This window comes from Malania oleifera, chromosome 3 (genome assembly GCF_029873635.1).
Source record: "Malania oleifera isolate guangnan ecotype guangnan chromosome 3, ASM2987363v1, whole genome shotgun sequence".
Lineage (NCBI taxonomy): Eukaryota > Viridiplantae > Streptophyta > Magnoliopsida > Santalales > Ximeniaceae > Malania > Malania oleifera.
In genome coordinates, this window is record NC_080419.1 from 107,661,996 (window position 1) to 107,734,084 (window position 72,089).

Here is a 72,089-nt window from a genome sequence, read left to right on the forward strand (position 1 = left end):
CTTCAAACCCTAGTTTCCCTTGAACTTTCTTTTAATATTATTTTTCTTTGAGAAAATTATTAAGGGTTTAAGAACTTTGAAAAACTTATATTTTCATATTCTATTTTTCATCAAAGATCTTATATATTTATTTGGATACAAATTATTTGAAAGCAAAACTCTAGATTCTCGTACACATTGATTGAAAATCTTTTTGGAGAAAATTTCCATTAGGGTTCAAATCTTTGAGCACTCATAATAGATATATCCTTTTTTCAAAGATTGAAAAATTATTTTAAGAAAATCACATACTCACACTGAGCTTGTATTCATATCAAATGTGAGGGCATTTGTGCTTTATTGTTGTACACATTAGCTTTTTAGAAGCAATCTAACTGCACGAAATATTTCATTGATTATTTGTTGTATTCTCGAAATGTGGTTAGAAGAAGGAGACTAGCCCTATGAATAGTCCCGAATTACTCTAACTCGGTTAGGAGAGCACCAGATTGGTTCAGAGTTGGTTAGGAGAACTAGGTGCACTAGCTTGTCAGGTGTTGTAAACGATGTTGCTCCACCCGTAAAAGAGCAACTAGTGGAATCATCTTTCTTGTGAGCTTGAGGCGGGGACGTAGGTAGTATTGGCCAAACCCCGATAACATATCTGGTGTAGCTTTTATTTTTTCACAATTTATTTTCCGCACCTGCATGTATTATTTATTGCTTATTGCTCTTATAATTTTACATATATGCATTGAATTATTGATAATACAAAGATTGGTTTATTAGTTTAAATATTTGCTCACTAGTTTATTTGTGTTATTGGGAATTGCTTAGACGACCCTAGGTTGTGTTATACTACTACTGGTTAGTTGACCTAGGAAGAAAATTTTAATATACCCAATTCACCCCCCTCTTGGGAATACACCAATTCCAACAACACTTGTGATCTCCTCCAATTTGAGACTTTCCTTTCCCCACATTAGAGTCGTAACCAAATTTTCATACGTAGGTAGGGAATTTAGCAGCATCAACGTCTTGTCTTCGCCTTCGAATTTCATATTAACTCGCTTCAAATCACTATGATCTGATTGAACGTGTTGATGTGATGGTTCAAATCCGAAGCTTTTGACATGTTAAGCCCAAACAATTTCTGCTTAATTAAGATAAAGCTTGTTCATCAATGCCTTGGACATATACTGACTTTCTAATTTCAGTGAAACTTCGGCCAGTGATTCCTCATCCATAACGTGATACATCACGTCATCAGTCAGACAAAACCTGATAGTCTCCACAACCATCGCTTCCAGTTCCTTCCAACTAATGTCATGCATGCCTTCTCGCTGCCTTCCGTATAACGCCTTCACCATACCCGGCTGCACTAACGAATCATTAACCCTCCTCTGCCATAGTTTGAAAGTTCTCAATCCGTCGAACTTGACAATGTTGAGCTTCGCAGAATAAATCCATCCATTGTAACCAATTGCTCTTATATCAATTTGTTATGCAAATTAATGCATGCGGAATCGATCCGCTAAGGCAGCAACTAACGATGAACAATACAAAAAATCAAACACACAGATAATCAGAGCAATAAACACATGACACAAGAAGTAATGTGGTTTGGTAGAATGTCTATGTCCACGGGAGCAAGTGGCGACTGAAATTCACTATCTATCAAAACCAGGGTTACAACATTGTATTTATGATAACCCTACACGTACGGAGGGATTAGAAAGTTCCCTAAATACTCCTATAATAATCCCCAGAGGATTTGCCTCCAAATCTCGAACCTATTGATCGTCCCCATTCAAAATTCAAAAATAGCGCCGAACAAAATTATCGACGGTTTCTTACTGAGGTTGAAACCATCGATGTAACCGTCGATGGACTATGCAAAATCGTCTACGGTTTCTTCCTGAGACCAAAACCGTCGATGTAATCATCGACTCACTATGCAAACAATCGATGACTTTCTTCTGCAAACCAGCTTCCTTTTTTTTTTTTTAACTCAACATGCTTTCTCTGTACATGTGTTACACTCAATATGAGCCACATATTACAACATTTTGAAATTTAGAAATAGATTTGTATGTAGTTGGAATAAAGTCAATACAATTCCATATTGTGTTTATTCAAGTTCGCACTAATTCAATTTTGAAGTTTTTATTTTATGCAACCAAATGCAAAATGAAAGTAGTCCTTTTGGTGGTACTAGAAAAATACCACTAAAAACCTATTTTTAGTAATATGTACTGACCAATTGACAACCACAATTTGGTGTTACTAAAAGTCATTCTAGTGGACAATAGCAAAAATAACATGAAAACAACATTCTTAAAAATATTGAGGGATATTGTGAATTGGCATCAGCCATGTGTTTGGGAGCCTCGAAAATTCGATCATTAGATAAGAATTTTTGTATATTTGGAGAAAAAAAATACAATATATATTAAATAGTTCAATTCACTTATTGAAACCAAGTCTCTGTCCTGATAGTTCATCTCCCCACGAGGCTTTGTGGAAATGAAAGTTTAGTCCTCATAAGCACATATTTGAAAACCTTCACGCATTAATTGATATTTACGATGCAGATGTGCCCTTGGACATTGTCAGGTTCAGAGATAAATTGGTTCAGAATTATGAGTCTGCCCTACAAGGATCATGTACAAGCAAAAAACAAAAAGGTAAATAAATAGAAACTCACACATTCAAATATAATATCAATGCCTATAATGTAAAATCACAAATACAACGTGTGTTGTAAGGATAGAATGGAGTTAGTCATTTTGGACGAATGCTATAATTTGTTGATTTGGTCTTGGAGTCAGCATTGCTGCAACTGTCTCAAAAATCTTTGCCTTTCTAATGAAGAGATCAAGAAATTCTTACTGTCAAGGTAAAAGAAAACAAATTGTGTAGAAGCAAGGAGTTTTCCTTGGGTTCATTGCTCAGCAAAGTTGAACTGGGTTTTCACGGTTACCGTGTGACTTGTAGGCTATGTTTGACTGAAAGGAAAATTGGGTGGAAAGAAAATAGTGCAAGGCATAAAGAGGAAAGTGAAGCCTGCCTTTACTTTCCTCTTCTTCTTCTTCTTCTTCTTTTTATTATTATTATTATTATTATTAATAAATAGGAACTCCAGCCACCAACTAGCTTTTCGGACCTCTTGGTGCGACACCAAACCTACAGATCAGCGTCTTTCGCCCTCAGGTCTCGCTGATTAGAATAAAGTCTAGATGTGGACACGGTTTTCGTACATCAGTTGCATATGGACATGCACTACGCGTGTATCTACGCTATTTTTTGAAAAGTGCACGTTATTTGAATTTTACATATTTTAGTATATCTAAAGGTGTGTTTAGATCAAAGATTTTGCTTGTGAAAAGAAACGAAAGGGGGAAAATTTTATTTTTCTTTATATTTTCTTTTTCTATTAAATTCTATCAAAACTAAAATTTTATTTTAGTATGATTACAAATTTTTAAAATTAAATATTAATGATGTGTAACAATAAATATTTTGTTCATAAATTTAATATATATGTTTTCTATCTTACTTGATAACTAAGTCTACAAATGTAGATTTCTTGATTTTTTTTTTCTAATATTTTTTGAGTCCCAAATGAAACCTAAATGTCAAATGAAAACTACATTTTCTTCCAATTAATTTCTTCCTCTAGGGTCAGTTTAGAAAAAAGGAGTTTGCTTGAGGAAATGAAAAGAAAGAAAGAAAGAAAAAGAAGGAAATATATTTTCCACTATATTTTCTTTCTATATTAAATACCGTTAAAAATAATTTTTTTCCAAATATGATTAAAAGTTTTAAAAAATCAAATCTTAAGAATGTGTAAAATTAAAATTTTTCCATTAATTTTTTAAACTTTTTTATTTCTTTATCATTTTCCTTGATAACCAAATATGAAAAATTAAAATCCTTCTTGTGTTCCTTTCCATTCCCTAATATTTTTCAAGTTCCAAACGCATCGTTAGACTCCTTTTGAAACTTGAAAATAATTAGGTAAAGGTGAAAAAAAAAAAAATCAAGTAATCACATTTTTATAATTGCTTATCAACAAAAAAGTGAAAAAAAAAAAAATACTAAATGCATGAACAAAATTTTGATTTTAGACATCATTAATATTTGATTTTTCTTAATTTTTGTCCATACTAAAACAAATTGTCACTTTTAGTAGTATTCAATATTTAAAAAAATAATGAAAAATAAGTTTCCTCCTTATTTTCTTTTCTTTTATTTTCCCTAAGCAAAATTATTGATTCAAACACATCATACATTAGTAGTAGAAATTAGTTAAATAAATGAAACGAAAGCAAAATGTAACAAAAAGAGGACAGAGTGATAATTATTGTAATTAAACTAATGGCAATTTTTTTGTTCTTGCATTTCCCTCAGGTTTAATAATGTTTTTGAACAATTTATGCAGTCTACAACATTTTAGGGGAAAAAGGATAAAACCTTTATCTGAATTTGTTCATACCAATAAAAGAACTGGTCTCTCACTATTAACAAACAAACTGTCACTAATACTGGGGAAAAATTGACGAATACATAAATTCGTCACTAATACTTTGAAATCAAAATATTGAGATTATTTTTAAATACGGGAAGTATTAGTGACGGTTCTCGAATCCGTCACTAATATTGGGGCAATAGTGACGAATATATAAATTCGTCACTAATACTATGAAACAAAAATATTAGGATTATTTTTCAATACGCACTACAAAAAATTAAGGTATTAGTGACGGTCTTAAAATAGTTGTTATATGTGCCATTACTACTAACTTTTAGTGACGAATTCAAACTTTTGTCACTAAGAATGGAGTATTAGTGACGGATTATAACCGTCACTAAAACCCTAACACTGTCATTATATAGTATAGAATAGCTCAACTCAAATTCGTCACTAATAGTAGGGGTATTAGTGACGAATTAGAAATTCATCATTACTAGTAGGGTATTAGTGACAAATTACAAACTCGTCATTACTAGTTGGGTATTAGTGACAAATCAAAAATTCGTCACTAAAAGTAAGGTATTTGTGAAGGATTTAAATTCGTCACTAATAGAAGGGATATTAGTGACGAATTAAAAATTCGTCACTACTAGTATGGTATTAGTGATGAATCAAAAATTCATTACTAAAAGTAAATTATTTGCAAAGGATTCAAATTCGTCACTAATAGTAGGGTATTAGTGACAAATTTGAATCCTTAACTAATAATTAGAAAAATAAAAAAAAAACCTTTAATACTATTTTTTTTTAATCATCAATTCTTATATAAAAATCTATAATTATATTTTTGAATATATAAACTGAAACCATAATTACTACAAAATTCGTAAGTCATTCAAAATTTTGAATTTAAATACAAATTCAATTAAAATGAAGAAAAAACATATGTTCAGATAACAAAAATTATTTAAAAATATTCAAAATTCAAATACAAATACTAGTACAAATTCAAATTAAAATAAAAAAATTTTATTTGTTCAAATAACAATAAAAATTATAAAGAAATAGTCAAAAGTTGCATCTGATGACTGTAGAGCATGCATGGCATCGTGCTGATGTTATGACAGCCACAAATCCTACAAATTAAGAATCATTAAAAAAAATTTAGTATACCAAATTGAGGAGAGCTGGCGCACAGTATAATCAAGAAAAAAAATTATATGATATAACTATTTCGCAAAGATTTTATAATCATGCATATTACATAATGTGTATGATAGTAATATCAATAATGAAAAATGTAACGTTGCGTTCGAGAGCATAGATTTCGAACATTTTGAATGGATTTGGACAAATTTTAATACAATTTGATATTACGTTTTATTTAAATTCAATGTAAATTCAAGTTCAAAGTGTTTCCAAACACGAGGAGCATAAAATTATATTGAAATTTATTAAAGTCTATTTAAATCTAAATTTAAGATGTAAAATGCATGCTTTGGAACGCAGCATGAGATTAGTTTATGGGGGATTTGCATAATGACTCAATAAGGTATTAGCATTGCGTGGGAAAGGGGATGCAGCGAATAAATCCAGCCCATAACACATGTCCATTAGCATACTTTATTGTTTCGTAGACAAGCATTATTGCTCTACTTGAAATAAAACCCTAAAACGTGATTGTGGGGTTTGTAGAGGCGAGAAATGGGAAAATTCATGGAGAAAAAGGTTATGAACTGGCATGAGCAAGTGTGTATATTTTCAAGTCTTAATGAGAAAATATTAGAACTAAGGAAAATATGCTAGTCAAATGGACATGAAGTTGGTCATTTGTTTGGTAGCTGAGAAAATAATGGAAAACAAAATATGCCCTATGCGCTTTCATCGGTGATCTCATGCATGGACCATTTTTTTCCACTTTTTTGAGTTCAATATAGTATTATTATTCATCTAGGCATTTGGACATGAACGTTATGAGATGATGAGAGCATTTAATTTAAATAATTATGAAATTGATGCTCCCTCTAAGTTATGTATATATTCAACTTATGCCTTTTTCAAAATTTCAAATCCTTAGCCAAGTGTTTATATTATTTTTAATGATTTCGGCTCGACAATGAATGCTTTAAGCTTACCGGACCAAAAACATATGAATGAATGTTCGTTCTAAATGAACTAAGTCTCTATTGCCTCATTTATTATGATTCCTAAGAAGTTGAAGGCACACGAGAACTTATATCTACTACCAACATTCAATACACATTAACTGCATCCACCATGCAGAAGGCATTCTAGACTAGCATGCAATCATGTAGCATTCAACAATTCATGACAGTAGTACATGTATCCATTAAATTCAGAATATAATCCAACAAGTAAAGCTATCATCAGTATAAGATGAATAGCTATCATATGAAAATTTCCTAACTAAACAAGATGTACAACTATAATAACAATAAAAAAATAAAAACATGTACACATTATGCAACTATATCAAGTAATTAGAAATGACAACATCTAAAACATGATGGATCCATAAGGAGGATGCATTTAGGAGCACATATCCAAAACAATAGTCCGTTCAAAAGGAAGCCGCATAAAAAACGATGGAACTTTCACAAAGATGATACATCCAAAAAGTGCAACATTGATGAAACTTTCTGAAACAAGAAAGATTAAAAAATAATATTATTCTCAAGTCATATCTGTTTGCAATATTAATTTTTTTGCAGTATTCATGCAAACTATCAATAACTGTATAATATAAAAATTGCCCTCAATATGAGACTTTAGTTCTTCCTTGAATTTGTACTTTTCCTAGAGAAGACATGTAATGCTGTCTTCCCCTCCCCCCCCCCCCCTCTCCCCCTTAAAAAAAAATTGGACCCCATTAATGTTTCCATCTTGAAGACGTTTCTCTTGATGCCATCTCATATATGTAGTAGTCTTTTTGGAGATATACAATCGATGTAGCCACAGGATTAATGGACAATATCGCAAAACTTTTTTGGGGATCTTTTTACCCTTTTTCTAATTAGTTGTATACCTCGGTTCACCACATTCTGGGCACTCATTCATTTTCATGTTCACCATAAAAGAGTGTACAATCATACCTACACACATGTATTAAAGTGTAACTGAGACCCAATTCACGCATATATGTCTTTGCCTTATAAAAAGACTTGGGAAGTGTTTCACCATCAGGCAGTGCTACCTTAATGAGGCTTAAATGCATGTTGAATGCGCTTTGAGATAACCCATGCATTGTCCTTGTATGAAGCAACTTTATCAGAAACTCCAATTTTGAGAACTTTTTATAGTTTGGATATAAGGGCACTTATGCATCCCTCATGAGATTAGCAAATGGTTTACCGAGTCGATTCAACGTACTAGCGTCACAAGGTACAGTACCTGCTGAAGTAGGTTCACTAGTATGCGGCACAGGCACATCGCCCATGTCCATTGCAATCCCACTTTGCAAGTCACCTAACATTTCAATTACCCCTTCTGAACAAGTATCACCACCTACTATATTTGCCCCCTCATCTTCATCGTTATCATTATCGCTCTGAACTACGTAATCTTCACCGCGGAACACCCATGTTGTGTACCTTTTCTCCCATTCCAAAGTCCAATAAATGTGAATGGACAAAATCAATGTGTTTGAATGTTATGTTCTAGCATTTCTTACAATGACACCTTATTCTACTGGCTTTATCTACATGAGAACGTACGAACTCTATGAAATCATGTACCCCTTTCAAGTATTTTGGAAAAAACCTACCCCGAGCGTTCATCTAACTCTTATCCATGTTCATTAATTACCCTATAACATGTTCAAGTAAATGGTTTTCATTACATTCTCATAATGTTTATCATACATGCATCGTGAATCCTGTAATCAACCATCATACTCTAAAGGGTACGGATCCTATCTCATTCGAGATTGTTGCATTTACATTGTGATCAATAGCTCAAATTCCTTCGTCGTTGTCATTATAAATTTCGACAGCATCTCCCCATGGCTCTCCAAGTACACGAGATGGGGGAAGTGAAAATTTTGCTAGTTTTCCATCACTAACAAATTGTCATGACACCCCACTATGCACCCATAGAACACAAGTAGAGACGCGCTTAAAATATATAATGACAATTGACAAAGCGTGAACGATGACAACAATGTCAATACAATTTCCTGAACTGTTCACATTGGACAATCCAAGAATGGTTGAAATACAAACATTACTAATCGTAAGTGAAACAATTAATTAACATGTTCAAGTGATTATTAGTCAACATAGTATAACTAATAATCAATTGAAATATAACAATTGATTTGTCTCACATGTACAATTAAATATGAATGTATAGTAACCGTTCTTTGACGTGTCTAAGCTTCAATGAATACATGAAATGACAGTAATTAATTTGGCATTTTACTTCATATGACATTTACTTCTTGACCTTTCATTTTACACTTAAGATTGTTGTTCTTACCTCAATGTCTATGCATTTATGAAATTGCAGAAAAGATAAAGCAAGTCCTAACAATAGAAGCAATACAGTTCCAGTGTTTCCCAAAATACAGGTAGAAATCAAAAGCTCCATGTATTTTCATTATTTTTAGAGGCAATACAATGTAGATAGACACATCAAAGCACACTTACAGCCATTCGAAAGCATGGTAAAATAGAATGCAATAAAAAATAAATAAGAATAAAATAAAATAAAATAACTGCACAAGGGTGCATAAACACAGTACATAAGCAAAAGAGAAATCGCATAAAAATATCTCAAGCATCTAGTCTATCCTAATCAGAGTCTGAATCAGAATCGGAACTACACGAGCAACAGGATGAGGCTACTGCTCTAGCGGCATCTCGATCTCGTGCCATTTGCTCTAGAAGACGACGCATTTTAGGGTTAAGAGGGGAGGGTGGTGGTTCCCTGTATGGGTGTGGCCTGAGGATCTAAGGCAGCAAATAGTCAGCAAAGTCCTACAAAGGTGGATTATCGTAATCATACAACATGGTCGGCCTAATCACACGAAACAGCACTAGATGAGTGGGTATGTCCTCTATAATGCCTAGGGTAACATTCGAGGACTGCTCTCTAATGGGTGGCGTAGCAGAACGTGCCAAGGGCAACTGCACATCCTCAAGAGTCACCCTTGGTGCTCTCGTCTCATCCGAAATCCTTTCGTGCTCATTCAGTACAGCTCAACCCTTAGAATAAGATTCTCCCCTTGGCGAGTCCTGATCCCTCTGTCGCTTTGAGGCTGCTCGAGGCTCCCTTCGCAGAGACATTAGCTAGTAAAGAGGAAATCCTACGATTTAAGTTCAAAACATATATTTTTTTTAAAAGGGGCATACTTAATGAAAAAATTACGAGAAAAAATTCATATGACATTCTAGAAAGGTGGAGTGGAGCTAGAAAATCTCTGCCTTCAAAACTTATGGATGGCTCATTGGTCTTTTGGCTAGGACTGACTTTTAAGGTTATTTTTAGGTTTACAAACTAGTTAATTCTTAAAAATGAGATGAAATACAATGAAAAATTTAGAAATAAAGTTAATAGTTACTTGTTTATTCTTTATGATTCCATCAAGATGAGATATTCCAGTGGTAAAATTTCGAAATAGTTAAATAATTTTTGTCCTTTTTTTTCTCCTTTTTTGACTATTTTATGCATTATTTATTATATAAAATAATCCACACTATTTTCCAACAATCTAAATGCATATTTGTCTAATTTGTAATTTATTCACACAAGTGTTTGATCTTAAATTTATGTTCGTTATTCCTTTCTTTAACTGGTGTTTATTTTAGTATGAGAATGAAGTTATAGTTCAAATTTTCAAAAAATAAATTATTTTCTTTTGCATAATCTTTATTTTCTCCATAGATTATTGGAAGCAACATAGCTTAGTTTGTATATTTAATAATAATGTATAAAATAAAAAAAAATAAAGAAGAAAAGAATTCAACTTGCATGTATCATGCCACTGTCTAAAGGTAAATTTGTCTCCTTTTAAAATCCCAAGTTTGAAACCTACGTATTATCCATGCTGCTATTCAGGCCCACTCTCTCCTAATTGGGTCACTCAAATATTTAACCAACCTTTTGCAAACCTCGGCCCATGTGTCTATACTAAAAATTCATTTATTCATATTAAAAATGATTTAATTCCATATACCTATGTTTATTATATTAGAATAAGCGTTCCAACCCTACACTCCTAACTTCATTTGGTCTATACTCTTATTTGGGAGGTTATGGCGAACGATACTAATCTCTCGAGAAATCTATAAAAGGATAAAGAACCTTTTCTAATGTTTTATTTACTTTTTTTAATGTTTGAACATGAATTTCTAATATTTTAGGCTTCTTAAACATTTTATTACACTTGTATCCTTTTTTGAGGTTGTTTTCTTGTTTTCTTATCAAACATTAAAAGAGCTTGTTCCTTTTATAAATCTCTCGCAAAGTTAAAATAGATCTTTCTTTCTTTTCTTTTCATGAGATTTCACTTGCAGTATTTCTGTTTGAAAAATATTTGCCATTTATTTCATTTGATGGTATAACAAAAAAAGAAGGAAAGTATAAGTTGAGGACATATTTTTTCCACCTGAACTAAAATGGTTGCAAAATTCAACTTTTTGTGAAATGTATAATTTTTAGAAGATGCATTATTTTAACAAAATATTGTTATAAAAGTCCTAATTTAATTTTAAATCCAGGTGGAATTCATAAACCCTCCACAGCTCCAATGGCAGGTTGCCCTTTACCATATACCAAATTAAAGTTGAGTTATGGAAAATAATTTTTAAAGGCGATGTGATTAAAAAAAATATTGATTAAGGTAATCATAAATTTGTCCTTTGTAAGAGGACTATATAAAAAAAAAAAAAAAAAAGAAAAGAAAAAACTAATCATGAATCTCTAGTTAAAACAAGGTTAAAGATGCTTAAAATCACTTAAATTAATGAAACCAATTGTCTTTTTCAACAAATATAATAAATTCATTATTGATTCAATAATATTCAAAGAAATTAATGATCCTACTAAAATATGAGAGAAAAAAAAAAAAAAATAAGAAGCCAACTTTTAAATTTTAAGGTTCCAAATCTAATACTTTTCAAAATTTTCCAAAAAAAAAAACTTATTTTCAAAAGCTAACACTCTATTCACAAAATGCTTCCTATTTTTTCACTTTAAAGGAGAGTTCATCCAAAAGAGAGTTTAAACCCACGCTAGATTTTATTAAGATTACTAATTCACATGCAAATTTGGAGTATGGATCCCGATTCTACATTAGAAAAGTTTGATGAGCCAATTTAAATAAAAATAGAAAAAATGACATTTATTCAAATAGGAGAACATGACTTAGTGATCCAAATTTGTCCACCAAACTTGGATTAACAAAATACATGTAAATTGATTAAATAAGGGGCAAAGCCCTTAGTTGATCTATTATATCCGTTCCAAATTTTGTTTAAAAAATACATGCAAAATTTTAATGAGATCCAATGATTCAGTCTAGCAGCAGCAAAATAAATTAGCTAAACAATGGCAAATATCCTTTCAACTACAAATATGCATCAAATTAAAACTAAAAAATAAAAATAAAAAACCAAATTCTTTAAGTTCAAAGAAACATATATATATATATATATATATATATATATATATATATATATATATATATATAGACCTGCTTGAAGGTTGGAAGGCTCGTGGGTTGATCTCCGCAGTGAAGGCGATGGGGATAGACCCGGCTCAGCAGTGATGACGAAAAGAGGGAGTGACGAAGAGAGAGAGACTTGTTGAGAGATTGATATGTCAGGGGGAGAGAGAGAGAGAGAGAGAGAGAGAGAGAGAATACAAGCGAGAGCGGCGGCGGCGGCTGAGAGAGAGACTCGACGAAGAGTGTGGCGTGTAGCGGCAGCGGCTGCGATGGTAGCTGGAGGAGGAAGGAAAGGTAGGGAAAGAAGGGAGAAGGGAGAGGAGGGGGCCGTTGTGACGGTAGCTAGAGGAGGAAGGAAAGGAGGGGAAAGAAGGGAGGTGGGAAAGGAGGGGAAAGAAGGAAAAGGGAAAGGAGGAAGAGGGAGAGCAGGGGCCAGGATCGGGTCAGCCAGAGAAGCGGAGTGGGAAAGGAAGAGAAGCGGAGGGAAGAGAATGAAGATTGGGGTGACATTTACTAAAGAACAAGTGGTGACGAATCCATAATCATCACTACTAGTAGGGTAATAGTGATGAATTTATTAGTTTGTCACTAATGCTCTGCCTCTTTTTTTAAGTATTAGTGACGGTCTTCAAATCCATCACTAATACAAGGGAAATAGTGACAAATTTTGAAATTTGTTACTAATACTTTAAAATAAAAAATTAAAATTATTTTAGCATGCGGGAAGCATTAGTGATGGTTCTACAATCCGTCACTAATACCAGGGCAATAGTGACGAATTTATTAATTCATGACTAATACTCTAAAACAAAAATAATGAGATCATTTTTAAATACGATAAGTATTAGTGATGGTCACCAAATTTGCCACTAATATTGGTGCAATTGTGACGAAACAACAAATTCGTCACTAATACTATGAAACAAAAAAATCTTATATATTTTTCAATACGTGAAATATTAGTGACGGTTTGCAAATCTGTCACTAATAATAGGCAAATAGTGACAAATGCACAAATTCGTCACTAATACTCTGAAACAAAAAAATCCTATTTATTTTTCAATACATGAAGTATTAATGACAGGCCCCATATCTGTCACTAATAATAGGCAAATAGTGACGAATAAAGCAATTCGTCACTAATACTCTGAAAAAAAAAATTCTAATTTAGTTTTTAAGACGACAATTATTAGTGACGGTCTGAAATGCATCACTAATATTGGGGCAATAGGGACGAATATACAAATTCATCACTAATACTCAAAACAAAAAATTTTATTTATTTTTAAATTTATAGTAGTGACGGTTATTTATTCATCACTAATAGGAATCTTTTAGTGACGAATATTAGTTGTCACTAATACTCTACAAATCATCGCAAATATTGTCCCGCTATAATTTATGCGTGAAAAACTATTTCCCGCGATTTTTTTTTTGGTTTTTAGTGACGAACTTATTAGTGACGGATTAATGTTCATCACTCAAAGTACGTATTAGTGACGGTTCTCAAATTTGTCACTAATAACCCCCCTTTAGTAACGAAATTGAATCCGTCACTAAAAGCCAATTTTTTTATAGTGACAGGAAGTATTAGTGATGATTCTTAAATCCATCACTAATAATTGGTAAATAGTGACGAATAAATGAATTCGTCACTAATACACATAAGGGAAAAAAATTATTTATTTTTAAATATAGAAGTATTAGTGACTATTCTCAAATTCGTCACTAATATTCTGAAACAAAATTTTTTATTTTTTTTTAAAATAATAGTAGTGACGGTTATTTATTCGTCACTAATAAATATCTTTTAGTGACGGATCTTGTTCATCACTAATACTGTACAAATCGTCGCAAATATTTTTTCGAGATAATTTCTGTGTGAAAAAGTATTTTCCACAATTTTTTTCAGTTTTTAATGACGAAATTATTAGTGACGGATTTAGTTTCGTCACTAATAATTTCGTTACTAAAAACCAGCTTTTTTTGGAGTGGGACCTTGAAAATTTCTCTTCTAGGCTCAGGAATAGTGGCATCCAACAAGGATAAAATTAGCCCACATTATATAAATTAGTAAGGGACTTTCGATTTCGAAGGTCCCTAATTGAAAAAAAGAAAAGGCTAGAATCAAGGTGGAGAGTTGAGAAAAGACATCCTCCATTCAATTGATCCCATTATTAAAAGTATAAAGGATCAAATCTAGTAATTAAGATGGGATGATGTGTTTAATAGACAACACTCAACACAAAAAAAAAAAAAAATGCATATAAAAAACATAACAAAGCTCATGCATTGATTTGAGTTGTATGGTTTTGTATAAAATTTAATATAATTTTAGGTCGAGATATCATTATGAATTTGAAGATTCATTTTCAATATTATTGAAAGCTATCTCAAAACTATTGAGCCTTTATATATGATTTCTTTTAAAGAAACACAATTTTTTAAACAATATTAAATTCTTATAGACTGAGAAATTACATAATAAAAATTGAAAAATAAATCACAATCTGGTATATAGGTGAAGAATCCAATGAGTGTGATTTTTAGAAAATTAAATAAGTAACAGATCGAATATGTACTTAAGAGGACACTTGGGCTCTTCCCATGGAACTGGTCATTAAAGCTAAATACATGCACTTATTACATAGGCAGAAAATTATTATTTAATCATTTATTGCATAATTTCAATAACTCGTAAAACAATCCATACATATATACTTATTAAAGCTCGTGGAGCCTTTTATTTAATCTTGCATAAATAAGACCTAGCTAGCTCGCTTGCAAGCATGTACATTGGTTCTTCATTTAAGTTGAAACAGATGGAATGCTCTGCTCATTTCGAAAGAAATTTGCAGGATCCGCCATGGTCTTCACATGCACCAATCTGTCAAAATTTTTGTTGAAATATTTTCTACCCCAAATGCTCGCCCTTTTATAGCTTTTGTTGCCAAATTTGTTGTTCGTACCCAGGTCAAGGTCTCTAAAGTTGAGATACGCACATCTTGGGGATTTTGAAACATGGGGAGCCATATACTTGTAAAGCCTCCTGAGCCATTCAACATACTGTATGGTTGTTGTATTTTCCTCATCTTGATCCCAAGTCACTCTGTAAAAGATTTTGTATATGTAGTCAGCTCTATGCGGAAAAGGAAGTGCAGATTCTGAAATCTCACTCATTCTTCCACCATAAGGAACCAAGATTATTATTGCTGTCTTGCCATCATCCTCATGAATCTTTCCCCATATATTTTCCCACGAAAGCTTGGAAATCGGCTTTGTGACATAGTCTGATTTCCCTTTATAGGACCCTATCCCCTCATCTCTTGTCCTATTCAGCACATCCTCAAGAGGACCGCCCTTGGGAAATTCTACAAAATAGTGGATGGATTCTATCCAACTCATTTCAATACAATCTTTCTTGGCCAAACCTAGTTCTGGGAAATCGTCATGCATCAGTGAGACTAGTTCATCAGTCTTCCCAAGAAACAAGGAAAGGAATGAAACTTGTATGGTTCGCGTGCCTTGCTGGCTAGCACTATTTGCAGTACTTATCAAAGGCATGATGAACAAATCTCTATCAATTTTGTCTGCAACATATTGCCACCGATAAATCAAGTTTATTGCGTTTTGACTCGTGTCTCTGGTGACATTGAAAACGATCACTATTGGTGGGACTTGAACCAATTCTATCTTCCAGGCTATGATGACTCCAAAGCTAGCACCTCCTCCTCCTCTAATGGCCCAAAACAAGTCCTCCCCCATAGATTTTCTATCAAGAACTTCACCACTGGCAACTATAATGTGAGCATCAATCACATGATCAGCCGCCAAGCCGTATTTACGCATCATCATGCCATAGCCTCCTCCACTGATGTGGCCACCAACACCTACTGTAGGGCAAATACCAGCAGGAAAGCCCAGAGTTCGACTTTTCTGGGCAACTGTATAATAAACTTCGCCCAATGTTGCACCTGCCTGAACCCATGCAGTTTCATTCTCAACATCTACATTTATAGATCGAAGATTGATCAGATCGACAACCACAAATGGAACGCATGCAGTATAGGAAAGACCTTCAAAGTCATGGCCACCGCTCCGAGTCCTAATCTCCAAGCCATGCTCTTTAGAGCAGATGATGGTCGTTTGAATGTGAGATTCATGCAGAGGTGTAATGATGACTAAAGGCTTTGGCGTAATAGGTGTCAAGAAATGCATATTATGAATGGAGGACTGCAGTATAGAAAAGAAGGAGGAATTGGCTGGGGTGTAAATGACTTTGGAGATGGAGTCGGAATCGTTGGAATGCAGGGAAAGACATTGCAGAAAGTTGTCATGCACAGAGACTGAAGCTGCCCATGCAATTGATAGGAAGAAGAGAAGATGAAAAGAGAGAGAAAGCAGGAAAGGGGTTTGATAGGGAGTCTTCATCTTTGGGTTATTGCAGATTGAGAAATCTGGATGATGAGGAGGGGAAGCTAGCAGAGTTCTCATATTTATAGTGCCTCAAATAAACTGATTTGAGATTTTGTCAGTGTGAATGTACGTCAGAGTTTCATCACGCATATTAATAAAGCTAGCGGAGTTCTCATGGCGTGAACGATTCGTTGTCTGCCAAGGGGCGCAAAAATAGTTGTTGAACAAACAAATAAATTATTAAAAAAAAAATGTTGCGTATATAATGTACGAATCATATCAAATAATGTTTTAGTATAAAGAGCCATGTTTTTGTATGATGAAATTCCTTTTAATGTCAAAATATTAGCATATTACATGCATTTTATTGTATAGTTTTATTCATAATATTATATAATATTTAATTAATTATGATATCATATTTTACTATAACAATACATATTACCACATAACATGGCATAATATTATTTTATATTTTAACATCATATAATTTTTCCTATAAATATTATAATTATAAATAGAATGTTACAATAAAATATTATCATATTTTAATATAACAATACATATTACCACATTGCACAACTCAACAATAATCTCCAATCATATGAGCACCGCTTATGAGGTTTGAAAAACTGCCCACTTGATGAGCACACAACTCATGAGGCAACTCAAGAGTGAACATGATTCACCAAGAATGACCTATCCAATGAGCACTCACAAGGCCTGAATATGTGCTCACTTAATGAACACAAATTTTGAGGCAACCTAGGTGTAGAGGCACGGAAAATTTATATAATGAGAAAAATAAAGAAAAGAGGACTTTTGGTCTGGTGTAAACCAAACCGTCAACGGTTTCATGGAGCTCAGAAAGAAAAAAAAAAAAAAAACCATCAACAGTTATGTGCTAGCGCAGCTGCGTAAATGGGTAAAATAGTTAAAAAAGGGTTTGGTTAAAAACCAAACTATCGACTGTTTTTGTAACAACCAAGAAAATTTTAACTATTTTAAATAATAAGAAAGATGATAAGAGGAAAAGGGGAAAAAGAATAAAGGGAAAAGAAATTTTAAAAGGGTAACAATCAGGCACTCGTCGACGAACTGGATTTTCTCGTCGATGAACAATCTTCTGAGCCTCGTTGCCAAGTATGCATGTCTCGTCGACGAGGGTTTATCGAGAGAGGTTCTTATATATCTAAATTTCATCGACGAGCTCCCAGTTTTGTCCACGAGCGGTGTTCTTAGCCTCGTCAATGAGTCCAGATGTCTCGTCGACAAAGCCATGTAGCGGTTGCCTATAAATAGGCAACAGTCATATTTTCAGCAATGGAATTCATTTTTCCTTCTATTTCTCTCTGTAAAAACGGTTCCTCTGCCTTCTCTCTTCGAATCCGGCCTGGATTTAGCCTGGTTTGACGATTGAAAGCTACCATGAGACTCCTGAGAAGATTCTCTACAACATAGGTGGAGTAGAATTTTGATTTGAGAGGTTTGGGAAACATCCCAAAATTAGCGTAAGTGAGATAATTTAAGGTTTTATTATTATTTTGAGATATTTGGAACATAGGAAATATTATATGGGTATTTTTCTAAGATTTGAGAAAGTTGGGATTTTTGGAATACATAGTCTCGTTTTGTTCGATTTAGGCAGGAAACTCGTGGAGCAGGTAAGGGAAAATATTTTATAACAGCAGTTTTATTAATTTTTAAACGACTAATTTTGGGTATAAATCCTACATTTTTAGGTATAATTTTATGAACCATGCTGGTATTGAAAATAATGCTTTTAAATATATAATATATTGGGAAAAACTGTGTGGCACGAAAACAACTTTGACAATCAAATGATTTCAAGTACTACGGAATTATGCTTTATTGTGTGATTGTTAATACTATTTGGGCTGCGAATTCTATTAGGTGGAAAATATTGGTTAGTTGTGAATACCGTTTGATTGTGTATACCGTGAGACAGATGGGTGGATGTGTTGAGTGGTTAGATTTGCTTTTGATTTGTGTTATGGTTCATATAAATTGCGATATAGCGTTGGCAGTGGTATGAAGAGGTCGTTATATGGGTGTTTATATTGGGGATAAACATTGGCAGTGGTATGAGGAGTTTGTTTACCTATTTACCATTAACAAAGTGTTTGTGTTGTAATCTATGTGGTTGATTAGTCTTGTGTGGACATGTTTGATATATGTATGATAGTCCTGTGTGGACATGTATTTTCCATATGGATGGGAGTCCTGTGTGGGCATCGTATTCTATGTGTTTATGGACCCTGTGTGGGTATGATTGAAGACTGTGTGGATTATCCTATGTGGATTGATTGTGGTAGCCATATATGTGTAGAACTTTGTGAAATAATTGCCATTGGTCACGTGTAACTTTAATTACGTAAGTATTTATGGTAAAATTAAATTCTCCACCCGAGGGCTTGTCGAGGAAGGCAAGTACTCTAGTAATTATTTTGGATACCAGAGTAAAGGGAATCCACTTGTATAGGCAGGTGACCTTCCCTAGTCTCGGAGATTTTACTTGGATACATAACCCGAGGGTTTACTAAGAAAGATGAGTGCCTTGACGTCAGCACTAGAGCAGAGGGAATCTACTTGTATGGAAGGGTAGACTTCCCTATTATCAGGAATTATCAGTAAAAATAATTATATATGTGGGCATGTGATTGGGTGATAGAGAAATTGACAATGGTGTGATTATGAACGCGTTATCTTGGATGCTTTTCAAAAATATCGATGCTAACTCAAATGATAAATTACAACTCTCAGAATCATAATCCACAATGTATTGATTTCGAATTAAACGACCATAACTATTTCGAAACCAGACACACATAAACAATAAGAAAAATAATATGAGACAAAGGCTCAACAATTTAAAATAATGTGATAAGTTGAGCATTTAATCAAATTTGATACTTAATCAATATCAATGAACACTAATAAATTTTTAATAATTTTTTAAAACAGATCACCCATTTACGATCTATTTATTAAACGAGGTTTAAGTTTATATATTAGTCACTGTGATTAAATGGATCAACCCAAATCCAACCCATGTAACCCCTACCCGATCCACCCAAACGCAGCTCCATTAATTAGGCAAGTTTCCATCTCCAACATTCCCTCCAAAATCATCCATTTGCAAAAACTTTGATACATTGGATTTTCCTCTTTCAAATTTTTGAAGCAATTTTATGCTGTGATGCTTCTTCTAATCAAGATAATGTTAGAACTACAGCTACAGATACAATTTTGAGAAGATTAAGAAATGAATGTGCAGATTTTAGGAGAATTAATATCAAAGTATAGGTTTAAGTTGAATGAGGGTAGGAATGGGTAACTTAGGGTACGTAAGAGTTTCATCACACACATTAATAATGCCTCAAAAATATTTTGACCGTTTATATGCATTTGAATTCATTTCTTTAATATATGTATATATAAATTATTATGGCTAACAATGCCAGGAACCAAATTGATTATGTAATTCTCATGGCGTGAACGACTGGCCATTTAGGATTCCGTATTTAACAATGAGCGCAAAAATAGTTGTTGAAGAAACAAATAAATTAATAAAAGAAAAAATGTTGGCCATTGACCACCACTAAGATGGGAAAGGGAACAGTAAGAAAATCTGCATGACTGAACTCGTATTACATTACTAATAATATTTTAGTATAGCATTACTAATATTACTAATATATTAGTATAACATTGACCACCACCACCACGAATCATATCAAATAATATTTTACTATAACATTACTAATATATCCTTGGCTTAGGTTTGTAACTATGGTAAAAAGAGCCATGTTTTTGTATGATGAAATTCCTTTTAATGTCAAAATATTAGCATATTACATGCATTTTATTGTATAGTTTTATTCATAATATTATATAATATTTTAGTATAACAATACATATTACCACATAACATATCATAATAATTTATTCCTATAAATATTATCATTATAAATAGAATGTTACAATAAAATATTATCATATTTTAATATAGTAATACATATTACCACATAGCACAACTCAACAATAATCGCCCATCATATGAGCACTGCTCATGAGGTTCGAAAACATGCTCACTTGGTGAGCACACAACTAATGAGGCAACTCAAGAGTGAGCATGACTCATCCAGAATGACATATCTGTCGACGGTTTCATGGAGTTCAGAAAAAAAAATAAAAAATCGTCGACAAGTATGTGTTACCGTAGCCGGGTAAATGGGTAAAATAGTTAAAAAGGGTTTGGTTAAAGACCAAACTGTCTACGGTTTTTGTAATGACTCCTAAAATTTTAACTATTTTAAATAATAAGAAAGATAGAAAGATGAAAAGGGGAAAAAGAAGAAAGGGAAAAGAAATTTTAAAAGGGTAACAAGTAGACACTTGTTGATGAACTGGATTTTCTCGTCGATGAACAATCTTTTGAGCCTCGCTGCCGAGTATACATGTCTCGTCGACGAGGGTTTACCGAGAGAGGTTCTCATATTTCTGAATTTCGTCGACGAGCTCCCGGTTTCGTCCACATGGCAAGTTGCCTATAAATAGGCAGCAATTAGATTTTCAGCGAAGGAATTCATTTTTCCTTCTATTTCTCTCTCTAAAAACGGTTCCTCTATCTTCTCTCTTCGAATCCGGCCTGAATTTAGCTCGGTTCGACGATTGGAAGCCACCACAAGACTCCTCAGAAGATTTTTTTGGAACATAAGTAGAGCAAAATTTTGATTTGAGAGGTTTGGGAAACATCCCAAAATCAGGGTAAGTGAGATAATTTAAGGTTTTATTATTATTTTGAGATATTTGGAACATATGAAGTATTATATGGGTATTTTTCTTAGATTTGAGAAAGTTGGGATTTTGGAATACATAGTCTCGTTTTGTTCGATTTAGCCAAGAAACTCGTGGAATAGGTAAGGGGAAATATTTTATAAGAGCAATTTTATTAATTTTTAAACGACTAATTTTGGGTATAAATCCTACATTTTTAGGTATAATTTTATGAACCATGCTGGTATTGAAAATAATGCTTTTAAATATATAATATATTGGGAAAAACTGTGTGGCACGAAAACAACTTTGACAATCAAATGATTTCGAGTACTACGGAATTAGCTTTATTGTGTGATTGTGAATACTGTTTGGGCTGCGAATTCTGTTTGGTTGGAAATATTGGTTGGTTGTGGATACAATTTGATTGTGTATACTGTGACAGATGTGTGGATGTTTTGAGTGGTTGGATTTGCTTTTGATTTGTGTTGTGGTTCATGTAAATTGCGATATAGCATTGGTAGTGGTATGAGGAGGTCGTTATATCGTACCTGATATAACTGTCTTATAACGTTGGTAGTGGTGTGAGAGGTCCTTAAATGGGCATTTTTATTGGGTGTAAACATTGACAGTGGTATGAGGAGTTTGTTTACCTATTTACCATTAACAGAGTGTCTGTGTTGTAATCCGTGTGGTGGACTAGTTCTCTGTGGATCAGTCCTGTGTGGACATGTTTGTTGTATGTATAATGGTCCTATGTGGACCAGTCCTATGTGGACATTTTTCATATCGATGGGAGTCCTGTGTGGACATCATCTTCGGTATGTTTATGGACCCTGTGTGGGTATGATTGAAGACTGTGTGGATTTTCTTGTGTGGATTGATTGTGGTAGCCATATATGTGTGGAACTCTGTGAAATAATTGTCATTGGTCACGCGTAACTTGAATTACTTAAGTATTTATGGTAAAGTTAAATTCTCCACCCAAGGGCTTGCTGAGGAAGGCGAGTACTCTAATAATTATTTATGGATATCAGAGTAGAGGGATGCCACTTGTATAGGCAGGAGACCTTCCCTATTCTCAGTGACTTTACCTGGATACATAACCCGAGGATTTACTAAGAAAGGTGAGTGCCCTGACGTTAGCACTAGAGCAAACGGAATCTACTTGTATGGTCGGGTAGACTCCCTTATTCTTGGGAATTATCGGTAAGAATAATTACGTATGTTGGCATGTGATTGGGTGATAGAGAAATTGACAATGGTGTGATTATGAACACGTTATCTTGGCTGCTATTGGTGGTGAAATCCAATTTTATGGATATTTTAATTATATATTAAACACTTCAGCAACACAGTATTGTAAATTATTTCTTCCTTACTGAGAGGTGTCTCACCCCGTCAATTTATTAATCTTTTCAAGTCTTCTAGGTGATCGAGCTTAGAAAGCTCCAGGGCAAGGTAGTTTTGTGAGTAAATGAAAGGAATTGATATGTATAGTTTTATGTTTAATTATTCTAGTCATGTAATATGGAGAATTTGGTTGTACTTTTTGAGTTTGTTTATGTGAATTTAGAACTTTGGTATTATGTTTGAGGTTATTTAATTATTTCCACTGCGTGAATGGTATCAGAGACACGTGTTGATCTCATAACACTCCGGGCCCCACGTGGCAGGTTCGGGGCATTACAGTTTGTATCAGAGCATAACAATTTTTCAAATTTTAGGAGAATTAATACTAAAGTATTGGTTTGAGTTGAATGAGGGTAGTAATGGGCAGATTAGGGTGTTGATAGAAGTTTAAGTTTGTTTCTTAACTTGGAAGCAGAAATCCCTTGACGAACTTCTGTGATTTTCTGAATCAGTCGACAGTTTTAAAAAACCACGGTAAATCCATTGACAATGATGTTTCTAAGCGAAGAAACTGAAATTTGGAATTTGAATTTGAAAGTTAAGATGATTGTGGATAAATGGATGTTGGATATTTAATAGAGGATTTGGATATTAAATTGGTTTCATGTTTTTTGATTATGTCAGATATATTAAGATGTGGAGATTCTAAATTGCCTTTGTTGTATATTTATATTCAGGGATGGATCCTAGAGGCAAAGGTGTGGATGAAGGAGAAAGAAGCGAATTGGGAGCTTCCAGTGGGGATGAGATTGACACCTCTTGATTGTTACGAGGAAGAGCTCGTCAGGTTAGGGAAGAGATGAGATGAGACTTTGAGGGATTGAGTTACCCACCAGTGCACTAGCGTTGCACGATTAATCAATTCACTTGTTTGAAACCCTCCTCTTTTGAGGGTGGAGCTGATCTGATTAAGGATGAGATATGGATGCAAGAAATTGAAAAGATATTAGCAATGTTGAACTGCTCCAAGGAGCAGAAGGTTCTTTTTGCCACCTTCAAACTAGCCGGAGAAGATGAACGGTGGTGACATACAATGAAACTATTGGAGGAATAGCAAGCGATACCTATAACGATGACGTGGGGTCGTTTCAAGAAGATCTTCTATGACTGATACTTTCCTACCACCACCAAAAATGTGAAGGCGGAGGAATTTTTCAGCTTGACTCAGGGGTGCTTCACTGTTTAGCAGTATGCTGCTAAATTTCTAGAACTTTCTCGCTTTGCCCTTTCCATGGTTCTACATGAATACCAAAAGGTTAGGTGGTTTGAAAGGTGTCTAAATAAGAGGATTCACAAGTATATGGGGTGTTTATAGATTCAGGATTTTGCAAAACTAGTGGAGAAAGCTATTGTTGCAAAGTCGAGTTTGTAGAGAGGTACAAAGGCATTAAAACGAAGGAAAAGGCCTGCATCTCCTCATTCCCAAGTAAATGTTAGACAAGGGTCATGGAGGGGAGACATAGATGCTACAGGTCAGGGGTCAGAAAGAAATGATCAGGGATGATAGAGCAATTCATCATGCCCCCACTGCCTTAGATGTAACTAGCGGCATTGGGGAGTATGTCGAAGTAGGGGTGTCGTATGCTATATATGCAGAAAACATGGTCACATAGCTCAGAATGTCAAGAACCACCAAACAATGCACCAGCTTCACATCAGAATCAGAGGAACAACCTGGTGCCTCGCGACGACTGTGCCCCTGCACGTGTCTATATGTTGGGTACACCTGAGGAGGGCAATACTGAAGCCCCAGGTATTATGTTTATGTTAGCATGTGTGTAAATTTTGTTTGATTTTTTATGTTTTGGTGTTGCATATGTTTGATTTAGTTTAAATATATGAATGTGTTTAGTTAGCTTTTTGGTTGTGAAAATGGGTCATTAATGAAATTTGAGGACGAAATTATTTTAAGGAGGGGAGAATGTAATGACTCGGAAAATTTTAACTATTTAAAATAATAAGAAAGATAATAAGAGGAAAAGGGGAAAAAGAAGAAAGGCAAAAGAAATTTTAAAAGGGTAACAATCAAGCACTTGTCGACGAACTGGATTTTCTTGTTGACAAACAATTTTTTTAGCCTCGTCGCCGAGTATGCATGTTTCGTCGACGAGGGTTTATCGAGAGAGGTTTGCATATATCTGAATTTTGTCGAAAAGCTCTCGGTTTCGTTCATGAGTGGTGTTCTTGGGCTCGTCGACGAGTCTAGATGTCTCGTCGATGAGGCCACGTGGCAAGTTGCCTATAAATAGAAAACAATGAGATTTTAAGCGAAGAAATTCATTTTTTTACTTATGTTTCTCACTTTAAAAATGGTTCCTATGCCTTCTCTCTTCGAATCCGACCTAGATTTAGCCCGGTTTGATGATCAAAAGCTACTAAAAAACTCCTGAGAAGATTTTCTAAAACATAAGTGGAGCAGAATTTTGATTTGAAAGGTTTGGGAAACTTCCCAAAAGTAGGGCAAGAGAGATAATTTAAGGTTTTATTATTATTTTGAGATATTTGGAATATAGGAAGTATCATATGGGTATTTTTTTGAGATTTGAGAATGTTGGGATTTTTAGAATACAGGGTCTCGATTTGATTGGTTTAGGCAAGAAACCCGTGGAGTAGGTAAAGGGAAATATTTATAACAACGGTTTTATTAATTTTTTACTAACTAATTTTTGGTATAAATCCTACATTTTTAGGTATAATTTTTTAAACCATGCTAGTATTAAAAATACTATTTTTAAATGTATATATATATATATATATATATATATATAATATTGGGAAAAACTGTGTGGCATGAGAACAACTTTGACAATCAAATGGTTGTGAATACTGTGGAATAATGCTTTATTGTATGATTGTTGACCTTATTGGTCATGCCCGATTTTGATTATGACAAATACTCATAATATCTAATGGATATTTTAGATTATGTGTAGGAACCTCAAATTTTCGAGATCAAGACGCACGTGAAAGTAAATAAAGCTTGAAGACCAATTCATGTTTTCAATTGTAATATATATTTAGTTGTGTAATCGGTCTGTAATAGTAATTAGGATCTTTGGTTTGTAATAAGCACACACATCACATGCAAGATCTATTATGTAAGCTCAAACGAAGTATAACCTAAAGTGAATTTAGAAAGACCTTAGGGTTTACCCTTCGGTTGACCGAAGGTCGATTGACACCAGATCTTTTTGGTGTCTTCGAAAGGATCCAAAAATGACCGTAGGACACTCACAATTGCACTTGCATGTATTAGGAACTTGAATAGGGTGGATGTGTATTGAAACGTGACAAAAATGCACATTTTGTGCACTTTCGGTCCACCGACCCAAGCAGTTCATTCGACCAAACTACTGGGGAGTCAATATTTTGACTTCCTGGTCGATCGAGTAGCTTTTGTATTACACCAACTTGGTCAACGGAGGGTCCTCGGGAGAAATCCCAACTGTCTAATTGACTGAACCATTTAGATTAAAATGACCTAGTCGACCGAACCTCGGTAAAATGGAAAATCGCCCTTCGGACATGCACTTTCGGTCGACCGATTCTCCAGTTTAAAAGTGTCCTAGTCGACCGAACCATATGAACTTCGGTTGACTAAAATGGTTCTGGTCGACCGGACCTCTCGGGTTGCCCTGATTTTTTACCGTGGTTAAAATGTTTTAAACAGAGTTAAATTAATTAAAAATGCCATTAATCTTTTCTAATAATGCCGATTATGTACCCAACAGTCATAATTCATAGGGTGTCTATATATACCCTTTCATTTGGGAAAATTAGCAACTTGATTAGCATACCCATGGGCTAGAAGGTCAAAATGAAAATGAGAAGGAAAAGCTTATAAAAGCTATTGAAAAATGAATGTGAGAAAGAAAAGTTTATGAAAGAAAATGTGAAGATGATTTTGAGAAATAAGAAAGTAACTATATGATTATGAAAATGATAAGAGAGCTTTTAAAAAACATGTTTTATACACATATATTATTATGAGTACATATCTATATATTTTCACCTAACTGTTATATTTATTAAAATGGAATGTGATATGATGTAATTGAACTCATACTGCCATACACTATAAATAATTTATTTCGTCTTACTGAGAGGTGTCTCACCCCAAATATTCAAATATTTCTAGGAAATATAATAAACTAGGAGATAGAACTCCAAGATAGAGGGGAGTTGGTACTCTTACAGTTAGGGTAAGTGTTTTGTGTTAGAGATGTGTTTGTGTAATCCCCTAGGGTATGTTGATGATTTTGAAGATTTGTATAGTTATGTGTATATATGGATGGATAGTTCTTTAATAGTTGTATTCTGGATGGTATGTAAAAATGGACTTCCGTTGATAGGTATGTTCTTATATGATGGACTGATTACCTAGTATCCCACTTCAGGTCGGGTCTTAATGATATATTATATCAGGGTTTTGATATGACATGATGATAATTATTATCATGTATTTAATTTTGAAAAAAAAAATGGTGGAAAAATCGGGTCGTGACGACTAAAGCCTAAGTATTAGTAATTGTTTAATAACTGTCACTAATAGGTCATTATTAGTGATGGTTTGAGAATCGTCACTAAAAGACTTATTAGTGACGATTTAGTGATCGTCACTAATAGTGGCCTATTAGTGATGGTTATTAAACTTTTACTCATACTTGAACTTTAGTGACGATTTTGAGTTGGGAACATGTAGATTTTATAGTGACGATCTTAGGCTTTTAGTGACGGACTAAAATCTACACTAAAAGTGCAGTATTAGTGATGGTTTTTGGATTCATCACTAATAAGTATTTGTAACCGCAGTTCTAGGGACTAATTTCAAACTGTCACTAATACTTACTAGTGACGGTTTTGTATTATTAGTGACTGTTTGAAATTGTCAATAATAACCTCGTTTTTTTCGTAGTGATGAAAGCATTTTCATAGAGCAAACTAAATGTACAAAAGAACATTGAAACTACTTTCTCTTGAAATCCTAAAAATTTCTCTTCTAGGCTCAGGAATAGTGGGCATCCAACAATGATAAAATTAGCCCATGTTATAAAAATTATTATGGGACTTTCGATTTCCAAGGTCCCCAATTAATAAGCATCATTTATTGAAAAATAAAAAAGGTTAGAATCAAGGTGGAGAGTTGAGAAAGGCATCATCCATTCAAATGATCCCATTATTAAAAGTATAAAGGATCAAATCTAGTAATTAAGATGGGATGATGTGTTTAATAGACAATGTTCAACACAAAAAATAAAAAAAAAAAATAAAAAAAAATAAAAATAAATTGCATATCGAAAGCATAACAAAGCTCATGCATTAATTTGAGTTGTATGGTTTTGGAAAAAATTTAGTATAATTTTAAGTTGAGATATCATTATGGATTTGAAGATTCATTTTCAATATTATTGAAAGCTATTTCAAAACTATTGAACCCTTATATATGATTTCTTTTAAAGAAACATAATTTTCTAAACAATATTAAATTCTTATAGACTAAGAAATTACATAATAAAAATTGAAAAATAAATCACAATATGGCATATAGGCGAAGAATCCAATGATTGTGATTTTTTGGAAAATTAAATAAGTAATAGATCGAATATGTACTTAAGTGGACACTTAGGCTCTTCTATTATAAATAATTAAATAAATAGTAAAATCAAATGAACAATGATACCCAAGATCCCATGGAACTGGTAATTAAAGCTAAATACATGCCCTTATTACATAGGCCGAAAATTATTCTTTAATCATTTATTGCACAATTTCAATAACTCGTAAAACAATCCATACATATATACTTATTAAAGCTCGTGGAGCCTTTTATTTAATCTTGCATAAATAACACCTAGCTAGCTCGCTTGCTAGCATGCACATTGGGTTCTTCATTTAAGTTGAAACAGAGGGAATGCTCTGCTCGTTTCGAAAGAAATTTGCAGGATCCGCCATGGTCTTCACTTGCACCAATCTGTCAAAATTTTTGTTGAAATATTTTCTACCCCAAATGCTCGCCCTTTTATAGCTTGTGTTGCCAAATTTGTTGTTCGTGCCCAAGTCAAGGTCTCTATAGTTGAGATATGCACCTCTTGGGGATTTTGAAACATGGGGAGACATATACTTGTAAAGCCTCCTGAGCCATTCAACATACCGTATGGCTGTGGTATTTTCCTCATCTTGATCCCAAGTCACTCTGTAAAAGATTTTGTATATGTAGCCAGCTCTATGCGGAAAAGGAAGTGCAGATTCTGAAATCTCACTCATTCTTCCACCGTAAGGAACCAAGATTATTATTGCTGTCTTGCCATCATCCTCATGAATCTTTCCCCATATATTTTCCCACCAAAGCTTGGAAATCGGCTTTGTGACGTAGTCTGATTTCCCCTTAAGGGACCCTATCCCCTCATCACTTGTCCTATTCAGCACATCCTCAAGAGGACTGCCCTTGGGAAATTCTGCAAAATAGTGGATGGATTCTATCCAGCTCATTTCAATACAATCTTTCTTGGCCAAACCTAGTTCTGGGAAAACGTCACGCATCAGTGAGACTAGTTCATCAGTCTTCCCAAGAAACAAGGAAAGGAATGAAACTTGTATGGTTCGTGTGCCTTGCTGGCTAGCACTATTGGTAGTACTTATTTGAGGCATGATGAACAGATCTCTATCAATTTTTTCAGCAACATATTGCCACCGATAAATCAAGTTTATTGCGTTTTGGCTCGTGTCTCTAGTGACATTGAAAACGGTCACTGTTGGTGGGACTTGAACCAATTCTATCTTCCAGGCCACAATGACTCCAAAACTAGCACCTCCTCCTCCTCTAATGGCCCAAAACAAGTCCTCCCCCATAGATTTTCTATCAAGAACTTCGCCACTGGCAACTACAATTCGAGCATCAATCACATGATCAGCCGCCAAGCCGTATTTACGCATCATCATGCCATAGCCTCCTCCACTGATGTGGCCACCAGCACCTACTGTAGGGCAAATACCAGCAGGAAAACCCAGAGTTCGACTTTTCTGGGCAACTGTATAATAAACTTCGCCCAAAGTTGCACCTGCCTGAACCCATGCAGTTTCGTTCTCGACATCTACATTTATAGATCGAAGATTGATGAAATCGACAATCACAAATGGAACGTGTGCGACATAGGAAAGGCCTTCGAAGTCATGGCCACCGCTCCGAGTCCTAATCTCCAAGCCATGCTCTTTAGAGCATATGATGGTCGCTTGAATGTGAGATTCATGCAGAGGTGTAATGATGACTAAAGGTTTTGGTGTAGTAGGTGTCGAGAAATGCATATTATAAATGGAGGACTGCAGTATAGAAAAGAAGGAGGAATTGACCGGGGTGTAAATGACTTTGGAGATGGAGTCGGAATCGTTGGAACGCAGGGAAAGGCATTGCAGAAAGCCGTCATGCACAGAGGCAGAAGCTGCCCATGCAATTGATAAGAAGAAGAGAAGATGAAAAGAGAGAGAAAGCAGGGAAGGGGTTTGATAGGGAGTCTTCATCTTTGGGTTATTGCTCATTGAGAAATCTGGATGATGAGGAGGGGAGTTCTCATATTTATAATGCCTCAAATAAACTGATTTGAGATTTTGTCAGTGTGAATGTACGTAAGAGTCTCATCACGCATATTAATAATGCCTCAAAAATATTTTGACCGTTTATATGCATTTGAATTCATTTCTTTAATATATGTATATATAAATTATTATGGCTAACAATGCCAGGAACCCACACTGTCAAATTCAAAGCATTATCCAAATTGATTATGTAATTCTCATGGCGTGAACGATTCGTTGTCTGCCAAGGAGCGCAAAGATAGTTGTCGAAGAAACAAATAAATTATTAAAAAAAAAAAAAAATTGTTGGCTAACAATGCAACAATTTTGAATTTTATTTTAATATATGTATATATAAATTATATATGTATATATAAATTATTATGGCTAACAATGTCAGGAACCCACACTGTCAAATTCAATGCATTATCCAAATTGATTATGTAATTCTCATGGCGTGAACGACTGGCCATTTAGGATTCCTTATTTAACAATGAGCGCAAAAGTGGAAATTGAAGAAACAAATAAATGAATAAAAAAAAAATTGTTGCCCATTGACCACCAGCTAAGAGGGGAAAGGGAACAGTAAGAAAACCTGCATGACTGAACTCATGTGTTTTCCTTGCCTATAAAATATGTCTATTTTTGTTTGTATCTTTCCATAATGTACAAATCATATCAAATAATATTTTAGTATAACATTACTAATATATCCTTGGCTTAGGTTTGTAGCTAGAGTATAAAGAGCCATGTTTTTGTATGATGAAATTCCTTTTAATGTCAAAATATTATATTACATGCATTTTATTGTATAGTTTTATTCATAATATTATATAATATTTTAATATAACAATACATATTACCACATAACATATCATAATAATTTATTCTGATAAATATTATAATTATAAATAGAATGTTACAATAAAAGATTATCATATTTTAATATAACAATACATATTACCACATAGCACAACTCAATAATAATCGCCCATCATATGAGCACTGCTCATGAGGTTCGAAAACATGCCCACTTGGTGAGCACACAACTAATGAGGCAACTCAAGAGTGAGCATGATTCACCCAAAATGACATATCCGATGAGCACCACTCACAAGGCCTGAATACGTGCTCACTTAATGAAACCAAATTTTGAGCCAACCAAGGTGTAGAGGCATGGAAAATTTAAATAATGAGAAAAATAAAGAAAAGAGGACTTTTGGTTGGTGTAGACCAAACCGTCAACGGTTTTATGGAGTTCAGAAAAAAAATTGTCGACAATTATGTGTTACCGTAGCCGGGTAAATGGGTAAAACAATTAAAAAAAGGTTTGGTTAAAGACCAAACTGTCGACGGTTTTTGTAACGACTCAAAAATTTTTAACTATTTTAAATAATAAGAAAGATAAAAAGAGGAAAAGGGGAAAAAGAAGAAAGGGAAAAGAAATTTTAAAAGGGTAACAAGTAGACACTCGTCAATGAACTGGATTTTCTCGTCGACGAACAATATTTTGAGCCTCATTGCCAAGTATACATGCCTTGTCGACGAGGGTTTACTAAGAGAGATTCTTATATATCTGAATTTTGTCAACGAGCTCTCGGATTCTTCCACGAGTGGTGTTCTTAGGTTTATCGACGAGTCCAAATATCTGGTCAATGAGGCCACATGGCAAGTTGCCTATAAATAGGCAACAATCATATTTTCAACGAAGGAATTCATTTGTCCTTCTGTTTCTCTCTCTAAAAATGGTTCCTCTGCCTTCTCTCTTCGAATCTGGCCCGAATTTAGCCCGATTCGACTATCGAAAGCTACCACGAGACTCCTAAGAATATTTTTTGCAACATAAGCAGAGCAAAATTTTGATTTGAGAGGTTTGGGAAACATCCCAAAATCAGTGTAAGTGAGATAATTTAAGGTTTTATTATTATTTTGAGATATTTGGAACATATAAAGTATTATATGGGTATTTTTCTAAGATTTGAGAAAGTTGAGATTTTTGGAATACAGGGTCTCATTTTGTTCGATTTAGTAGGAAACCCATGGAACAGGTAAGGGGAAATATTTTATAACAGCAATTCAATTAATTTTTAACTGAATAATTTTGGGTATAAATCCTACTTTTTTAGGTATAATTTTCTGAACCATGTTGGTATTGAAAATAATGTTTTTAAATATATAATATATTAGGAAAAACTATGTGGCATGAAAACAACTTTGAAAATCAAATGGTTGCGAATACTGTGGAATTATGTTTTATTATGTGATTGTGAATACTGTTTGGGCTACAAATTCTATTTGGGTGAAAATATTGGTTGGTTGTGGATACTATTTGATTGTGTATATTGTGACAGATGTGTGGATGTTTTGAGTTGTTGGATTTTCTTTTGATTTGTGTTGTGGTTCATGTAAATTGCGATATAGCGTTGGCAGTGGTATAACGAGGTCGTTATATCGTACCTGGATATAACTTTCATATAACGTTGGTAGTGGTATGAGAGGTCCTTATATGGGTGTTTATATTGGGCGTAAACATTGGTAGTGGTATGAGGAGTTTTTTTACCTATTTACCATGAACAGAGTGTTTGTGTTGTAATTTGTGTGGTTGATTAGTTCTCTATGGACCAGTCCTGTGTAGACATTTTTCATATCGATGGGAGTGCTGTGTGGACATCATCTTCTGTGTGTTTATGGACCCTGTGTGGGTATGATTGAAGACTGTGTGGATTATCCCTTGTGGATTGATTATGGTAGCCATATATGTGTGGAACTCTGTGAAATAATTGTCATTGGTCACGTGTAACTTTAATTACTTAAGTATTTATGTTAAGTTAAATTCTCCACCCGAGGCTTGCCGAGGAAGGCGAGTACTTTAGTAATTATTTATAGATACCAGAGTAGAGGGATGCAACTTGTATAGGCAGGTGACATTCCCTATTCTCGATGACTTTACCTTTATACATAACACGAGAGTTTATTAAGAAAGGTGATTGCCCTGGCATTAGCACTATAGCAGAAGGAATCTACTTGTATAGGCGGGTAGACTTCCTCGGGAATTATCAGTAAGAATAATTATGTATGTCGGCATGTGATTGGGTGATAGAGAAATTGACAATGGTGTGATTATGAATGCATTATCTTGGTTGCTATTGGTGGTGAAAAGCAATTGTATGGGTATTTTAATTATATATTAAACACTTCAGTCACACATTGTTGTAAATTATTTATTCCTCACTGAGAGGTGTCTCAACCCGTCAATTTATGAATCTTTATAGGTATTCCAAGTGACTGAGCTTAGAATGTTCCAGAGCAAGGTACTTTTGTGAGTAAATGAAAGGAACCGACATGTATAGTTTTATGTTTAATTATTCTGGTCATGTAATACGGAGAATTTGGTTGTACTTTTTGGGTTTTTTTTTATGTGAATTTAGAACTTTGGTATTATGTCTGAGGTTATTTCATTATTTTTGTTGCGTGAATGGTATCAGAGACACGTGTTGATCTCATAACACTCCGAGCCCCACGTGGTAGGTTCGGGGCATTACAGTTTGTATCAGAGCATAACAGTTTTGCAGATTTTAGGAGAATTAATACCAAAGTATTAGTTTGAGTTGAATGAGGGTTGTAATGGGTAGATTAGGGTGTTGATAGAAGTTTAAGTTTGTTTCTTAACTTGGAGGCAGAAATCCCTTGACGGACTTCTGTGATTTTCTGAATCAGTTAACGGTTTTAGAAAACCACGGTAAATCCATTGACGATGATGTTTCTAAGTGGAGAAACTGAAATTTGGAACTTGAATTTGAAAGTTAAGATGATTGTGGATAAATAGATGTTGGATATTTAATAAAGGATTTGGATATTAAATTGGTTTCATGTTTTTTGATTATGTCAGATATATTAAGATATGGAGATTCTAAATTGCCTTTGTTGTATATTTATATTCAAGATAGATCCTAGAGGCAAAGGCGTGGATGAAGGAGGAGGAAGCGAATTGGGAGCTTCCAGTGGTGATGAGATTGACACCTCTTGATTGTTATGAGGAATAGCTCGTCAGGTTAGGGAAGAGATGAGACGAGAGTTCGATGGATCAAGCTACCCACCAGTGCACTAGGTTTGCATGATTGATCAATTCACCTATCTAAAACCCTCCTCTTTTGAGGGTGGCACTGACCTGATTAAGGTTGAGATATGGATGCAAGAAATGGAAAAGATATTGGCGGTTTTGAACTGCACCAAGGAGCAGAAGGTTCTTTTCGCCACCTTCAAACTAGCTAGAGAAGATGAACGGTGGTGACATGCAATGAAACTATTGGAGGAACAACGAGTGATACCTATAGTGATGATGTGGGGTCATTTCAAGAAGGTCTTCTACAACCAATACTTTCTTGCCACCACCAAAAATACGAAGGCGGAGGAATTTTTCAGCTTGACTCTGGGATGCTTCACTGTTTAGAAATACACTGCTAAATTTATGGAACTTTCTCTCTTTGCCCCTTCCATGGTTCTACATGAATACCAAAAGGTTAGGTGGTTTGAAAGGTGTCTAAATAAGTGGATTCATGAGTATATGGGGTGTTTAAAAATTCAGGATTTCGTGAAATTGGTGGAGAAAGCTACTATTGCAAAGTCGAGTTTGCAGAGAGGTACAAAGGCATTAAAAAGAAGGAAAAGGCTTGCATCTCCTCATTCCCAAGAAAATTTCAGAAAAGGGTCGTGGAGGGGAGACATAGATTCTACAGGTTAGGGGTCAGAAAGAAATGATTAGGGACAATAGAGTGATTCGTCATGCCCCCACTGCCTTAGATGTAACCAACAGCATTGGGGAGAATGTCGAAGTAGGGGTGTCGTATGCTATAGATGCAAAAAAACATGGTCACATAGCTCGAAATTTCAAGAACCACCAAAAAATGCACCAGCTTCGCATCAGAATCAGAGGAACAACCTGGTGTCTCGTGGCGATTGTGCCCCCGCACATGTCTATATGTTGGGTACACCTGAGGAGGGCAACACTAAAGGTCCAGGTAATATGTTTATGTTAGCATGTGTGTAAATTTTGTTTGATTTTGTATGTTTTGGTGTCGCATATGTTTGATTTAGTTTAAATGTATGAATGTGTTTAGTTAGTTTTTTGGCTGTGAAAATGGGTGATTAATGAAATTTGAGGACGAAATTATTTTAAAGAGGGGAGAATGTAACAACTCGGAAAATTTTAACTAATTAAAATAATAAGAAAGATAATAAGAGGATAGGGGGAAAATGAAGAAAGGGAAAATAAATTTTAAAAGGGTAACAAGCAGGCACTCGTCGACGAACTGGATTTTCTCGTTGACAAGCAATTTTTTGAGCCTCGTCGCCTAGTATGCATGTCTTGTCGACAAGGGTTTATCGAGAGAGGTTCTCATATATCTGAATTTTGTCGATAAGCTCCCGGTTTCATTCACGAGAGGTGTTCTTGGGCTCGTCGATGAGGCCACGTGGCAAGTTGCCTATAAATAGGCAACAATCAGATTTTCAGTGAAGAAATTCATTTTTCCTTCTGTTTCTCTCTCTAAAAATGGTTCCTCTGCCTCTCTTTGAATCCAACCTAGATTTAGCCCAGTTTGATGATCGAAAGCTACTATGAAACTTCTGGGAAGATTCTCTACAATATAGGCGGAGCAGAATTTTGATTTGAGAGATTTGGGAAACATCTCAAAACAAGGGTAAGTGAGATAATTTAAGGTCTTATTATTATTTTGAGATATTTGGAATATAGGAAGTATTATATAGGTATTTTTATGAGAATTGAGAAAGTTGGGATTTTTGGAATACAGGGTCTCGTTTTGATTGGTTTAGGCAGGAAACCCGTGGAGTAGGTAAGGGGAAATATTTTATAACAACAATTTTATTAATTTTTAACTGACTAATTTTGGGTATAAATCCAACATTTTTAGGTATAATTTTCAAAACCATGCTGGTATTAAAAACTGTGTGGCATGAAATTAACTTTGACAATCAAATGGTTGTGAATATTGTGGAATAATGCTTTATTGTATGATTGTGAATACTGTTAGCCCTGTCAGCTACACTATCTTGGTTTATATGTTTTGATGATATTAACCTATTTATTGTTTCTAGTATTTTCCATCCTTGCAGATCTTATCTAGTACAGGTACAAAGTGTCGGATACACGCAGGTACCAAATCAGAAGCAACGATTGGGCCGAGTAGACATCAAATAGAAAAATCAGAAGGACACAAACTTAGAAGCACTAAAGCACATCCCGGAGTTTTTATTGTGTATATTGTAATAAGGGTTGTGTCACTGAGTGCATATTGTAATCTTGCAGTGGGTGTCTTGCATGATTTTTGAGTAAGAGTTGAGCCATTGCATAAGCATACTAGGACACATGAGCATATAAGATTTGCACAAAAATAACGAACTCACAATTCATAGTTTTCAAAGTAAAAATAAAGAGTTTGTCAAAATAATCCTATACTCAATTAAGTTTTCAAAATGGGACAAGTGTTAAGTAATATATGAGTTATAAACATTTTCAGAACTTGGTCCCGGTTTTACAAAACTAGCTCTACGTCCTAAAGTCCTAAAAGTCAAACATATTTTCAATAAAGGACATACTAAGTATATAAGATATCGAAACGAGTTTTCAAATATGTTTTCATAAAACAAGATATCTTATATTTATGGGGAAACTCACATGAAAAAATTTTAATCTTCATTAGACTCAATATTTTTCATATACTTTTGTCCAAAAATGTTTTAAGTCATTAAAACGCTTTTTGACAAGGAAAAACAAAGCAATTGTCACTACCATAGTGCAGCCTTGAGTCCTGAATACCATTTGGTATTTTGGGCATAACATTTTCTAGAAAATTCCAAATGGGACGAACTTGGTGTCCTTAGAAAGCTAAGACAAAATCCCACAACTTTTATGTTGGTCGCGTTTTTTGATTCAGGGACCTCATTAACGAATACAGGAGATTCATCGACAAGTGCAGGGCTTAGTCGACGAATTCAACGGGCAGAATCACTCCAACGGGTGGAAAACGGCTAGTTTACCAAATAAAATAGTTTTTCTTCGCCCCAACGGCTAGTTGACGGCTCCTTTGGCTCTTGAGCTATAAATACAAGCTATTAGACTTGTATTAACATGATTTTAAGCATTGTTGATCATATTTGTGAAAAATATCATTTTATCCAAAACCTAAGCACTTTGCACTTTGCATTTTAGTTTTTTTTCACAAGTGCTCAATCCTCTCTTGCTCACTTATCTTGTAAGATTCATTCCTTGAGAGAATAGAGCGAGAATTTGGCTGTGTTTCATATTGGCTTATTTAAGGAGCATTAAATTGTATTTCCAATCTCTTGTAAGGTTCTTTGTGAACCGAAGCGAAGGCTCTTGGTGAGCGTGGTAGGGGTTTGTTCCTGAGTGTAGGGATTTGTTCTCGAGTTGTAAGGCTTCTCCTTCGGTGAAGGAGTATCTTTAGTGGATTGTGGAATCCTTGGCTTGGTGCTAAGGTGTGAACGTAGGCTTGGTGCCGAGCCACGTAAAAATACCGGTGTTGTTCTTGCTCTCCCTTACACTTTTTATTTTATATCTTGTGAATGATTTATATTTATTTTACGATATAATTTCTTTTATCTTACCAAAAGTTTTTATTTTGTAGAAAAATACGTATTCTACGAAAAGAGTCTAATCACCCCCCCTCTAGACTATATACTTTGGGTTGGGACTTCCAACAAATACTCTTTGTGTAATGACCCGTAATTTAAATAATTAGAAAATATAATGAATAAAGTGGATTAAAGGAAAATAAGGGGAAGAAAGGAAAGAAATTAGAAGGAAAAGCAGGTCTCATCAACGAATGTCCTGTATTCGTCGACGAGTGTCCTTTTAAGCTCGTCGACGAAGTTTGTTTTTTGTCGACGAAGGAATCCCGAGAGAATATATTTGGAACTCTGAATTTCTTCGATGAATGTATCTTCTCGTTGACGAAGTCTCTATAGTGCCTCGTCGACGAATCGACGTGTCTCGTCAACGAAGCCCTGTTTATAAATAAGCTCTTTCTTCATTTTCAGCGCAAGATCTTGGGAATTCTCTTCTTCTCTCTCTAAAATACGGTTTTCCCACCTTCTCTCTTCAATTTCAGGCCAATTTTTCCCCGGTTTGACGATCTGGAACCGCCACAAGGTTCGTAGGATCATTCTCTTCAAGGTTGTAGGAGCTGATCGTTGGGTTGTGAGGTTTAGGAAACATCCCAAAATCAGGGTAAGTTAGTTATTTTGAGATTTTCTGAAGGAATGTTGTTATTTGGAGCCTAGGAAGTAGTAAATAAGTATTCTCCTTAAGATTTAAGTTAACTGGAATTTATTTTAATTAAGTTATGATTTTTGGATTCAGGGTCCAAGTGAACGCTGCGGGAATTGGTTTGAGGGTCCTGCCAGCTTAGTTTGAAAATCAGGTAAGGGGGAAATTTATATATTAAATCAGTTTTTTCACTAATTAAAAATGGATTATGCGTTATTTATGTACATATGTTTATATGTGGGTTTAAAATGTCAGCCATGAAATTTATGTTTTCTGAGCTTAGGAATGTTTATATAGTTATGTATATGTTAAAGTAAATGAATGAAAGTGATAGAGATTTTCTGAGAAATTAAGTAAAAAAATGAAATGTATTTTCAGTATATTAACGTTAAATGTTAGTTGGCTTATTTTGTAAGGAATGTATATGAATTTTACTGCTAAAACTGTGTGACATGAGTTTCTGTACAAATATATGTTAGATATATGAGATGCAAGTTAAGTAAAGCTTTATGAATATAATATGAAATGGATAATGTTGCTTGTGTATGTTAGATGCCACCATGTTAATGTAAGACAGTTGAAAGACAGTCATGTTAGCAGATTCTAGCGCATTTCTATGTGAAAACTAACTGTACTAGATTCTAGCGCATATCTATGTGGAAACTAACTGATGATGACTAAAGATCAGCTATACTGCGAAGGAATGAAATGAAAATGTTATGCAATGAAAAGAAATGTGAAATGTGAACGATACGAATGAGAAAGAGTCACTTAAAGTGAAACGAAATGCAAAGTTAAGTTATGAATATGAATAAATGTGTATGAATGTATAATGACAGAAAGCAATGATGTATTATGATATTAGAAATATGTATCTACATAGAACATGTTACGTTTGGACAAGGTGAACTCTTCGCCTGAGGCCTCGTTGAGAAAGGCGACTGCACTAGTAGCTTCAGATATGGCAATAGTTGCATAATGTACTAGAGCAGAGGGAGCCTACTTGTATGGGTGGGTAGATTTCCTTATCCTTAGGGCCTTTACCGGTAAACTATTGTTGAATGTGTGAGTGTGAGATTAATTTAACACTTGAGGGCTTACTGAGTAAGGTGAGTGCCCTGATATGCTTTAGTTGTGACCTTAGGGTTACCTAAGTATTAGAGCAGAGGGGTGCTACTTGTATGGGCGGGTAATCACCCATACCCTTGGGTAATCTCATGGGTTAAGTATTTGCATGTGATTGTGTAGGTTTAGAAAACAATTTCAATGCTATGTAATGTTTTACATGTATTTTAAAATGATGACTATATACCTCATGTTGGCTACACGCTGTTTTAATATGTATACTTCTTCCTTTATAGAGATGTGTCTCACCCGAATATGAATGTTTCTTTTTTAGGATATCCTCGAGATCCGGCTTAGGGAGCTCGAGGGTATTTAGCATTTTTGAGGACTATAAAAATAGGGTATATGTTGATAATATTTTGGAAATGAAAATGTTTAAGTTTTATGTCTTATGTTTTAAGTCTGTGGAGAAAAGAATATTTGTGAACATACTAGAATGTTATGGAGTATGTATTTATGGAAATGTAAGTGATGGATGATTTTTATGGATTTATAAATAGAAAATAGAAAACTCTAGTATATTACAGTTTTATGGTATTATGTTATACGGAGAGTATATTTATGTTTTCCGCTGTGTATGTATATTATGGATTTTGGGTTATCAAGATATTGTCAGGTTTAAAGCACTGGACCCGGGGTTTGGGTTCGGGGCGTTGCAGTTTGGGCTGTCAATTCTATTTGATTGAAAATATTGGTTGGTTGTGGATACTATTTGATTGTGTATACTAAGACAAATGTGTGGATGTGTTGAGTGGTTGGATTTGCTTTTGATTTGTGTTGTGATTCATGTAAATTGCGATATAGCGTTCGCAGTGGTATGAGGAGGTTGTTATATCGCACCTGATATTACTGTCATATAAAGTTGGCAGTGGTATGAGAGGTTGTTGGAATTGGTGTGATCCCGAGAGGGGGGTGCATTGGGTTTTAAAACATTTTTCACTAATTTAAAACATTTCGCCAATTCACCACAGTTCGTATCCCATTCAACATATATACGTGTATGTAAATCGAGTTTAACAATAAAAGCAATCATACACGTGTGCAGTATCTTATTTAAATTAAATGTGTGCATAAGAATAATTTTGACATTAAATAAAATTTGATACATATGTTTAAATTAAAGTGCAGAAATTTAAATAAGATAGAAAGAATGACATCAGATTTGTTATCAAGGTTCGGCCAAACTAGCCTACATCCCCGCCTTAGACATACCCCCAAGGATTCCACTATACCTTCTCACTTAACCGGGTGGAGCAAAAGCCTTTTACATCCTCTCCTTATGGGGCGAGGAAAATCCCAGTTCAATTACTAGGCTGAGTCGAATTAGTCTCACTTACGGGGCTGAGACTCCTTTGTTCAATTCTGGGCTAAACCAAATCGGTCTCATTTATGGGGTTGAGACTCCCCAATTCAATTAACAGGATAAACCCAACCGTTACAATGAAACCATTTTTGTACATGAAAATGCTTTTGGTCGACCGGGCAAGGGTCTTAAAGATGATTTTTCTGAATTAGCACGGTTCGGTCGACTGGGAAGATTTGAACTACTAAGTTTGGTCAACTAGGTAGTTTGACATCTCCCCAAGACCCTCGGTCGACCAAAGCATTGGAATACATTTGGGGCTTGGTCAACTAGGTGGTCAAAAGTTGACTTGGATGGAGTTCAGTCAACCGAGAGATATATACTTAGCTGGGCTCGATCGACCAGATTGTGGTCAAACTGTTGACCTGGTATGGGTTTGATCGATCGGGACATTTTGTACTTGAAAGTTTGGTCGACCGAATGTGCACATTTTATGCATTTCGGTCCTGTTAAAGCCACCAATCACCCTATTCAAATGACCAACATATATATATGTGCACTAGTGAGTGTCCTATGGTTATTTCTACGTTCTTTTGAGGACACCGAAAAAATCTGGCGTCATTCGACCAGCTTTTGTAAACTTATTTTGGCCTTGCTTTTAACCCTAAAGCTATTTCAATAACTTTGTATGTATTGGCCCGGTTGAGCGTCTAGAGGGGAGTGAATAGACGTTTTTCGTAGATATGCAAATTTTCTACAAACACAAAAATCTTGCCAAGAACAAGTGCATAAAATCACAATATAAAAGTGCAACAAATGGCAATGAATGAGTAATATAAAACAAAGATGAGAGAAAATAAACTTAACACGGAGATATTAACGTGGTTTGGCACCCAGCCTACGTCCACACCTTGAGACCAACTCAAGGATTCCCAAAATCAACTCTACGATCCTCTTCAGGCGGAGAAGCCAATACACACAGCTGCTCACAAAGAGCTTCAACAAGGTACTCACTTAGAGATACTCTACAATGGCTCACAAAGGGCCTTTCTTTACAAGTAGTTGATGAGAAGTGAATACAATATTAAATGCTCCCTTTGAGCTGAGTATCACAACAGTATCCTCACACTATGTCCTCTTTTCAATGGAGTAAAAACAAGAGCAAAAGCAGCAAGAAGAGGGCAAGTGAGTATTAGGGAAACCCTAGAGTGAAAGCACAAATAAATGATCTTGATGAGTAAAATAGGTTTCTTTTCTTGAGAAGTAAATGCAATAACCCTTATTTAAACATCAAATGGGCGAGTTGGGTGCTGGAGAGCCGTTGGGCATTTATTGATTCAAGACAAGGGTCAAACTAGCCGTTCTGCTGCATTTTAATGAACTTTGTAGCCCGACATTCGTCAACGAGGTCTGTACTTCATCGACGAGCTCTTCAATAAATTCATCGACGAAGCCCTGTGTTCATCGATGAGTTGCTGGTTCTGAATTCAGGTGCCTCTCGGTTTCTTTTCGTCGATGAGAACCCTGTGTTCATTGACGAGGTCTTCAATATATTCATCGACGAGACCCTATGTTTGTCGACAAGTTGCTAGTTCTGAATTCAGGTGCCTCATGGTTTATTTTCGTCAACAAGAACCCTGTGTTCGTCGATGAGGTCTGTGTTATACTCGTCGACGAAGCCCTGTGTTCGTCGACGAGTCCCTTCTTACTTCTTTAGAAAAAAATCCTTTTTAAGTTCTAAGAAAGGTCCTTGTCTTTTTAAGGTTTTTTAGACATCTTAAGCAGCTTTACTTGTGTGTGTGTGATATGCCCATTTCTTGCTCTTTATATAAGTCACTCCATATACAAGGGATTTTACAAAATAATCTCTCTCACTTTCATACTCAGTCTTTAGAACACTTGCATATGATATAGAGTCCATGAACGTTTTGAGTGGCTGAACTTTTGGTCATGTCACGAGTTGCTTCTAGCTTATTTGAAACTTATTGCTTTGGTGCCATTCTGTGCAGCTGATCATGACTAGCGTAAAAGGTTAGTAGCCTTAAAGAATTGCTAATGGGTTGTTTTCATCAAAACATAGTTGGAATGAAAGACCCTTATTCACTTGGTCTAACATTCTCCCTTTTTTTTATGATGGCAATCCATTAGTGTTCTTTTTGAGGAATAAATACTCCCCCTTACTAAATGTATTTAAATAAATTCTCCCCCTTAATGTTTGCATTATATGAATGAAGATTTTATTTAAATTTTCGACAGCATGCCGTCTATAAGTAAGATATTTGCCAAGTAATACTCCATAAGATTGAGATATAATACTCCAGTATGTTGGTACAAAAATAGTGCATTTATGTTTAACAATTTCACTACTTGCTAAGTACAATAATCTCAGTGAAATACGAAGTTACTACATTACTTGCAGTGGCTACAAAGTACTACACCAACTAGAGATACATCCAAATAACTAGAGCTACATCTGAAAAACTTGAGATACATTCGAAAGAAAGCTTATATAAGCCTATATCTCTCCCCCTTTGCCATAATCAAAATTGGGGGAAAGCAAAACCAGAGGGCTACTCGCGTGGGCAACCAAGACGATCGAAGAGAGCAGCAAAGGAAGCGTCAATGTTGTCAAAGTGAGTGTGGTTAGCATTTTCTTATCGAGTAAGGGATGCATCTAAGGAATCAAAATGATTACAGTGATGAATTTTAGATTGTGTCATGGCGTGCTGAAGGCCATCTAGGCGCTCCAGGATATGGCCATATGAAGTGTCCTCATCCTCGCCTTCCTCTTCTTCGGCCTCCATGGCGGTCTCAACCTCATCGATCGGAACGTGTCCTTTGGCGAGCGGCTTTCAACCCCACCACCAACGCCTTCGGTGCATCCATCCTTTTCAAAATGCATGTGACGAAGGGTCGCCTCAATGTATATATCTTCTGGCGTAGGACGAATGCAAGGCAAGCTAATGCGAATGAGCTCGAAGTGATCGAAGAAGGTCATGAGGAGACGACCATAAGGAAGGCAACCCTACTGCCTTTTGAGGCTTTCATCCATATTCTGAACAATGATGGAGGGAAGGTAAATACCACGTCCAACCTAGAGGTAGTACATACTGAAAAACACCTAATGTACCCAATCCGTTCACCAGTGCGGAGGGCACAGATTGACATGATATATGGTGGAGGACATGAAAAACTCAACTAAAAAGGTCTGGATTTTGGGGTGAGCAATAGCAGGGAATGCGGGATTACCAGTAAGAGTTAAGTGTGACATGCGAGCTAACCAGTAAAAACCGGTGTGGGCCAAAAAATTTGGGGAGGCCTCATAGTGGAAATGGGTGCAACCCAAGAATGGTGGAGAGTATGTTCTCGGAGAGTCCTAATATGCAATATAATAACATAATCTCAAAATACTAAGGTTACCAAGATAAATGATATTGTGTACATTAAAATACTAAAAATATGATAGTAATAAATATATAATATGTAATATCAACTATAATATTTAACATCTAACATGCTAAATACACTAAAATACTAAACACAATATTACATAGATATATCAACATACTAACTGTAACCACTATATAAAACATACAAATCAACTATATAAACCTAAACATAATAATGAAACAATCTACATAATAAACACAATAATAGCATATAACAATAATATGACAAATACTTAACAATCATAAGAAACTTTGACAATATTATTCCACCAATACATATTAATAAAAAAAAAACTCTCTCAATATATATATATATATACTTGAATACAACACCTGCAAACAAAAACTGAATCTTGGTAAAAATAAAGCATGAGTAATTGGTGTATGTAGCAAGTGTGTTAGTGTGTGCGTGTTCTGTATATGCGTGTGTGTGTATTACAGTGGGCAGCAGAGTGTGTGTGTGCGGGGTGTGAGTGTGTGCACGTGTGTGTGGTGTGTGTGTACAGGAGATTGCAGCGGGTACTTACAGAGGGACTCGCCAGGGAGATCTGCAGAGGCTGTCGGAGTGGGATTGGCTCGCCGGAGATGCTGGTCGGAGGGCTAGTTGGCTCGTCTGGAGTGTGCAGCAGTGGGTGTAGATATGGTATGAACGATGGCTACTGTGAGCGTGAGATACTAATCCGTGAGTGCTCGATGGCAATGGCGGGGCTGGTATAGAGACAGAGGAGATGGAGTGACGGCAGCGGCGATGCCTAGACTGTCGGGTGTGCTGGCCTGTTGCCGGGATAGCTAGAGGTTGGCTTCGGGTGCTGTTGGCTTGTTGCCGTGCAGAGGGCAGTGAGGATTGTTGGAGGCGCTGGGTGGTCCTGTGGTGGTGTGGGAGTCTGCTGATGCTGTAGATCTGTGGGAACGGAGGGGGCAGCGTGAGAGACAGAGAGCAGAGGGGGAGAATCAAGGAGAAAGAGATGGTGTCGGGAAAAGAGAATTAGAGTGCGTAGCAAGATTTTTTTTTTTGTTTTTCCTGCGCCCCCACCCCCGTTTGGAGAGAAGCCAAAAGGATCATTATATAAAAAAATTTAGAAACCCTAACTCTCTCTTTTCCTTTTTGGTTTATTGTATTTTTATTATATTTTTTTCTTTTGGAAACAATATATATGAGTATAATTACTATCATGGTAATAAAGATATAATAATAATAATAATAATAATAAATAAATAAATAAATAAATAATAGTGATAGGAAAATAAATAATAAAATAATAGTAATAATAACAAATTACTTATATCAATATAGGAAAATAAATAATAATAATAATAATAATAATAATAATAATAATAATAATAATAAAAAAATAATAGTAGTAATAATAATAACAAGTTAATAATAAAAATATATGAAAATAATAATAATAATAATTGTAATAATAGAAAATTAATAAAAATAATAATAAAGTAATTACAATAATATATGAAAATAATAATAATAATAATAGTGAAAATAATAGTAGTGATAATAGATAATAATAACAATAAAAATCATAATAGTAATAATAATAAAGTATTAACACTAATAATATATACGATAGTAATAGTAAAATAAATAAATAAATAAAAATAAAAATAAAAATAAAAATAACATATTGGGCCTTGGACAAAAATAGGGTGTCTACAAGAAGTGAAAGATTTATACCTGCTCCACTCAACTACAAAAAAATTTAGGGACACAACACATGTTCTCCACATATGAAGACTCTTTACATTGAAAAATGAGCAGAAGAAAGAAAAAGAGAAATAGAAATACCCCATAAGACATGAAAGATTTATACCTGCTCCACACAACTACAACAAAAGTCAGGGACACGACACATGTTCTCCACATATGAAAACTCTTCACCCGCTTAATGGCTCAGATGTTGTGCCAAGTTTTTGAATAAGTTGGTCTAGGTTGGTCTTGGTTGGACATGACGAGTAGGTGAGAAGATGCTAAGGTGAAGGACCCGACACCTCGTAAATAGGCTGGATCCTTTTCAAACTGGTCCACTCCGTACATTTAGCATTTGTTCCGTGTAGTATGTGGGATGTTTTATCATGACACTCCTCCACACATACGATGAGTGAACCCATCCTTTTTGAGTGTTTTTTAGGGTATACAAGTTAGGTTGAGTCAAAACGATAGTTCTTTAGGTACCACAGATGTCCTGGGTGTAACGAGTCACGCACATTACATATGTTTCGAGATTTCTCCTATTTATACTTGAATTTATATGGCTACATTAACTCTAAATTGTGCTCGCTGGTTAATTTTAAGTGAGTTTACTATTCTTAACGAATATACAATGATGAGACTTGCATGAATGACTTACTTTGGAGTTACGTGCATTGTGAATGAATGAGCTTGTGTGTAATTTGGTGATATTCCTATATGTGAAGTGGTATGGTTGTGTTGCATGTGCATTCAATCATTGAAATTTATAGGTACCCCCTAAATTGCATTCATATTTTTTGCTAGAGACTAGCAAAACGTTAGTTGGAGGGTATGATTATGCGTTATAGTTGCGTAATTATGCATTCAATTTCGTGCATTCAATAACATAATTTTAATTAAAATGCCCAATTTTATCTAATTGTTTAATCATTGAGCTCACTCGATAATTTTAAGATAATTACCTTATCTGTTGGCAAACATTTATGGACACTCGTGTTTGATTATTGCAGGATAGTTTTTTTTTTAGCATTAAAATTGAAATTAGAATGTACGCGTGTCATGAGCATGAAGGTGTGCCATGTATATGAGACGGAGTCCGAATCAAGACTGTTAGAATCCAGGATTTTCATGAGCATTTAAAGGATAATTTCCGGAAGCTGAGTCATGCACGCAAAGAGAGGCCGTTTTCAATACCACTTTGTAATCTATGTGTAACTCTCTCATTCGACCTTCAATTTAGATGATTTAGGATGCCGTAGAAATATAAGAAAATGCTCTACAATTTTTATGCTTTGCATTTTGCGAAATACTAGTTGCATCAAGGTCGAAATTAGACGCGAAGTTACCATACACTATTTTATGGACTATTTCGATAATTCTTTGTAATTTAGGTGTAAATTTCTCATCCGAATTTCGATCAAGATGATTCAAAATTCTAGGGAAATCTGAGAAAGTGCTCTACAACTTTTTCTTTTGAGTTTTGCGAGTTATGAGTTGTAGGAGGGTCGAAATCGGGTTAGAAGGTGGAGGGTAGACCACGTACCTTTGAAAAAAGAAAAGAAAAAAAAAGTGAGATGTGACTCGGCCATGCAACTTGATCATCTTAGCATGTTTTAGGTGAGGCGCTGGGGACAACACAAGGAAAAGAAAGGAAAATAAAAGGAAGAAAGAGAGGATTTTGGGAAGAAAAAAAAAAAAAGAAGTTTGGGTAGTTTTTTAGGTTTTTCTATGGGGAGGCAGCTAGATTGGGGTTTGGATGTGAATAGTGGGCAGAAGGGGGTGCACAGGAGGAGTCTTTTGGAGGATGAATTTTTTTCTAGGAGAGGCCGTAGTAGAATTTTCTTTTGGAGCGCACAAAGAAAGGGAGCCGTAGAGGCATCTGTCCAGGGAGGCTTTCTTAATACCGTTCTTGGACGGCGGTGCTGTGAGTGTTGATTTTTCCTCTACTCTCCAAATAAAAGAAAACATGGTGAAATCTTTATTGTTGGATTTAATTTTCATAATGAACTAATTTTTGTATTCTAAGGAAACAATGTAGCCCGGTTTTAAACTATGCTTGCTCGTTGATGCTAATCTAAAGTAGTTTTCCTTTATGTTTGTTTGAGATATTCTGCGCTTAATGCTTTTAATTAATTGACCATTAATTAAATGATGTTAGTCTTGTGATTTGCTACCCAAAAGGGGGATTATAGGATAGATCTTGGATAATTCAGCATAGGTAAATATTGAGATCGAAAAACTTGTATGAACCTATGTAGCATTAAAAATCGAGGGTCTTATTGCGTTCTTGCGTTATTAATTTGCATAATCTTATGTTAAAGAATAAACAAGAATAGGTTCTGATTGACTATCGAAAGAGGCTTTTGGAAAAATTGGAGATTTTCTAATAAACAGAGATTATGAATTCGAATTGGCTAGATGAGTAAAGCATAATGAGAAACTAGGTGAAATTTGTTTCCTATAAGTTTTCACCATCACTAATTTGACACATGACATCCAATTTTAATTTCTCCTGAATAGTTTATTTAAAGTAGCTTTATTTAAATTTTGCAATCTAAAATTATTAATCTTTCTAAATGAAATCAAGGTTAGTAAACTTTCGATACTTGGTAAAATGAAGACATCAATCACTGAGGACGATACTCTACATATCATTATATTATAAAACTATGATACTGTGTACTTGCAGTTTTGCACCGATCAATAACCACTGGAAAAATATTATATTTCCTTTTCACATACTTTAAATCATCAATTCAATTTCCAAAATAGCTGTTATAATTTGTTCTCCTTACCTGACTTGCCGTGAGGCCCATAAAAACCCAAATACTACACCTGCGGCGTTCGAAACTTAAAACCCTGAAACATTTTTCCCAAATCAATCTTCTCATTTCCCATAATCTTTCTCATTTAGCACTTCCTAGGCTCTATATACTCCAAATAAACACTTAAACCCTAAAATGCCTTACTTACCCTCATTTTGGAGTGGTGCTCAAATACTCCAAATAACCAATCTACTCTAAGTTATAGAAAATCTCCCCACAAACCCCGTGGTCACTTTTGATCATCAATTCAGGCAAGAATCAAGCCAAAAAATGAAGAGAGAAAGGAGAGAAACCGAACCTAGAGAGAGAAAACGGAGTGAGAAAATGATATTTCACACTGAAATTCTAATTTCAGCATATTTATAGACCATTGGCCACATGCCTTTGTTGACGACACACGTGTACTCGTCGACGAACCACAGAAGAGCGTTTATCGACAAATGTAATGGGTTCATTGATGAACCCTTAATAGCCTGAAATTCTCTGCTTTATGTATCTTCTCGTCGACGAGACACGTGTATTTCTTCGATGAGACCAAGAAGGACGTTCATCGATGAGTCCCTGCTAAAAATTCCTCTTTCCTTCTTTTTTTCTCTTTCTTTTCTTTTATTACTTCCATAAATTAAATTTTCTAGGTCTCTACATTCTCCCCTCATAAAATTTCATCCTCGAAATATCTATTCATCATCTTTTCATCCTTTAAATAAAACATCCCAATTTTATTAATTACCCCACTTATGGTAAAAGAAAACTGGCGTTACAGAAAAAGGGTTTTGGGAGATTAAAATCATGTACGTCAAACGAATACTCCCCCCAAATCATTGATAATTAAAACCAAAACACTACATATCCTATACTATACAAATCAAAATGCATACCTTGATATTCACTTTCTTTTTCCTAATTCAACCCTGTGTCCCATTGAACACGTGTGGGTATCTTAGGCGCATTTGTTCCTCTAATTTCTAGGAAGCTTCCTCTACTGCATGATTCACCATAACACTTTTACCAGTAGAATCCTCTTTATACGCACCTCTTGTTCCTTCCAGTCTAAAATCTGCAGTGGAATCTCTTTATAAGGTAAAGATGTAGAGACCCAAAGAATTATAGTAATTAAGTACATAAAAGAAAGGAGAGAAAAAGATTTTTCAAAAGGGGGATTAAGTAGGGTTTTGTCGACAAGTGCAGAGTGCTCGTCGACGAGCAGGCGTCTTGGGCATGTCGACGTGGACGCATGTCTCGTCAACAAGAATTCACTGAGAGGGTAATTCTTAGGGCCTAAAACTCATTAATGAGGGTTGGTGCTCATCTATGAACCTTCTTCTTTGACTTTTCAACGAGGTGTCGTGGTTCCTCAATGAGACCACGTGGACAACACTCTATATGTAGTGACCCGAATAATTATAGTATTTAAATAATATTTGAGAGGGAGGAAATATAAATTGGAAGGGACAAAGAAAGAGGTAGTAGGCCTCGTCAAAAATTGGGCTCGTCGACAATTGGACTTATCAACGAGTGTACGTTTCATCGATGAAAAAATACCAAAGGGCAAACCTCTCATTCCTGAATTTGGTCGATGAGAAACAGAGTTTGTCGATGAACTTCCTTCATGACCTAGTCAACAAAGTGACATGACTCATCAACGAAGGCTGTAGTATAAATAGTTCTAAACGTGATTTTTTTTTTATAGAATTTTAGCGCAGAATCATCCTTTCTCTTTTCCTTCGGTTCCCCAACCTTCTCTCTAGTTTTCTGGGTCCATTCTTTGCAGGATCGACGATCTGAAGCTACCAAAACACTTTTGGGGAAGTTATCTGCTTATCTGTTGGAGTGGATCGTCAGTGGGTTGAGTTCGGAATTCATCCTAGATCTAGGGTAAGGTTTTTTACTCATTATTTGACTTCTTGTTAGCTGTAGAAAGTGTAGTACAGTAGAAATACTAAAGTTTAGTTATGGGGAATATCATTTTCAGGGTGTTGAGTAGGGAACCCTGCGGGTGTAGCAGTATTTCTCTTAGGGGCTTTTCAGGAATAAGGAAAGGGGATAAACTAAGCTAGTTATTTTATGAAAATGTATGTATGTTATTACAGCATCTGATTTTAGGGAAATATATATATACTTTATGTTTGGGAAATACTACTATAAAAGATGATATGTTTATATATATTTATGAAACCTATTTTGTGTGGCATGAGTAGATTTTATAATGAAATACTGTTTTCTGGGAATAAAATAAAGATATGGATTTTTATAATGAAAAATCGGCCTACGAGCCGAGATTTTTATATGATTTGTTGGCGCACGGGCTAAGCTATGGATATGTTTGCCAGCGTACGAGCCGAGCTATGGATATTTTTGCCGTATACGGACCAAGCTATGGATATGTTTGCTGGTGTACGGGCCAAGCTATGAATATGTTTGCCGGCGTATGGACCGAGCTATGGATATGTTTGCCAGCGTACAGGCCGAGCTATGGATATGATGTGCTGGCATATGGGCCGAGCTATGGTAAAATATAAAATATCGACGTACGGGCCGACGCTTTTCATGATATATGTACATATGCAAAATGATGTGATGATATTGATTTGACAATTAATAGTATGAAATATCCATTTGTCACAGTTTCATTATATGTTATATGTTTTCAGAACCTGGTTGGCTTGGTCTAGGCTAGCACTTGCACAGTACTGATGCTATGTGTTCATGATTTATCATGATATTTGTGTTAACACTGCTATACGAAGTGGCGTGAGGTTGGATGATCGATGTGGTTTTAAAAAGTGTGGGCGCCCCTGGTGTACAGACCAAGTCTGGCAGATCCATCGGACTTACAGACTGTACTTTTGACTTGGCAGTGGTCAGCTAGCCATTGTCAGGTCCCGCCTACAGGCCACACAACCGAATCATATGGGGGTAATACATGACAACAGTTAGCTAACCTACCAGGATTGTTTTTGTATTATTATTATATGGGATGAGTTATGCTATGAGAATACAGTATGTTCTGTCATGTTGTGATTATACATGTTTCTTCCCAAAAATATATACACAGTTTTACTAGTTATGTTCATAATTATATATATATCATAGAAATGCTCATGTTTCCACACACTAGTGTTAGTTTATTTCCCTTACGGAGAGGTGTCTCACCCCGAAATTTTGTGAACTTTTCAGGAGCCCCTGATAGGAGAGCAGATAAAGCTCCACTGAGGTGGATATAGTTGACCTGCCCTTTCTGAAGGGTATGTATTTTGTGATAGGGTTAGATGATTTTTGTGGGAATAACCCTACGTCTCCTTTTGGGTTGTAAATATAATAACAATGGATGTAGTAACTCTAGTATTGAGATGGATGGTTTTGTGTTTATATGATATTGTGATTTTATGTTTCCTGTTGCGTAGGCTTTCGTTTTGTATTTCTGTTATATCCCTAGTACCCATGGGTTCAGGTGGATTATGTTTTTATTGTATTAAAAAAAAAAACCTATGGAAATTAAGCAGGTCGTAACACTATATAAGGCCAAAAATCACATTTTCCAACAAGAAACCTACTTGCAACCTCACTTTTTCTCTCTAAAATTTGTCCCTCTGACTTCTCTCCAGGTTTCTGGCTTCATCCTTCTCCGGTTCGATGATTGGAAGCCGTCACGCTACTCCTAGTATTCTTTTCAAGTCTACTAGAGTAGTTCGTTTGTCAGGTCAACATGGACACCATCCCAAAATCTAGATAAGTTGGTTATTTAAAGCTTTATAAGGTATTTGGTGTTTCTGAATTAAGGAAAATGCTTTAGATAGAACAATACTAAAGTTTTGTTGGGGAAAATGTTATTTCAAAGTGATGAGCTGTGAACACCACATAAGTAGGTTTGATTATTTTTGTAGGCTTCTCAGTAAGTCAGGTAAGGGGATAAATTAAGTCAACTTTTTTCATTGAATTATTTATTATTATACAACATTTATTTTTAAGAAAATATGTATGTTATAGAACTATGTTTGGGAATACTGTTGTTGAATAAGGAAATGATTTTAACACATTTTATAATAAAATATGATTTCAGAACAAATTATGAGTTTATGAGGCTACTTACATTTGTGTGGCATGAGTATAATATTTCCATGAAAATTATGTTATATTGAAATATTAAGCATGTCATAGCAGTTTTAAGGAAAACCATAAAAACAGTACAAAACTATGGTTTTAAGAATATTATATTAACAAGCGCAAGAATTTCATATACAAGTACGTCATGTTATGTCGGTGCCGGTGTCATGATTTTTTTTTCATTATGATATGACGACATAAATGCCGTAATTATGCATGTTATGTTAAGTTTCAAGAAAATATTATCATGTCATGTTTTACTCTAAAATATGAAACTACTATGTTCAATATCATGAAATGTATTATATGTTATCATAACCCGGATAGCTTAGTTTTGTTTCACGAAGCACGATACTGTAGCTATATGTTCACGTTTACATTAGTGCTACCACACATCTTATGTAGAGTGTGGGAGATGACAGTCGATGTGGCTTTATGGGAGTGTCGTTGTTCCCCTGGTAGTCCAGTACAGGTGGAACAGGCCCTTCGTACTTACACACCTATGTTTGACTTAGCATGGTCCGCTAACCATTGCTAAGTCCTGCCTTCGAGCTGCGCAATCTTGTCATGTGGGGGGCAAGACATGACAACAGCTAACTATCTATCTATCTATCATGGGTAATATTTCAGTATGGTATAGTTATATAAGATGATTTTCCTGTACAGAAATTTAGTATGCTAAACTATGTTATACAAATCATGTTTTATTCATATATGATACAATTATTTTTATCAGTTATGAATTATGTATTATTTATATGTATGTCATAAAAAATATCCATGTTGCCACACACTGAAATTAGTTTATCTCCTTTAATGAGAGGTTTCTCACCCCAGCATTACAAACATTTAAGGAAATCCATATAGGCGGGCGGACCGAACTCCGTAGCACTAGAGATTGACTGAACTACCCTATTTGAAGGGTAAGTAGGTGAACTAGGGTCATATTATTTTTGGGTTATGATCCTAGATTGACTTTTTTGTCCTTTCGGGATATTTGTACACTTCAAAAAAATTAGGGTGTTAGGGACAGTTTTAAAATAGTTGCTATATGTGCCGTTACTACTAACTTTTAGTGACGAATTTAATTTTCGTCACTAATAATGGAGTACTAGTGACGGATTAAATCCGTCACAAAAACCCTAATACCATCACTATATAGTATATAATGGCTCAACTCAAATTCGTCACTAATAGTAGGGGTATTAGTGACGAATTATAAATTCGCCACTACTAGTAAGGTATTAGTGACGACTTAGATATTCGTCACCACTAGTATGGTATTATTGACGAATTAGAAATTCGTGACTACTAGTAGGGTATAAGCGACGAATTAGAACTTCGTCACTACTAATATGGTATTATTGACGAATTAGAAATTCGTGACTACTAGTAGGGTACTAGTGATGAATTAGAAATTCATCACTACTAGTGTGGTATTATTGGCGAATCAGAAATTCGTCACTAATAGAAGCGGTATTGGTGACGAATTTGAATCCTTCATTAAAAATTAGAAAAATTACACAACCTTTTATACTAATTTTATTTAATCATGAATTCTTATATAAAAATCTATAATTACATTTTCGAATATATAAACTAAAACCATAATTACTACAAAATTCTTAAATCATTCAAAATTTTGAATTTAAATACAAACTCAATTAAAATGAAGAAATATCATATGTTCAAATAACAAAAATTATTTAAAAATATTTAAAATTCAAATACAAATACAAATACAAATTCAAATTAAAATACAAAAACTTTATTTGTTCAAATAACAATAAAAATTATAAAGCAATAGCCAAAAGTTGCATCCGACGACTGTAGTGCATGCATGCATGGCATCATGTTGATGTTATGACAGCCACGAATCCTATAAATTAAGAGTCATTAAAAAAAATTTAGTACCAAATCGAGAAGAGTTGGCGCTAAGTATAATCAGGAAAAGTAATTATATGATATAACAAATTGGCAAAGATTTCATAATCATGCATATTACATAATTTGTACGATAGTAATATCAATAATGAAAAATGTAACGTTGCGTTCGAGAGCATAGATTTCGAACATTTGAATGGATTTGGACAAATTTTAATATAATTTAATATTACATTTGATTTAAATTCAATGCTCTGGAACGCAGCATGGGATTAGTTTATGGAGGATTTGCACAATGACTCAATGAGGCATTAGCATTGCGTGGGGAAGGGGATGCAGTGAATAAATCCAGCCGGGGACACATGTCCAATTAGCATGCTTTACTGTTTCGTAGATAAGAATTATTGCTCTACTTGAAATAAAAATCTAAACAGTGATTGTGGGGTTTGTAGAGGAGGCAAATTGGAAGATTCATGGAGAAAAAGGTCATGAACTGGCATGAGTAAGTGTGTATCTTTTCAAGCCTTAATGAGAAAACATTAGAACTAAGTAAAATATGTCAGTCAAATGGACATGAAATTGGTCATTTGTTTGGTAGCTGAGAAAATTATGGAAAATAAAATATGCCCAAGGCCATCGGTGATCTCGTGCATAGACGATTTTTTTCAACTTTTTTTTGTTCTTTTCTACAGTGACATTGCAACCTATATGTCCAGATGAATCCCTAATTATGCCATTTTCAAATAATTATGAAAATGATGCTCCCTGTGAGTTATGTATATATTCAACTTATGTATTTTTCAAAATTTTAAATCCTTAGCCAGGTGTATATAATATTTCAATGATTTCGGCACGACAATGAATGCTTTAAGCTTACTGGACCAATAACATATCAATGAATGTCCGTTCTAAATGAACTAAGTCTACATTGCCTCATTTATTATGATTCCTAAGTTTCACTCATCCTTTCAAAAATATTTTAACATTAAACTAAGCCTATTTTTCTTTTTGTTTGGGAAAATTTTAACTCAATTTCAACGGCATGCCATATGTAAATTGGACATTTTCCCATAAAACCTGCGCCTAATAAGTTTAAATAGATCATTTATAAGAAGTTGAAGGCACACGAGAACCTATATCCACTACCAGCATGCAATACACATCAACTGCATCCGCCATGCAGGAGGCATTCTAGACTAACATGCAATCATGTAGCATATTCACGACAGTAATACATGTAACCATATCTTAAATTCAGAATATAAATAGCAAAGAACAGTGGATAGTATTGGGTTTAGTGTAGTATTGTTATTTATCCAGGCATTTGGACATGAACGTTATGAGATGATGAGAGCATTTAATTTAAATAATTATGAAAATGATGCTCCCTGTGAGTTATGTATATATTCAACTCATGAGTTTTTCAAATTTTCAAATCCTCAGCCAAGTGTATATAATATTTTCAATGATTTCGGCACAGTAATGAATGCTTTAAGTTTATTGGACCAAAAACATAACAATGAATGTCCGTTCTAAATGAACTAAGTCTACATTGCCTCATTTATTAAGATTCCTAAGTTTCACTCACCCTTTCAAAAATATTTGAACATTAAACTAAGCCTATCTTTTCTTTTTGATTGGGAAAATTTTAACTCAATTTTAACAGCATGCTATCTGTAAATTGGATATTTTCCCATAAAACCTGTACCTTATAGGTTTAAATAGATCATTTATAAGAAGTTGAAGGCACACAAGAACCTATATCCACTACCAACATGTAATACACATCAACTTCATCCGCCATGCAGGAGGCATTCTAGACTAGCACGCAATCATGTAGCATATTCACGACAGTAATATATGTAACCATATCTTAAATTCAGAATATAAATAGCAAAGAACAGTGGATAGTATTGGGTTCAGTGTAGTATTGTTATTCATCCAGACATTTGGACATGAATGTTATGAGATGATGAGAGTATTTAATTTAAATAATTATGAAAATGATGCTCCCTGTGAGTTATGTATATTTTCAACTTATGCGTTTTTCAAATATTGAAATCCTTAGCCAAGTGTATATAATATTTTCAATGATTTCGGCATGGCAATGAATGCCTAAAGCTTACTAGACCAAAAACATATCAATGAATGTCCATTCTAAATGAATTAAGTCTACATTGCCTCATTTATTATGATTTCTAAGTTTCACTCATCCTTTCAAACATATTTTAACATTAAACTAAGCCTATCTTTTCTTCAGGACTTTGGAAACACAATTTCGGCAGCATGCCGTCTACAAATTGGACGTTTTCCCATAAAACCTACACCTGATAGGTTCAAATAGATCATTTATAAGAAGTTGAAGGCACACGAGAACCTATATCCACTACCAGCATACAATACACATCAACTGCTTCCGCTATGCAGGAGGCATTCTAGACTACCATGCAATAATGTAGCATATTCACGACAGTAATACATGTACCCATATCTTAAATTCAAAATGTAAATAGCAGAGAACAGTGGATAGTATTGGGTTCAGTGTAGTATTGTTATTCATCTAGGCATTTGGACATGAACGTTATGAGATGATGAGAGCATTTAATTTAAATAATTATGAAAATGATGCTCCCTGTGAGTTATGTATATATTCAACTTATGAGTTTTTCAAATTGTCAAATCCTCAGCCAAGTGTATATAATATTTTCAATGATTTCGGCACGACAATGAATGCTTTAAGCTTACCAGACAAAAAACATAACAATGAATGTCCGTTCTAAATGAAATAAGTCTACATTGCCTCATTTATTATGATTCCTAAGTTTCACTTATCCTTTCTGTAGACACCCTATTTTTGCCCTAACCAAATAGAACAAGAGGTTCCCTTTTTATTATTATTTTATTATTATTATTAGTATTTTTATTATTACTTTCTTATAATTATTTTATTTATTTATTATTATTGTTATTATTAATTTACTATAATTATTATTATTGCCTTATTATTATTATTATTATTTTATTCAAAATTGATACTTTATTATTATTATTATTATTATTATTTGTTTATTATTATTTATTATTATTATTATCATTATTAGTATTATTATTATTATTTATTTTCTTATATTATTATAAGTAATTAATTATTATCACTATTATTTATTTATTATTATCATTATTATTATTATTTTATCTTTATTATTTTTATTTTTACTATAATTATTTATTACTATTTACTATTTAGTAGCATTATTATTATTATTACCTTATTGATATTTATATTATTATGATTATTATTATTAATATTATTTCCTTTTTCATTATTACCATAAGAATAAAAGCATAAAAAAAGAGAAAAAGAAAAAATAAAATCAAGAAAGGAAAGTTTCTTAGGGTTTTCAAAATTTTTTTTTATATAACAGTGGGGCGTTGCACACACACATGGCCGGAGGGGCGAACAGCCGCACGCAGAGCAGCCAAAATAAAATTTTTTTGCTTCTTCTTCTAGCCTCTTCTTCTTCTTCCCTCATCCACCACCATTCCTCTCAACTCTCTCATACCATCACACCCGCAAGCCCAGACCCGAGCAGCCCCCTCTCATTCTTTCCCTCTGCTCTGCTGCCGACCACACCTTTCTGCCACAACACCATCTTCTCTGGCCACCGCTGCAACTCTGGTTACCACTCCGTCTGCAACCTCCTCTGCTGCAAGTCGCCGCCGAACAACAGCAACCTGAAGCTCTGCTCCATATTCCGGCCGGCCACATCTCTCTCCCGCTGCTCCGTCACCCTCTTCATGCCGCCATCCACCGAGACACCAGCAGGCAGCCGTGCCATCTTCTCCTGTAACTCCAGCATACCAGCCATCTCAACTAGCCACCCAAAGCAACAACAGAACCAGTAGCAACACCAGATCCGTCCTCAGTCATCTCCGGCTGCTGCTGCAACACTCCGGCCACCGGCCAGTCCTCCTCGTCACCGTCGCCATCACCGCCCGACATCTCTAGATTTCCAACCACCCTCCAACAGCAACCATCCCACGGTGAGTCCCCTGCCTCCCTATACCTGCACACACACACACAGCAAACCACACACACACTCATCGCCTGTAGCTTTGTAAACACACACAGGCATAGGTTAATCTCTTATTTGGGTTTCAGTATTGAAAGTTTAGATTTTTACTGCGTGCTTGATGTCTAGATTTATATATATTTTATTTATTTTTTTTTCTCTTTTTCTTTTTCACATATTATTATGAATATTAACTGGTTTACCCTTGTTATTGCAGGATTCCTATCGTCAATAGTATTTCTTTATTATTTAAATTTTAAGTTTAAATTCTTGATTGTATCTACTTATAAAGGTTAGATGATATATTATCAAAATAAGGTTCTTTTTTAGGGTTGTGATGACTGTACCATTAATATTCATACACATACTTTTTTTTTTATTGTAGAATTTTTATTGTAGGAATTCGTTTTAATGTTTAAAGCTTAAATGTTGATATCTAATATTGTTGTAGGGTTTGGATTATTATTTAATATTTTATCTTTATTATATATCCTTATTTATTGTTGTATATTTGTTTAAAGTACTTATATTATCGTTGTATTTTTTTGTAATCATTGTAATATACTTATTTTTATTGTTACATATTGTTTAGGGTGTTTGTTTTATTGTGTAGACATTATTTAGGCTTTTTGATGTATTTAGGATATTTATCATGATTATTGTTTATATGATATTTAAGGATTTTGTGTATTATTGTTTATTATTTAGGATTGTAATATTTACGCATGTTCATGATTCTTGATTATTTACATTATTTTCATGATATTATTATTTAAGGTTTTGGTTATTGTTTTATTTTAGGGTTTTGACTATTTTACGTTATTAGGGTTTTGAGTGGTGTTTTATCTGTCTCTATATTGTTATTGTGTATTAATTTTAGGGATTAATTTTTTCCATATAACTTGTGTATTAGTTTTAGGATAAAAACGTTTCCATATTACTATCACATGTTTCCATACTAATTGACTTATTTTAGGCTTCACATTATTTTCCATATTGATGTACATTTTTTTTAGGGTTGGATTGACATTGTATGCTTATCCCGTTTCGATTCCATTATCTTGTCTTATTTATTTCCATGTTGGTTCATATTATATTAATTTAGCTTTTAGGACGTGATTCACTACCTTGTTATTAAAAATCTCCTCTATTATTAATATTTGGGTTATTGAGGCTTTGGGTTATTATGATATATGTATATTACTGTGGTATATGTGTATTAGTATTCTAGTAGTATTGTTATAATATATGTGTATTACTATTGCTAATAGTGTGATATAGGTATATTATCATTCTAATAATACTATTATTGTACAATATTAGTACTTACGTGTTATGATATATAATATTAAAATATTGTCTTAACATTTATATGTTATTAATATTATGAGATATATATATATATATATATATATATATATATGTATCACTATCATAGTAGAATAGTTATTACATGTGGTGTATTATCATTATGATGTATTAGCCTTATTATTATCACATATATTTTTTTTATTTTTTACTATTTTCTATGTTTCTATTGTATTACAATATTTACTCTTTATAGTATTTTTGTATTATTTTATTAAGTATTTTCCTATGTATATCCCTATGATTTTATTGTGCGGGTATGAGCCTTCGGGCATCACGCACCTTAAGCTCTGAGGGAATATATGTATATATATTATATTTATTTATTTATTTATTTATTTATTTATTTGTTTATTTTTTATGTGTATTTATAAATTCATAAAAAGGAGTAATGTAAAGACTTATTAGATTAACTTAGGGATAATTTCAAATTAATTAGGTACCATTCGTAAGAATGGGCGCGCAGGGGGTGCTTGTACCTTCCCTTCGCGTAACCGAACTCCCGAGCCTAACTCTGGTAACGTAGACCCACTCTACCCCTAACGGGGTAGTAATCATGTGTTCTAACCACACTAAAAGGTTAGTGGCGACTCCGACATTCCATGTTTTTCCATGAAAATTAAAACTTGATTTTTAGTTCGCCGCCTGGGGCACACGCGCTCCCGGGATGTCGCGACACTTTCAAAAATATTTTAACATTAAACTAAGCCTATCTTTTTTGTAGGACTTTGGAAAATTTTAACGCAATTTTGGCAGCATGCCGTCTGTAAATTTGACGTTTTCCCATAAAACTTGCACCTGATAGGTTCAAATAGATCATTTATAAGAACTTGAAGGCACATGAGAACCTATATCCACTACCAGCATGCAATACACATCAACTGCATTCGCCATGCATGAGGCATTATAGACTACTATGCAATCATGTAACATATTCATGACAGTAATACATGTAACCATATCTTAAATTCAGAATATAAAAAAAATGGTTCTCTTATGTCATCCGATAATATGCTCATTAGAAAGCTTTTAAATGACCTAAACATATCTTGAAAAATCGATGTGAGACCCACATAGAGCATGACAAGAACACATCTCATGTCAATCTCACCCACATAAGACATGAATCTACTTTGCCACTATCGTTCTATATACAAAATAATATGCCTCTGAATCATCTGATTCACTCCTCTTATATCACAGAAGATCTATACCCATATAAGTATAAAAACTTAATTTAACATGAAACTCAATTTGTGATTATAATACGTTATAATTAATCAGAGGAGCCACCCACATCATCTGGTCCAGATTGGCGCATCCTTTCCTCTAACCGCGTTCTCCATTTCCATCATCTGCATCCATCAAGCCATCTCTTGCTTATCATACTCGGCCTCTTGACGCTGTCCTTCCATCTCTGCACAAGTCACCGCACCCATGGATGATGATGTTGTTGGGGCGATGTATCCACTTCCAAGACCTTTCACCCTCCCCCTGCTCATTGCCCAAGCAGCTGGGAAGTGATCTCGAAATCTGTCATGTGCTGACTTCCCTCTGAAATGGGTGCATCCCTCAGCTCAACCATCCGTGCCTAATTTCAATCATGAAAATGATAAAAAGAAATAAGTAAGACTTCAACGTTGATGTTTTGAATAAAGTAATAAACTAAATCTTTTGCTTCACTTACGTGTCTGTCCTACACACCCTCGCACCACTCCCCCGATCGCCATTGGTGTGTTCTCTGATACAGATCCGACAGCGGCTCCTCTGCGCCAGTCTCGGGATCGCGCTACATTATCATATAAGACATCATTAGTATTATGTCATGTAATGATCAAATAATTTTATATATAGTAATTACCTGGTGATGATTTACGAATAGCCTCGATCCACCACAATGCGTCTTAGGGAGTTTGTTGCAGTTCGTAGCATTTGTTTCACATATGGCCTACAAGGAAGATGTAATGATGACTTATTAGCAACATCATTGTGAAAAATTGGTGATTATAATACAAACACATCACCTAATAACGTGGGTCGTGGAAATGGTGACACACCACCTCCCAATCCGCTTGGGATATCTTATCGTACGGCTACGCTTGTGCTTCATCTCCCATTGCTCGAAAATGGGAGCATATTTTTTAGCGATAGCTCTTAAATTTATTACATAATTGGACATCGATCGCCCTCCTCACATGGTCATCCGTGAGGATGTCCAGGTCAAACTCCTCCTGCATATATAGGTAATACTATTACAATGTTAGACAGTTGTTAACTAGCTAGTATATCAAAAGTAAAAAAAACATTTAAATTAAAAATAACTTTATAGGGTTTGGGAACTTACTAAAATGTGCATGTAAAGAACCATGTGCTGCTCTTGAATCACCTGCGGCCAACTGAATGCAGTGACCGGAGCATACTATCGGCATATAATACCAAGCTCCCTTGTCCACATGGTGCACCAATCGTTTAGCAGGGCTGTGTATCCTAGAGGAATGTCAATCTGAATCTACCGTTTTATCCTATCCAGGTGCTTCTTTAGTGACATGCTCTTTGCTACACCACGGCCTGACCTGACCGTGGACGTAAATGCTGAAAGTAGAGTTAATTTAACAACAACATTATAATCATACACGTGAATAACTATCATCAATAGTTGACATGTAAATAAAGTAATTGTATCCATACCAACACTGCTCATCATGGTCGGCAACTCAACCTGCGTGTCAGTCGCATAAGTGGTATCCATGTCTGGCGAAGGTGCCGATGGCTCAGACAATGGTGCCGCCGCATCAGAACCAATGGGGTCCGCCGGTCTGGAGGATTTTGGATCATCCTCATGCGATGTACTTGTGTGCCTGAAAGGATTTCCCCAACGTCGGCCTCCTGGTGCAAGATCTACAAATTAATAGACAAGTAAGTATAAGAAATATGAATATTAGATGAATGCAACATACATCTATTTTTAATTTATTTACACATGTCACATACATAGTGACAAAAATAACATGCTTACCCCCCTATACATCCTTAATATCGGTATCATCCTCACTTTCTAAAGTGTCTTCCTCTTCGCTACAATACTCGACCCCTGTTTCATCTTCCTCATTAGTTTCATCATCGTTGATGAAGTGAACATCTATAGAAGGTTCAATTGTAATGTCAGAAATCCCTACGTGTTCTGCCATGCCACTATCGCTATGCAATGGTATAGGATCGGCGCCTTCTTCGACAACATCTGCAGCAGATTGCGCTACTACATGGACAAATGGCTCATCTTCTTGGAATGCAGTCTCACTGGCACTCATCTTACTATCTGCAACTTCTACAACAGCGTACAAACTTCGGGGAGGAATCTTTTGGGCCACATGCCATTCACCCTTCAATTTGGTGTCTTTAAGGTAAAAAAGTTATTCAGCCTGTGTCGCAAGCACGAAAGGGTCATTTTGATACCAGTTCTTGCCAAAATTGACACTGGTGAAGAAGACATCGATGTTTATCCTAGTCTTTTTATTGCTGATGTCCCACCTGGTACACTTGAACAGGTGGAAGACTCTGTTTGCTCCATAACTGAGCTCTATAATGTCATCCAGCACACCAAAGTAGTCAATTTCTTAATCTCCTTCTGTTCTTAGCACCGCAACCCCACAATTTGGGGTTCTTCTATGCAATTCAAGGGACTTTTTATGAAATCGTAACCCATTGACAATGCAACTGTTGTAGCAGTTAACTCGTTGATCGGAGCTACATGCCAACACATACAAATCTTTACTTGTTGTTGGTTCCTTACTGGAATACATGACTTTTATCTATTAAATAAACAGGACTTTGGAAGAATAAATAGTCAATAGTGAAAACATACATTGATTCTCATTCAAGCAGTTTTTGTTACTTACATGACTCCCAAACCAATCGATAAATTCTTTCTTATGTCTTTCGTCAACATTCTGTTCATTTTGGCCTAGGAGTTCAGCTTTATGTTTGCTATATGCAACAGCAGTACATGTTAATGTCAAGTAAGTATATAATTATGCATATGTAAATACAATGCAAAGTAAGGAGTTTGGAATCACGTACTCGATATATGGAACAATTTCATCACAATTGTTGAGGATGTAAAAATGAGCCTTTTCTAGGTTGGCCATATCAATGAAATCGTAAACTCGTGCACTGAGAGGCCGAACATTTTCTCAAAATATAGTGCTCCTAGTTTCTTCATCTTTGGCATTAATAGCATGAACGTTTGCATTTCGCCCATCACGAGTGAACATTGCGTCAATATTTTGTAGATACATTGAGCAAAATGTAAGATATTCACTGTTAATGTATGCCTCAATGATTGAACCTTTCGGCCGTGCATTATTGCACATGTACCCCTTCAAAGTGAACAAGAACTTGTGCATTTTACATAGCATTATAGACTTGTAGAAACAATAAAGAAAAAAAAAATAAAAAACAAGGAATTCATGTGACCATTATACAAGGACTTTATACTTTACCTCTCAATAGGAGACATCCAATGATATTGAACCGGTCCTCCAATTATGGCCTCCCTTAGTAAATGGACAGTTAGGTGGACCATCACATCGAAGAATGCTGGTGGAAAAATTTTCTCCAGCTTACATAGTATGATCACGATGTCATCCTTTAACCATTTAAGTACATTTACGCTCAATTTTTTTAGCACAACTACCAAAAAAGAATCCCAGCTCAATCAGCACCAAGCAAACATCTTCAGTCAAGTGTCCACAGAGGAAATTGGGTAGAACTCGTTGTAGAAAGACATGACAGTCATGACTTTTCATTCTTAGCATCTTCCTTTCCTTCGTGTTTATGCATCGAGCTATGTTCAACGCATATCCATTAGGGAACTTCACTGATTTCAACCATTCGAAGAATTTATTCTTCTCATCCTTCGAAAATGTGTAACAAGCTAATGGCATGAGAATTTTCTCCCCATCACGAAATAGGTGTAGCTCAGGTCGTATTCCCATATCTTCCATATCTCAGAGAGCATTTGCGGTGTCCTTTGTCTTCCCATTTATATCAAACAATGTACCAATGACATTCTCACAAATGTTCTTTTCGATATGCATGACATCCAAGTTGTGGCGCAGTAGAAGATCTTTCCAATATGGCAAGTCGAAGAAGATGCTTCTCTTTGTCAAATTCAACTCCCACTCAGCACGCTTTCTTTTTCTACTTGTCAGTGGTTTCCCAAATTTCACATCTCTGATCAACCTTTGCTGGTTTAATATCTCTTCCCCACTTAGCTGCTTTGGCGGCGACCTTCGTTCAGGTTTTCCATTGAAGCTTATGACGCCACAAGTCCTCCAAGGATGTCCAGTTCGTAGAAAATGACGATGACATATAAAGAATAACTTGCATCCATGCTTCAAGGATAAGGACTCAATATCCTTATTACATACTAGGCATGCTAAGTAACCTTTGTGCTCTAACTTGACAGGTTGCCATATGCGGGGAAATCATTATTTGTCTACAAGACTGCAACATGCATCTGAAATGTTGTTCCAGTTTCCATATCGAATGTCTCCACTCCTTTTTCCTATAATTCTTTCAACTCATCAATTAACGGACGCATGTAAACGTCAATATCATTACCAGGTGCTCTCGGTCCAGGAATCACCAGAGACATATAAATGAAAGGTTCTTTCATACATCGCCATGACGGCAAATTGTATGACATCATCATAACTGGCCACATGTTATATAGGTTGGTTATGTTATCGAAAGGATTGAACCACTTGAAGCAAGGCCAAGTCTGATGTTGCGAGGATCACTAGTAAACCACAAATATATTTTATCAAATTCGGCCCAAGCTTCGAAGTCTGCTAGATGGCTAAGGATGTTTCCATCTTGAAGACGTTTCTCTTGATGCCATCTCATATCTGTAGTAGTCTTTTTGCACATATACAATCATTGCAACGTGAGATTAATGGACAATATCGCAAAACTTTTTTGGGGATCTTTTTACCCTTCTTCTAATTAGTTGTATACCTCGGTTCACCATATTCTAGGCACTCATTTGCATTTTCATGTTCACTATAAAAGAGTGCACAATCATACCTATACGCATGTATTAGAGTGTAACCGAGACCCAATCCACACATGCATGTCTTCGCCTCATAGAAAGACTTGGGAAGTGTTTCACCATTAGGCAGTGCTGCCTTAATGAGGCTTAAATGCATGTTGAATGCACTCTGAGATAACCTATGCATTGTCCTTGAATGAAGAAACCTTATCAGAAACACTAATTTTGAGAACTTTTTACAATTTGGATATAGGGACACCCGTGCATCCCTCATGAGATTAGCAAATGGTTTATCGAGTCGATTCAACATATTAGGATCGCAAGGTATGGTACCCACTGAAGTAGTTTCATCACCAGTATGCGACACACTAACATCACTCGTGTCCACTGCAATCCTCCTTTACAAGTCACCTAACATTTCGATTAGCCCTTATGAACGTGTATCACCACCTACTATATTTGCCCACTCATCTTCATCGTTGTCATTATCGCTCTGAATTGCGTGGTCTTTACCATGGAACACGCATCTCCATTCCAAAGTCTAACAAATGTGAATGGACCAGATCAATGTGTTTGAATGTTATGTTTTGGCATTTCTTGCAAGGACACCTTATTACACTGGCTTTGTCTGCACGAGGATGCACAAACTTTATGAAATCATGTACCTCTTTTACGTATTCTAGAAAAAACCCACCCCGAGCATTCATCCAACTCTTATCCATGTTCATTAACTACCCTATAATGTGTTCAAGTAAATGGTGTTCATTATATTCTCATAATGTTTATCATGCATGCATCGTAAATCCTATAATCAACCATCATACTCTAAAAGGTACTAATCATATCCCATTCAGGAATGTTGCATTTACATTGTGATCAATCGCTCAAATTCCTTCATTGTAGTCATTATAAATTTCAGCAGCATCTCTCCATGGCTCTCCAAGTACATGAGATGGGGGAAGTGAAAATTTTGCTAGTTTTCCATCACTAAAAAATTGTCACGACACCCCACTATACACCTAGAGAACACAAGTAGAGACGCGCTCGAAATATATAATGACAACTGACAAAGCATGAACGATGACAACAATGTAAATACAACTTCCTGAACTGTCCACATTGGACAATCCAAGAATGGTTGAAATACAAACATTACTTATTGTAAGTGAAACAAATAATTAACATGTTTAAGTGATTATTAGTCAACATAGTTGACTAATAATCAATTGAAATTAGGTTGACTAATAATCAATTGAAATATAACAATTACTTTGTCTCACATGTATGATTAGGAATGAATGTATAGTAACCGTTCTTGGACAGGTCTAAGCTTCAATGAATACATGAAGTTGAAAAATAAAATAAAATAAAACATGCAAAGGGCTATGATTTTAGGCTTTGGTTTTGATGATTATAAGACTTATCTATGCATTGCATGTACGCATTTGTTTTTTAATAATATGTGTAAGGATGATTAATTTTATCTAATGCATTGGATGACTTAAAATGATATTTTTTTCAAAGTGGTGTAAACTCGTTTCCTTTTTTAAGGATTTTCGATATATAAATAGTTAGAATGGAGAATAGATTTCATTTTTACTAAATCCAAAAAGGGAATATCGCACCAAAGTGAAATGCCAAAATACTAAAAACTAGTAGAATTTCATAAGAAATATAAATATAAATAGAGGAATAGTAGAATTTCACAAGCAATAGAACTAAACACAATAAAATAGCATTATTCCTTCACCTTCAAGCAAAATACTACAATTTCATTGGAAGGGCAATCTAAAATAACACATTGATCATATAATCAAATGTGTGAGAAGCTTAAATATAAAAAAAAAAAAAAAATGAATACTAAAGTTTAATGATTTCTCATATAACTATTAAAGAGAATATCTAATTGGCAGGTAATGTAACTAAATTTATATATCCTTAATGTGATTGTGCTTACCGTACTCTCTAACAAGTAACCCTATAAGACAGATAGGACATACTGAAGTCTTTCTAGATTTTAAATGCTTAATTCACAATCCAATGGCTAAGAATACTTTAAAAATTAAGTATTGAGAAGTATCATATTGTCGATCTTTTCGAAAACTTATATTCTCAATGCAGATTTTATAGAATTATTCATGGAATAAATATGATATTTATTTGGAATGAGATGTTAACTTGCCTTTATTAATTATAATGTGGGAAAATACAAGAAAAAAAAGTGTTATAAAGCTAATTGGCTTTGATGGCATACAACTAAAAATGTCTTATTTGCACTAAAGCCAATCACTTATATGTCATATACCCATTTTCATAATATGTGTAAGTGTTGTTACAAAAGTTTTGTGATAAAGGGAGTAGCAACATTATCTACTAAAGCTAATTTTTTGTATGCTCATACTATCTTTTCCAACAATATCTTGTTACAACACTAACCCAATTAAGCAAATTGGCTTGACCATTGATAAAGTACTTTCTAGATTTTTTTTGAGAAGAAAATGATCAAAAAGATACTTTTTTATAAAGAAATCTTTAGAGATTGTAATCCCATTCTTAGATTTGATAAAGCGAGTTGTTATTTAATTTTTTGGTCCATATATTTTGACTTGAAATTTAAGTGTGCAAGGGGCATTTAAGGTTTGGTTTGCATTGTCTCCTTAATGTTGCAATGATCATTTTTATGCCCCAAAAGCTTAAACATTGACTTTGGGAGTTTTTTTTTTTTTTTTTGGAGAGAGAGTGAAGCTAAATTAGATGGTCACAACATGTTTTTAGTGTTGTAATGGCCACCATGGCCAAAGTTTAGGACTTCACACACCTTAAAATTGGAACACGTAACATACTCCTTTTACTTATTTTCCCCTAATTTCCACAAAGCTAGTGGAGTTTTCCACAACCTCTAATTGCTAATAAAAAGGTTAATAGACAAAGCACTGAATTGCGTGAAAATAACATACCAAGGATGCCTTTTTACCCTAACTGCAGTCCCTTGCGTAGGGCACACTTGCTGGGGGCCTCCCCTTTCCACCAATATGTAGTCATGTACGTTTTTAAACAATGCAAATAATTTAATAAATATACAAAATAATAATCAACTGAATAAAAGGTTTTTCAAGAAATGGTATTAAATTGAATACAGCTAATAAAATCAAAGTCGCTCATTCAATAATGGCGTGTTTGGAGTTCAAAGATTTTGAATTTATGCGATTTAAATAAATATAATATAAAATTATATTAAATTTTGTCCACACCTACATATAAATTAATTTGAAGTCATGCTCACAAGTACAGCTTAAGAAAAGGAAAAATTCATTTAATAGTTAGAAACCGATAATGTTTGAAAATGAAGAAGCAAAAAAGGGTCAAAGTGAAGTTTTCGATTTTGATTTATAGATTGAAAAGGAATATAATGAAAATTTAAATAGAGAGCATGAAAATTAAATGATAAATTCAATTCCATTCCACTCCTATTTACCAAACATGCATTTAAGGCACGATAATTATCTCCACATATCAACAAGCGTCAATTGAGTATTCACAGTTAGAATACATCGCACAATTCAAACAATTTAGGTCGGAGTATAAAGAGGTATAGTTTTGATTCTTTCCCACTGTAAGGTGTGACAATTTTCCATTCCTGTCGAACAGTTTACAACACATGAGGCTATTGAGTATCAAACACAGGCTATTATATATATAAGTAAATATGACATGCTCATTCACAGAGAGAGAGAGAGAGAGAGAGAGAGAGAGAGAGAGAGAGAGAGAGAGAGAGAGAGCATACACGTTGAAACTTCATTAGCGAAGCTGCGAGTAGCCCAATGCCCTGGTTGAATAAAAAATGAATTCTTTGAAAAAAAAGAAACCAGACACACAAATTAGAACTTATTATTTACATTCCCCCTTTGCAAGTCACCTAATATTTTAATTTACCCATCACTGGATTAGGAGGGGAAGTTCCCTTTGGACTTATGGAGATGCACGTATAAAAAAGGGTTACAATGCCACTTATGGGTTGGAATTTATTTATTGTATTAAAATAAATTTTAAAAGGACTTTTAGGGGATTCACTAAGCCAAAATTTCAGTATACATCTCTTATCCTTTTCTAAGGGATTCACCCTATTTAGTTTGGGACTTTGTACTGAGAGTAATGCAGAGACGAAGGTTGAAGATGAAGGAAATAATAGAATTCAAAGAATGGAAAAATATAAATTGTATTCAGTATATTCTTACAATTTGTAATGCCACATTTTTAACTACTCATCTTTCATATTCTTTCAGAATCCAATGCCGCTTATGGGTTGTAATTTATTTATTGTCTTAGAAATTAGAATTTCTGCAACCTTCTTTAAACTGCCACCACTTAATTTTGATGCTTGGTCACTTGAGTTACAAGCTAAAAATGAAGTTATAACTTATTTTTCTCTCACTACCCTTATATTTTGACTGTGCCATGGCATATCCTGTTATCCTAATAATTTGTGTATGCTGATAAAACAATGGTGTGTCCTGCTACAAGGCTATGCATCATTTTAGTCCGTGCCTCGCACTATAAGATGCCTTTTAGTAGAATGTCCATTCCCTTTTCCAATGTTTAGACCTGACTTCTCATAACATATCACTCACATATTACTCACATAGGAACCTAGACTAGCAGGACCCCATGGGAAACTAATAGTGGACTGGGCTTAGCATGCAACAGTGCCTTACCATTTGACACCAAATCCCAATATATGTGCAAATCAAGAAACATAATCTCATTCCAGAAAAGCATTCTATTTTTGAAACTAAATCACGCTGAACATTATGATCAACTAAACATTAATGTCCCACCATATGACATTATTACACATTCTTATAATATGAATTTTAGTTGAATTTTTTATGAATATCATATCTAATTGAATGAAATAAATACGTTTGATAATATAAACTCCAAAATTGATAAAAATCCAGAAATTGACAAATGCACATATACAAAGAAAGAGAAGGTTACAGAGAAGAGCAACGGACTCCAACAACTTGCTGGCGGTGGCTTGCGGCTCATAGGCACTGGTTTGCGGCGGAGGGGAGTTAGGCGACAACTTGTGATGGAGGGGAATCGGGCGATGACCTCTGGCAACTCGCAGACGTCGCTTGCTACAGAGGGGAACCGAGTGACTGCCATGGCTACACGCAGGCGGTGGCTTGCGGCCGAGAGCAAGGGGAGACTGGGAGAGAGGATCGCTAGAGCAGGAGGGGAAGAGGAGGAGCTGGAGCGGTGGCTTGCGGTTGAGAGCAGGGGGGAGACTAGGAGAGAGGATCACCAGAGCAGGAGGGGAGGAGGAGGAGCTAGAGCGGTGGCTTGTGGCCAGCGCACCACTATTTTCTTCTCTCCTTCTCTTCTCTTCTCCTTCTTCTTCTTCTTCTTCCCTTTGTCCGCTCCTTCCCTCTCTTTCTCCTTCTCTTTACACTGCATATTCTCTTAATCTCCCTCTCTTGCTCTCTCATCTTCTCAGCTCTTCCCCTATTCTCTCTCTTCTCAAATCCTCAGCCACCATTTTGCTAACCACC

General features: G+C 34.9%; 2 pseudogenes; both read right to left on the reverse strand.

Annotated features, from left to right (window-relative positions):
• Nucleotides 1-9,675: 9,675 nt before the first annotated feature.
• Nucleotides 9,676-26,507, reverse strand: LOC131151471 (tetrahydroberberine oxidase-like; annotated as a pseudogene).
• Nucleotides 26,508-28,664: 2,157 nt separating this feature from the next.
• On the reverse strand, nt 28,665-30,277 carry LOC131151761 (tetrahydroberberine oxidase-like; annotated as a pseudogene).
• Between the last annotated feature and the right edge of the window lie 41,812 nt (nt 30,278-72,089).